The sequence below is a fragment of the Adiantum capillus-veneris genome, chromosome 22 (assembly GCF_014529385.1).
Source record: "Adiantum capillus-veneris isolate H3 chromosome 22, ASM1452938v2, whole genome shotgun sequence".
NCBI classification, from domain to species: domain Eukaryota; kingdom Viridiplantae; phylum Streptophyta; class Polypodiopsida; order Polypodiales; family Pteridaceae; genus Adiantum; species Adiantum capillus-veneris.
The window spans coordinates 7,435,639-7,507,727 of NC_140952.1; the positions used below are offsets into that span (position 1 = coordinate 7,435,639).

At 43.7% G+C, this 72,089-nt stretch overlaps 1 protein-coding gene across 1 annotated transcript; it reads left to right on the top strand.

The window, feature by feature from the left end:
• Positions 1-24,138: 24,138 nt before the first annotated feature.
• On the top strand, positions 24,139-56,982 carry LOC147428881 (protein NRT1/ PTR FAMILY 8.2-like). Its single transcript, XM_086495355.1, has 5 exons — positions 24,139-24,295; positions 54,450-54,585; positions 54,669-54,886; positions 54,968-55,530; positions 55,764-56,982. Exons 1-5 carry the CDS (start codon positions 24,257-24,259, stop codon positions 56,608-56,610), a joined length of 1,803 nt encoding a protein of 600 aa, XP_086351481.1. The 5' UTR covers positions 24,139-24,256; the 3' UTR covers positions 56,611-56,982.
• Positions 56,983-72,089: the final 15,107 nt, after the last annotated feature.

Sequence of the window (72,089 nt, forward strand, 5' to 3'; positions counted from 1 at the left end):
TTTTGGCAGCTTCCATTTAAATTGCTGATAACACCTACAACGTCCTCTCTAGCATCTTCTATTTCCATTTTTCATCAAAGGCTATTGTACTCCATCCTCTGTACTAGAAGATACCTCTACCTTGGAGACCGATGACACAAATTTGGAAGTACTTGAGGTAGCAACAAAACCAAAAGCTATGCTAGCTGCTTTGAGCTAATTAGACTCTCCTTGTCCTAAAGTGATTCACATCGATGTCACCGGCACATCCATAGGGGGTAAGGGCACATATGGAGTAGTAGGGTAAATCCCCAAAATCTAGGCCCATTGAAACCTAGCTCCAAAAATACAAGCCACAAAATTTTCCCCACCTTGGTATTAACTACATGTCCTCTATCCTTGGTGCCAACTATCCTCTTGTCTTCAATGAAATGTTGTATGATCAATACTTCAGTCCAGTTGACCCCACTTAGCAACTTAGCACCAGTAATCATTGCATAAGCAGCACAAGAAATATTACAAACCTTGGCCATCAACCATACCCCTTCTACCACCCAATAATAATATTCATGCACTTCCGCATCCACACACCCATGCAATCAAAACCCATTACTGGTTGGATTCCCATAAGCTGCTACCATATCCTATATGGTTGTTTTTTTGTGGGAACAGTCACACATGTGCAAGGAAGGTGGAATCTTTCTTACACTAGTTGTGCAGTTAGCTACCTAGGTTCACCATGGAGGTGAACAATACCTTGGCTATCTTTTACAGCAGCTAATTCTTGCAAAATTAAGAGGGTGTGGGGATGAGGTTGTACCTACGCCCAATTGATGAGCATGTACTTGAGTAGTCCTTTGCTCTCTAGCCAGACCTTCATTATCTCAGTCATCTCATGGTTGAGGGGGGTAAGAGCCTTCATGCTTGCAAAGCCCACAGCTGGTGCCATCCCCTAGTTGCAAGCACAAAGCTTGAAAGAATTTGCAAACAAAGCAATAGACTACATAGATCTTGGTGATGAATAGAGGTGAGCAAAATTAAGCAAAGTGTGCGAGAAAAAAATAGAGGAGCAAGCGAGAAATAAAAGTAGGACAAAGGAAATCACCGCACTTATATAGTATCCCGTTTGCATGTCCAAATCCAAACACCTTGCATAGGGTCTTGGGTTTACATATGTGATAGTTAAAGAACCACCATCCCTTGTCACAATTAACCCACTCATTGCAAGATCCTGCTCATCATGCCTCGGCTACTCCACATTAGACTTAATGCCACATTCATAGTCGTACACCACAGTTGTTAATGCGATGAATGGGATCGGACACACCACCTCCATCTCCTCCTCATGATGAATGGGCATCATCACAAGGTAATGTCTGAAATAATTAACCAGCTTGGAACCATAGTTCCATCCATGTTCCGCAAGGAAAACACATTTATCCTCACACCTCCATGAACACGGTAGGATCCTATCCACTTGGAACCATAGTTCCATCCATGTTCTGCAAAGGAAAACACATTCATCCTTGCACTTCCATGAACACGGTAGGATCCCATCCACTGCAATTTCAGCTTTCCTTTATGTTTTCCTTGCCAAGAATTGAGCATCAGCACAAGATCACCCTCTTTGAATATCTTAAACCACATTGCTCTATCCATCTACTTCTTCTTCCTTACCTGTAACTCCCTCATTAGCATAAATCTAGTGTATCCATCCTCTTTCAATTGTAGCCGCATGATCCACCCAATAGACCACTGAAACCTTGGGCAAAAATCTTTTAGAAAACACAATTAGCATGCTGGCCACCACGAATTCCAAAGGGGAAATTGTTTCTATTACAAACACCAACCTCAAAGGAGTACACCTCGTAGCCACTTTACATGACGTAAGATACACTCAAAGTGCCACAGAGAGCTTCAAATCCTAATCATCCCATTCCACAACTACTAACTTTGTCAACATCCGCACGATCACCTTATTGCTACTTTTTGCCAATCCATTCGCTTGCGGGTAATAAGGGTACTCAATTTGAAATTTACTAACCTTGTTGCCCATTTGTGGCTAGGTTTCTGGTAATTCGCGTGAATATGGCTCATAGCCATATCTACCACTCGAGTCAGTTAGCGTACATATCATATACGCCCTCGTGTGATATAAGAACCTGCATACATCTTGGCAAGGTTCTCCAAATTCGTATGCTAATAGCATATTCCAAACTTTGGAAACTGCGATGCCAAAAATGTCATAGCTTCACATAAGTACTCATGGAGTTTTGGTGCTCATAGCCTTGCTTCAAATAAGTACTCATGGAGTTTTGGTGCTCATAGCTAGCAGATACTCTTGTCAATTTACAATGTCATAGCAAAAGAAAGTCGACCTTGTCGAGCATTCACATATAATCGACCTTGAATTGAACCATGTATTGAAAATAAAAAACATTCTTGCAAAGTATGTACCTCATACCTGATTGGCTAGATTACTGTTATCCCGAGGATTTGTAAACAGAGCCTTGCTCCAATGATGTCTTAGAAAACGCGTCGGATCACGCTTGCCAACAATGGGTGGATCATGTCATTGCCCAATTGCATCAATGGCAAACAACTTGCTGAGGAGCCATGTCCTAGCAAACTTACAGCTTCTTAAAATTGTAATAAATGGTTGGTCTTGCTGAATACCCGCACCTCACATGCCACAGGCCTTGCATGAACTTGAGGAGCAAACATTGCCTACGACCAAAAAATTCCAAGACAAAACTGGGAATTTGGCATCCATAACGGTAGACCCTTGATGGTATATATTATTCAGCCAACGACTGTGCTCATAGCCGTTCAAGATATCACATGCCATGCATGAAAAATGTTTGAGACTTGCCGAACATGCTCAAATTGCCCCATGTTGAGGACAAATATCTCCAAATAATGAGATGTCATGCTTGTCGTGCTTATAATGCAGAGAGATCTGCGAGATTCAATGAAGTCTTAATTGAAAACGTTAAAGTCGACCTGCTTACTGACTCTTAGAAGTCCGCTTTGAACGGTGGGAACATGTCTTTGTAGCCACAATGCAACATCTTGCATGTTGCATGGCCCTCCATGCCAAGCTTATTGTTAATCCATGTTGGATCACAGCTGCCCCAATTTAATATCAGTTCTACTTCATGGAGAGTACACCATTTTGTAGGTCTGTAGCTTTTACTACAATTGACTGGTTCGATGGCAGATCTGAAGCGTTATTATGCTCTATTGCAACCATGGCTAGATAGGGAAGTCGTGGGAAGAGGGGTTGTGTAGAGGGCTTTGCCATTTTTACCACCCATAAACCCCAAAAGCGGTGCTCTTATATAAAATCAAACAAAAAATTCTCTGCAGGTTTGATGGCGGCAGCACGCAGGGCATGCGAGTTCAAGCCGGGCTCCATGGACGTTGGTTGGGCATGCTGCAAAATCAAACTTTGCTCCTCATCTTCTCGCGACCAAGACAAGCCCATCCCCTCCTAATTCAGTGCATGTCGACTATTGGCCCAATCTCCGTGTTAGTAGCCCCCCCCTGAGTTCAAAACCGGATAAAATAGTAGGGATTATTAAATTTCATTTATGGAGGTTAAAAATCAGTTGGCAAAATAGAAGGAATTATTGAATTTCATCTTCTCTCACATTTTCACATACAGAAGGGTACCGTAGAATGAAATTGAGAAAACAATTTACAAAATTGAATAGGAAAGGGTTGTATTTTATTTGCAAAAAAATCATAAATAAGGAGTTTTATAAATAGTTCTTGAACGCACGCGATATACACAATTGACACATAGTGCCCCCCCCAAGGTTTTGAAATAGATAACTGGGTATTTTGCCAACCACTTCAAAGCTTTCCTGCTTAAGGTGGTTTCAAAAACCGCTTCCTTATGCAGTACATCACTGCTATTGTCTAGTAGTGCATACCGCTTTTCAAATGATCGTATATGAGAATCTCAATCTTCATTTGATTTTCTTGAAAGTTCATTTTATTGAAGTCCAAAGTGCTTGCTACCCAATCCTACCATGCCAAAAACTCATAGAATTGTTGGTCTAGTCGAAATGGGTGCGGTTGTGATGTAAGGACACGGGTCATACGGGCAAGGCCATTAGCACGGACGAACAATGTGTATGCTAGGGGGAGGCTATAAGATAGCATGGTTGGGTGGAGACTAGCACACTGCATTACTCTCTCCCTTGCAGTGGTATTGAGCTATTTTGGAAAGGGGAAAAGTGGGTTGCATGTGTTTGCGAGTCACATCTCCTCTTCCACGATCCGTAGGCAGCAGGGGGGGAAGACGGCGGCCCACATCGCAGCAAAAGAGAAGACATGCACAAAGTTCTATGCATAGCACGAGAGGATAAACAACAAGCCGTACATCCCCCACAGGCGGGAGACCAAGGCAAACTCGACCGGCAACTCTACGGCACTGAGGCACCATTGGCTACACGTGTAGGAAGGCTCTCTAAACCCTTGCATGAAGGAGGGTTGAACCCACTCCATGAGGGTAAACTGCCAACACCCTACCATCCAAGCTATTGAGTCTTGTTGTATACAAAAAGGAAAGATAGCATACTTGAGTTGACAAAGAATGCTAGATGGAAAGGAAAGCTACAAACTTCAAGGAAGTAGTTTCACCCTTCCTTTTCACTCCTTAGAGAAAGGCAAGTTTTCTTCTTCCTTTTCTTCAAGAAAGAAGCTTCACAAGTGAACAAAAGCCTTCACAAAAACGATGAGTTTTTGTGAAGAATCAATGAAAGTGTTCTTACGAAGAACAAGACGTGAAGTGCTACAATTTCCACAAGGCGAGGATCTCATGCAACACAAAAGTTGTCGAGCATAAAAAACACAACGACTTCAAGCTTTACAAGGTACAAGTTGACGTTTTCTCTCTCTGTAAATTAGCGTGTGTATACCATGGCCGGCGAGGATATCCCACCTACGCACACTTTTGATTTTGAGCACGCACATCAAAATCTGGCCACCACGGGTACTGCCGACATTAATATGCATGACGATGATGATCTAGGAGATCATGGCCTTGTAGATATGGCTGCTTTCAAGAATTTGGAAAATCTCCAAAACATACTTGAACGCAACCTCTTTGCAATAAATGTAAATGTTACAAACCTTACTGAGCTACTTGTGAAATTTATGAATTCACAGACGACTCAAGGAGCCCATGCTGACACGGTTCAAGGAACCCAAGCTCGCACGACTCAAGGAGTCTATGAGGCAAGTTCTTCAAAAGATGCAGAAGGTAGCAATGTATTACTTAAGAATATCATCATTCTTGAGTTTCACGCGGTAAAGAGCGTGATTGCAACAAGGATGCGGTCAATATGTTCTTACACAAATGGAGTGATATTAATCGGCTGAGTGTTATAGAATTGAGATTTCATTACTTATTGCAGCTGACAGGTGGAAAAGACTAGACCCAGCTTGGCCTATTCAAATGTATTTGTATATCATGTCCATTTTATTATTCAAGTGCTCTTTTATGAGCTTTGGCCAATTATGACCGGCCGGCCAGTTTGTACTCACTTTGACCATTCAAGAATCTATAAATTAAATACGTGCAAAAGAGAAATGGTCACTCTTGCACGGGGGGAGATTGCACCCAGTGTTTGCGTTGCTCTTCTTTCCTCTTCCCTCTTCTCTCTTGCCGTGCCGGCGTAGCACTCCGCTCTAGGAGGTGCACCTGCACGCGCTCTCTTGCGCTCTCCCGCTCTCTATCTCTCTCTATTTGGGTTGTGCTCGATTATGGATTTGTGCTAGTCGGCAGGTACGTAGATTTATTTATTTATATCTTGCTATGTGCTATTTCGAGTATTTTGCAGGGCAGCCAGGCTTCTGGTTGTAGCAGTGGTATCAGAGCGTAGGCTACGCTCCAAAGATTAAAGATAATCAACAGCTAAGTACCTTGGTTTTTTTTAATGTTTGTAGAGTTTGTTATTTGCTTTCATTTGTAGTAATTAGTGTGATTGAACAAGACAGGTAGGGGTCTTGAAAATGAAATAGAATCCCTTCTTTGTTGTCGTAATATGGTGATTTGCAATGTAATTATGATAATTAAACATAATAATATATTAAAACTGAATCTTATGAGAATACTCATAAAAAGAAGAGATTGGAGATGTTGCTATATAGGGAAGAAATAGGGAGTACTTTATTCAGGGGATTAACATAGAGTAATAATGATTTTTCTTCTGAAAGCGTAGTAAGATGACGGTTTATGAGGGCAAGACGAGCAAGATAGGGTAGCAATTTGGATATTAAGCCCGTTAGGAAGGAGACGACTCAAAGAAGAAGGTGAGATTTATATATATATATATATATATATTACCTCTCTCTCTCTCTCTCTCTCTCTCTCTCTCTCTCTCTCTCTCTCTCTCTCTCTCTCTCTCTCTCTCTCTCTCTCTCGTAGGGCTCTTGACTCTCGTCAGTCTACACACACCACCTAGGTGAATAGCAGCGAGTGCGAGCACGACTTATAGACAGGAAACCTCATTTGTCATAATGGGGAGAATGCATAGATGTAGGAAGATGAGACAAAAAAAAAACAAAACAAAACAAGAGATGCAACTTAATAGCAACCTCTGGCGTCAACGTCTATAGCGCCCTCACAAATGGCGAGAATCTCCATTGCAGCCCCCTGCCAATCTCGACACTTTTTCAAGCATGCAAAACTGGCTCTGTAACTCGCACAACCAGCAGCCAATCCCTTGCGTCCATATACTCCAGCCGTCCAAGTGGGTGGGCACGAGAGTGCATACAAAGATAAAATAAATAAATAATAATAATAAAATGCTTTCCATCTCTCTCTCACTGCGAGTGAACAGTTGTACGCTCTCTCTGTGCTCAATCAACTAGTGACCATAGTCACCATCCTCAAACTCAGCCAATTGTCATAAACGCTAGCTTGGTTTCCGCTAGCCAGCTGCCATCCACGCTTTTGCCCCCACTCATCAACCCACCTCTGCATGAGCCGCTAGTACTGATCGAAGGCTGAGGGCGGTCTGTAGGAAGGGAAGCAAACTGTAGTATGTTTCATTTTGCATGGCGGCACCCCTCGTAGCAAGTTGCATGCGCCACTAGTGCCAAACACACTGTGGGTTGTAGTTGAAGCGGCCTGCAGTTGGTGCATGCACTCAACAAAAAGTAGTGGTGCTCCTGATCACACGCCGCCCACCTCACACCCAAACTCCCTTCTCATGAATGTAGAACACACAATCGACATATTGTTCTAACCATCTCTCTCTTCACTAGCGCCCATGTTTTTGAGGCTGTCGTCCCACTCTCTCTCTCCCATGCCGCCCACAGTTTAACTATCCCTGTCTCTTACACACACATGGCATCTCCAACCACTCCCTTACGGCTGTGATCGTCTGCCAACCCACACATGCAATACACGGGATCCTCCCACTCTCTCTCTCTCTCTCTCTCTCTCTCTCTCTCTCTCTCTCTCTCTCTCTCTCTCTCTCTCTCTCTCTCTCTCTCTCTCTCTCTCTCTCTCTCTCTCTCTCTCTCTCTCTCTCTCTCTCCCTCCTCAACCAAATCCCTAACTCTCTACAGCCGCCATGCACACTTTCGACGGAGCAGCAGTTGCATGCAGCAAAAAGGGTCACCACTCTTTTGCTATCTTTATTATGCATACTAGCGCCTAGTCTTGAACGCAGGAACCGCTCTTCTCTCTCTCTCTCTCCTACCAATCAACTCCAGTCCGACTCATTCTCTCTCTGTCTCGCCAACCTGAAGTTGATTGGATTAGACCAGATGCATCCCCCACGTACCCATGCAATCATATCTCTCTTTTTGGGACCAAATTCTGGTCGCATCACGCATGCCGCAGCACAAGATCATGCAATGCACTGGCAATACAAGATTTGCTTGCATATTACGATGGGCAGCACAATAAGAAGCAAACGTGGCAGGGACTGCTTACAGAGGCGGACATTGAGGAAGCTCGGCAGCGGCCGCTGCAAGACTCAACGTCAGAGCATTGACGATACTGCTTGATGAATTTTTTTACTTTGCTTCATTTCAATTTGTACCCAGATTGCATGAGTGAGGTCCCATAGGCCTTTGGAATATTGTTAATATACTATTTCATTTCATTTCGCTCTCTCTTCTCTCTCCTCCTATGACTCCTTATAGCAGCGGACATTGAGGACGTTCTCTGGCGACCACTCCAATACTTTCTTTGGATGCCATACATCCACGGGCATTAATGATGATGAAGATGATTTCATTCGATTTCAGTCAGACGCTTTTCAACTTTTAGTTTTAATTTTTTCACTTTAGACATTTTGTTTCTGTACCCAAGCACTGGTTTAGATCCACAAGGATTGTATCAACTCGCATCACAAGTAATTTTACCTTTTGACGACATGTAATGTACCCTTTCATCTCACCTTGCTCTCCCTTTCTCCCTCTTCCTGCTCTTCCCGTACCACTACTGCAGAATTAATGGACATTGAAGACGCTCTTTTAGTGACTGATGTACTACTTCCTACGACAACACCCATTGTCGAGCATTCTCACGCATTGACCATGATGATGATCCTTTTAGTCTGATGTTTTTAAACTCTTAGTTTCTACTTCATTTTAATTTTGTACCCATATATTGGATTAGATCCACCCGGATTCAGTCCGTTTTGATCTCATCATTCTAAATGTTTAATTTCTACTCTCACACAGTCAAACATCTCCCTCTGTGACTGTCTCTCCTCGTGTTGCCCCACTCTAGTATAAACAACCTGAGGACTCTCATAACTCTAATTAGTGGTCTCACGCACTAAATAGACAATGCAAGTGGCTTCATATCTCATAGTATACTGGGCGATGACATATGTGATGTAGCTTTATCTTTGTCTCTATACCCTAGCCTCTACTCGTATATCCCCCCCCCTCAAATTACATTGACGATATTATGCCCCATTGACGATTACAATGTGACTAGATGATAATGAATGCACAAATTCGACTAGAAGCATACTGAGAGATATTGACGAATGATACAAATTTGCGGTGGGTAACAACACTAATTAAGGCAAAAAGTATTTGGAACACAACTACAAAATAATATGCTGGAGAAGATCACAATCAAGCTTCATAAAGTGATCATAAGACTTAGGCTTATATAACTCTAATATCTTCTGTGGATTTTTATGGCATGATTTGCATGATCTTTTTTCAGTATGTAGCACAATATTTTAAATCCTTGTGATACCTAGCAATGTTGTTAGCATTCTATTTTCAGTTGGTTAATGTTTTAATTAGCACAAGCCGGTACAAAATGTTCTATGCTCATACTCGTACTGCCAGCTTGCTCTTTTTGCGATTCCCTCTGTCAGCCGCGGTTGTCAAATGTCCTGCATTCCTCATTCGGGACTTAAAATTTGTAGGACTTACCAAATTGTGAAGATTTTATGGGTTTCTCTCCTCTTCGAATGGCTCATCATTTAATGAACAGTAGCACTGCTCAACCCCCCCACCTTTATTTGGTTTACCGTAATTCACAGGAAATTAAAATTATCTGTCTTGCATGACTTCAATCAAATGATTTTTTTCATAATCTTCACTTGTTTTTGTTATATTTCTCTAACTCATTTAAGGATCCACAAAAACCGATGTAGACCATAATGCGAGGACGTCAGATAAGTAATCTTTTAACTTTATTTTTCAAATTCATTCTTACGGCTTTCGTACTCATCTTCTCGATGACGCCAGGCATAACCAATGTGTATAATTATATGGATTTTCTTTTACTATTTCAATCAGATTTCTAATCATTGTTTTTGACAAGTATTGTTTGCATATTTTTATCTTCGCAACTGAGGACAATTGCTTTCCAATGGAGAGGTATGTTATAGAATTGAGATTTCATTACTTATTGCAGCTGACAGGTGGAAAATACTAGACCCAGCTTGGCCTATTCAAATGTATTTGTATATCATGTCCATTTTATTATTCAAGTGCTCTTTTATGAGCTTTGGCCAATTATGACCGGCCGGCCAGTTTGTACTCACTTTGACCATTCAAGAATCTATAAATTAAATACGTGCAAGAGAGAAATGGTCACTCTTGCACGGGGGGAGATTGCACCCAGTGTTTGCGTTGTTCTTCTTTCCTCTTCCCTCTTCTCTCTCGTTGTGCTGGCGTAGCACTCCGCTCTAGGAGGTGCGCCTGCACGCGCTCTCTTGCTCTCTCCCGCTCTCTGTCTCTCTCTATTTGGGTTGTGCTCGATTATGGATTTGTGCTAGTCGGCAGGTACATAGATTTATTTATTTATATCTTGCTATGTGCTATTTCGAGTATTTTGCAGGGCAGCCAGGCTTCCGGTTGTAGCACTGAGACACACCCCAGATATTAAGACAACTATGGAAACAAGTCTATCTCTTAAAAGCAAGGCCTATAAGTGGTGGATGACATTTCCAATAAATTCTCGTCCTTAGTCTTGGGCTACGTTTCAAGCTTCTTTCTCCAAAGAGTTTTTGGACTCCAATGAAGAAGATAAAAATTGGTTAGCATGGGATGCATGCTACATTTCTAAGTATCAAGAAATCATAATAAAACTAAAAGCTCTAGGATACAAGGTTTCAATTAAGGTCTTGACAAAGACTATTGTCTTCATGTGAAGACCCAACATCAAAAAACTTTGGAAGAAGCCATCGCTCATGTCCAAATGTATGATGATGACCAAGAGAGGAAGGGAAATGTTCCCTACTCTAGGAATACTTTTGCTAAGGGTAATTTGGCTAAGAGCCAATGGCGAGGTAGATCTCCCACATGTTCCAAAAGGAACAAGAGACAATCTACCTCTTCGCGCCCTCAAGAGGCTAAGAAGCCTAAGCAATCACGAGATACTACATGTGGTTCTCTCAGCACTACTGATTATGCGTGTGCAAAGAAACACAATTTGTGTTTCAGATGTCTTTCGGACCAGTATAACAAGAAGGATTGTGCTCTTTTGCAAGGAAAGAAAAGGCCATTCACACGGTGCAATGCCTCACATTAGATTCATCTCCTAAATACTGTGTTGTAGAGGTTCTTCATATGGAAGAAAAGAACAAGTGTTGCGTTCCTGCTTCAATGTGTCAACCCACCTTTGGCCCCCACGAGTTGATTCACATGCATGGCACTATTAACAATCAATGTGTTTGTATTTTAGTGGATGATGGTGCAACTCATAACTTCTTGAACTATAAGCTAGTCAAGAAATTGAAGCTTACACAGACTCCCTGTTCCCACAAGTATGTGGTAGAACAGATGCCTGGAAATGATAAAGAAGTATGGGACAAGGTAGTTCAAGGGGTTGAGCTATTCAAGATCATACGATGACCCTTGACTTTCCAGTTATGAACATGGACAGTGTTGATATAGTTTTAGGACGGGAGTTGCTGCATGGTTTAGGAAACACATTGCACACTAGTTACAAACACGACTCCTTATCCTTTATGGCCAATGGTAAACATGTGCTTTTGCTTGGTGAGAAAAATATACCATCTGTACCTCTTATATGTACAACCGAGCTTTCTATTTTATAGAAAACAGATTTAATAGATGAAGTCTTTTTGTGTTACTGCTTGTCTCCAAGTCTTTTGATTCTCAAGAGCAAAGTGCTGCGGATTCTAATTATGGTATGCAAAGTGCAATGAATTTTAATGAAAAGCAAAGTGCTAACAATTCTAAAGAGCAAAGTGCTCTCAATTCTAATTATATTGAACAACGTGCAAATGTTGTAAAACAAACATTAAAGGAATTACAATATTCTCCATCCCAGCATAACCCTAGTTTACTTTCTCCTTTTGCATGACAAAAGCTGACTCACTTACTCACGGAGTATAGTGATGTATTCTCAAGTGATTTACCGCCCGGTTTACCCCCTACATGTGATGTGCAGCATGGCATAGATATCATGTTGGAACCGGTGAGTAAACCACCTTATCATATGAGTGCTAGTGAGGCCAAGGAGATTGAGTGTCAGTTGGATGACTACCTCGCCTATGGTTTTATTAGACCTAGCACTTCGCCTTGCCTGCGGCCTTGGGCATCACCAATTCTATTGGTAAAAAATAAAGATGGTATTATGTGCATGTGCGTAGATTATCACGGATTAAACGCCATTACCATCGAGAACAAGTATCCTCTGCCTCGAGTGGATGAGTTGTTTGATCAACTCCATGAGGCAAGGTACTATACAAAGATAGATCTTTGTTCACGATACCACCAGGTGCGTATCCTTTTGAAAATATTTTTAAAACTGCCTTTAGAACACGGTTTAGGCATTTTGAATATTTGGTTATGCCTTTTGGTTTAACCAATGCTCCAGCTACATTTATGACACTCATGGATAGTGTCTTACGTCCCTGTCTTGGAAAATTTGATGTGGTTTCCCTTGATGACATTCTCATTTACAGTAAGACTGAAGATTTCTTTAAATCAGAGATACATTACCTCGGTCATGTGATCTCTTATTTTTGCATCAAGATGGACATTGACAAGGTTGCTGCCATTCTTTGATGGCCACATCCCAACACGATTGAGGGGCTTCAAATCTTCTTATGCATGGCTGGATTTTATCGACAATATATCCATGATTATGCCAAAATCATTGTTCCTATGACGGATCAACTTAAAGCAAAGTGTAAGACATTTTCTTGGGAAGACGCCCAACAACGCAGTTTTGAACAACTCAAGCTACTTAAGCCGTTTGTGTGGTAGAGAATGATGCTACTGATAAAGCAATTGGTATGGTACTTCTCCATGAGGGAAGACCTATAGCCTTTGAAAGTAAAAAGTTGGATAGAGCTCAACATAAATTATTATGTCTATGAGAGGGAACTCTATGACATAGTTCACACTTTACAAGAGTGGCGACACTATTTATATGGTGCCGAGTGTGAAGTAGTTTTCGACCATGAGAGTATAAAATGGTTTACTACTCAAACGGACTTGAAGGATCATAAAGCTAGATGGCCGGAGAGAGGGCGGAGATCCTTCAAGATTATGATTGTAAGCTACGATATCGCAAGGGGCAATATAATGTAGTAGCGGATGCACTAAGCCGGATGCCTCGGATAAATTTACTTGCTTCCATGGAAATAAAGAGTAAAATTTTGGAGTCATTACGCGGCAAGTGTGCACAAGCTCAATTACATGTTAAAGTGTGGAGTGCAGTTTTAAGAAGGGATCCCTCACACTCACATGTCTCTACACGTCCAGATCAACATGTTTCTACACGTGCAGATAAAAACTCCAACACACAGAGCTCCACCCCTATTCAGGACGAGCTTAAGCGATGGAAGAATTTGTCCATTGATGATGGCTACTTACTCCACAAGGGTAGAGTATTTGTGCCAAAGGACTCGGACACTAGGCGCCAAATATTATATGAGTGTCATGATAGTCCAAGTGCTGGTCATCCAAGTGTTCGTAAGACGTATGCCTTAGTTCGACAGCAATTTTGTTGGTCAGAATACATCATGATGTTCAAGAGTACGTACTAAACTTCCACCAATGCCAAGTTCATAAGACAAAACGCCTCAAGGTAGGTGGTCTTTTACATCCTTTAGAGATTCCACAAGGTAAGTGAGAGAGTATCTCTATGGATTTTGTAGTAGGACTACTTAATACAAATCGTGGCCATGATGCCATATGGGTAATTGTAGACCATCTAACGAAGATGTGTTGATTCATTCCCACTAAGACTACGATTCAGACACCAAAATAAGCACCGCTAATTATAGAGAATATATATAGACTATATGGTCTTCCAGCTAGTATCATTAGTGACAAAGATTGAAAGTTTGATAATCACTGCTGGAGATATGTATTCCAAAAGTTGGAAACTACACTTAATCTTAGTACGACTGATCATCTCGAAATAGATGGTCAAACCGAAAGGGTTAATCAAGTGCTAGAGGATATGCTACGAGCGTACGTTAGAAAGAAGCAAACCAATTGGGATGACTACTTGCCTATATTGGAATTTGCTTATAATAGTTCAAAGTATGTGACTACAGGGTTTAATACATTATGCTTTTATATGTGTTTCACCTAGATCACCCGCTATGGTGGGGTTGGCTACGTAGAAGATACAACAAGCGAAGCATTTTCTCCAATATCATTTTGATATGCTTTGAGTTTCTCGACAGAATGTTAAGCAAGCTCAAGATCGATATAAGAAGTACGCCGATGAGCATCATCATCTTGCTACTTTCCAAGAAGGAGACAATGTTTTCCTCAAGGTTTCGGAGCATTCAGAAAGTCTGAAGACGAGAAAAGTTGCTAAACTATCACCACAATATTGTGGACCGTTTACCATTCTCAAACGTATAGGTCAAGTGGCATATAAGTTAGCTCTTCCCGAGCACTCATGAGTTCATCCTATTTTTCATGTTAGCCGTTTACAAAAACAACTAGTACAGAATGAAATATCATTGTCACAAGTGTGTTAGTTGACCTTATCGAACTGCCAAGCATCCCTCATGAATCTGAAAAGATTTTGGACTCTCATGAGCTTCGCATCAGACATCGTGTCAGACGACACGTGTTGGTAAAATGGCTAGATAGACCTGAAGAAGGTTCTACATGGGAGAATGTCTCCGCACTTAAGAAACGTTTTCCTACGTTTGTTTTTGAGGACAAAAACAATTCTCCAAGGGGGGGTAACGTAAGGACATTGGTCCTGTGGGTAAGGCCACCAACACGATGGGACAGTGTGTACGGTAGGGAGAGGCTATAAGATAGCATGGCTGGATGGAGACTAGCACACTACATTACTCTCGCCCTTTTATGTGATAATAGGGTTTCCAGATGAGAGTCCACTAGGTCTCCTCGTTGGTCTGAGTGGATCCAAAATCAAAGGCCTAACAAATGTGCGGGCAAGACCCGTAGTTACACTTGGCACAATTCTCGCACTTGAGATTGTTGGAATTAGGGTTGCAGAGAAACACACACAGCTTGGAGAAGACAAAGGAAGCTCAAGGCACACAATAGAGAGTGTGTTACTTAGTGTGCAATGGAAAGATAGATAGCCCTAGAGTGATGGGCGTATATACAATGCACGGGGGAAAAAACCTCCTAAAGAGGGAAAAAATGCCCCAGCGGTCCTAGTGTGTTCACACACATCACTACCACATGTATATGGTAACAAATCCCCCCTGGAGTGATGCGGTGAACGAGAGCTGGCACATGAGTAAAGGGAAGTACCATGCCCTGAGGACAGGATCAGTCCACAAAGGGGAGTAAGCCCAAAGCTTTGCGGAAAGCTTCAAGCTTCTCACGAGACAATGCCTTTGTGAAAAGATCTGCAAGGTTGTCCTATGTTGGCACATAAGCCAAGCTGATCTCTCCTGCTGAGAGCCTCTCCCTGACATAGTGGTAATGCACCTCAATGTGCTTTGTGCGAGCATGAAAAACTGGGTTCCTCGCAACTGCCAATGCGCTCTGACTGTCAGTGTAGATAGTGTTGGCAGTGTCCTGTCCAACACCCAAGTCAGCCATAAGGCGTCTGAGCCATACACACTCAACCGTAGCTGTGAAGACTGCCCTGTACTCAGCCTCACAACTCGAAGTGGCCACAGTAGGTTGCTTCTTGCTCAACCATGATATACATGAACTGCCAAGCATGAAACAAAAACCACTTGTGGACACTCGCGTGTCAAAACAACCAGCCCAATCTGAGTCATAAAAAGCATGTAAGTCTGGCGGCAATGATCCCCCCTTGGGATAAAACAAGCCAAGATGTAAAGTGCCACTAAGGTAGCAGAAAATCCTCTTGACAGCCTGCCAATGCTTAGACCCTGGGCTATGCATAAATCTGCTGACCTGCGAGACTGCAAACTGAATATCTGGCCTCGTGTTGCATACATAAATGAGGCAGCCAACAGCAGTTTGGTAAAGAGTGACATCAGCAGGATCGCCAGCATCATGTAGACTCAACTTCAAACCTGTTTCCATGGGAGTGGCAATAGGTTTGCAATCCTCAAGTCCAAACTTACATAGCAATGTCTCTATGTAACTTTTCTGACACAAGGCAATACCACCATCACACTGCTTAAACTGTATACCCAAGTAATGATGCAACAGCCCCAAATCTTTCATCTTGAAAGTAGCATTCAAATCAGCCTTAAATTCAGCAATATGTCTCTCATTTGGTCCAGTGATTAGCAAATCATCAACATAAAGAACCACAATGAGAAATACATCATCCTCACGCTTTACATACAATGTGCTTTCTGTTGGACTGTTACGAAAGCCTCGTTTAACCAAATGAGTGTCAGCTTTCTCATACCAAGCACGAGGAGATTGCTTCAACCCATACAAAGCCTTCTTACATTTGCACACTTTGTCCTCTTGTCCTTTTATGACAAAACCGCGAGGCTGCGTTACATAAACTTCCTCAAATATGTCACCATTCAAGAGAGCAGTAACAATGTCTGATTGATGTACATCCCAACCAAAATGAGCTGCCAATGCACATAGAAAACGCACAGTAGTCATACGACAAGTGGGAGAAAAAGCCTCTTCATAATCTATGCCTTTTTGTTGTGCATAACCCTTTGCAACAAGTCGAGCCTTATGGCGATTGATCTCACCATCCGGCTTGCGTTTCAACTTGTAAACCCACTTCGTACCAATGGCCTTTTTGCCAGGAGGCAAATCACATAAAGTCCATGTGTCATTCTCTATAAGTGCATCATATTCTGATTTCATGGCAGCAATCCAATTTTCTGAATTCTGTGCTTCATCAAAAGACAGAGGCTCCTCAACATCATGTAAACTAGACACAGCCAAAGCATAACAATCTAATGCATAAGATGCATGGCGAGAGCCTGAACGAGTACGACTAGATAAAGGTGCATCCAATTTACTGTCACGCAAAGTGTGCACCATTTTGGCATACCTCTAGCCTGCTCATTTTCAGCCCTTTCCTCATCAAGTACATCATGTACATCTGCATCAGTAATAGGCTGTTCTAAAACATTTTTAGAAACCCCCATAGGCTGTACATTTGCCTCATTGGAACTTACATTCGTATTTCCACCACTGAAAAGAGGCAACAAAGTGTCATAAATGTCCTGTGAGCTTACATTACTGTCTCTAGTACATGACAGCAAGGGCTGAACAGAATCTTCCACAAACACTACATCCCGTGAAACCAGAATACGTTTTGTTTGCGGATGATACAACCTGTAACCTTTGCTTTCAGCACTATAACCAACAAAAATACATTTGACAGCCTTATCATCCAATTTTCTGCGCTGTGTTTGTGGCACCAAAGCATATGCCAAACAGCCAAAAACACGCATGTGCTCAATAGAAGGCTTTCTATCATGCCATGCTTCATATGGAGTAATAGACTGCAAAGCTTTCGTAGGACACCTGTTAAGTACATAAGTGGCACACATGATGGCCTCAAGCCAAAAAGAATGTGGCAAAGCTTGACTTTTGACCATACATCGTGCCATTTCCGTTAGTGACCTGTTTTTCCTCTCAGCAACACCATTTTGCTGAGGTGTATAAGGCACTGTACATTGGTGTTTTATCCCACGACTAGCCAGAAATGCATTAAATTCATGAGACATATACTCCCCCCCTCGATCGGAACGAAGGGTGCCCATAGTACATTTTGAGACATTTTCAGCCATAGCCAAAAATTGTTTGAAGCACATAAAAACTTCGGACTTCGCTTTAAGCGGAAATACCCACGCATGCTTGGAGTAATCATGAATGAAAGTCACGAAGTACAGGTAATTGCCCAAGGACGGAGTTTGCATGGGCCCACAAACATCACTATGCACAAGCTGCAACCTGCATGTGGCCCTAACTGAACCATCCTTTGGAAACTTAGAACGCTGCATTTTACCCAGAATACAGCCTTCACAAACATGTTTGACAGGTGCTTCAAGAGGCGGCAAAGAAGCAACCATATCAGATTTCTGCAAACGCAGCAAACTGGCAAAATTCAGATGACCAAAACGTGCATGCCAAAGTTTTGCATCTGAAATAGCCCTTGAATTTGCAACAGCATTTGCAAAATTTTTTCCACACTTGTCATACAAAGTGAGCTTATACAGCCCACGGTACAAAAGCCCAGATGCAACAATTTCATCACCAAAACTGAGATCATGAACTGTACATCTGTCATCCACAAATTTGACTACAAGTCCAAGTCTAGCAAGTGCGGATACAGACAAGAGATTCTTCTTGATCCCAGGTACATAAAGTGCATCAACAAGTGTGAAGGAACTGCCATTAGCAACAGTGAGCACAATCTTTCCAACTCCCTGAACTGGATAAGAGGTGTTGTTGGCACAAGTGACTGAATTCCCATGAGGGACAGACTCGAGAGAGGTAAACAATTCACGATGTGAGGTAATGTGCTTTGTAGCACCACTGTCGAAATACCACACATGTGAATCTGCAGCAACTGACAAGCATGCATCATGGACAGCAGGATTGTAAGTGCACTCTGCGCTAAAAGCCCATTCTGCATCAACATCAACATCACAATCTCCTTTCACAGAAGACTCAACAATGGCTGCATTTGTAGTGGAACCAGCATTTGCAGTGGAACCACCCTCTTTCTTCTTAGCCTCTTTGGCCTTCAACTTAGGACACGACTTGATCAAGTGATCATTGGCTTTACAATAATGGCAACGCATCTTCTTTTTGCCCTTATCACCAGAATTGCCAGACGAAGTGCTGCCAGCAGAAGCATTAGGAACAGAATTTTTGCCACTCGCAGCAGAACCATAAGAAGTGGCTGCATTACTGTTACCACCCTTTCTTTGAGAAACAATAAGAGCCTGTTCAACTGCACGCTGCCTAGTCCTGTTTTTTCTAGAAAGTGACTCTTGCAACAACAATGTGCATAATGCATCAAACTTGACAACTTCAGGATTTCCTTGGGTCATCAGTCTCCAAGTACTAGCAAAAGTCTGGTAGGAATCTGGTAAGGCATCAAGAACAGTCTATACAAGGGAACTGTCCGAAATGACTTCACCTGCAGAAATGAGTTGCTCATTGATATCCTTGACACTAGCAAGGAAAGTGTCCATATCATCTTCCTCATGCATAATCTTCGACTCGAGCTCTTTACGCAACAAAGCAATTTTAGCCTCATTGCGGCTTGCATAAAGACCTGCTAGAATATCCCAAGCCTATTTTGAAGATTTTGCTGAACGGATGTGAGGAATAATGGTGCGCTTCACAGACAACGCAATCAATGCATGAGCCTGCGCATCCTTAACATCCCAACGAGCTTGTTCTGCCGTAGGCAAAACAACTCTAACAGCTGCAATCCTTGCAGCAAGACCTGCAACATCCTCAATATCGCCTACATCTTCAGAGCCAGGACGTACATCAATGCCCTGCACAATGTTCCAGACACCTTTTGACACAAGAACATGTTGCATCATATAAGCCCACATAGGGTAGTTGTCCCCATCCAACCTGTCCTCAACAGCAAACATCTTGAACACATCTGTGTTGTTGTTGTCAGCCATGGTAAATGCTGCACCTGATGTGAAAACTGCCTGAAAATAGGAGAAATGGAGCGGGAACAACTTGTGCTATATAGCACAAACCGTAGAAGACTATAAGGCACCTGTTATGCAGAAAACGGCACTGACAGAAATCTACACAAAATGACGAAATAGCATGTGCAGTACTGCCCGTAGTGGAAACGGAGGCCGAAATGAGCCCAAATCAAAATTCTGAGCAGACCGAGCTCTTCGAGCCTTCCCAAAACATTTGTCGACCTGCGAACGCTCGCCAAAGCTCACTGAAATCGGAGAAAGTGAGCAGGCGTGTGCTGGAGCAGCTGGCGACTAAGCCCGGGAGGACGTGACCTGCTCTAATACCAATTGTTGGAATTAGGGTTGCAGAGAAACACACACAACTTGGAGAAGACAAAGGAAGCTCAAGGCACACAATAGAGAGTGTGTTACTTGGTGTGCAATGGAAAGATAGATAGCCCTAGAGTGATGGGCGTATATACAATGCACGGGGGAAAAAACCTCCTAAAGAGGGAAAAAATGCCCCGGCGGTCCTAGTGTGTTCACACACATCACTACCACATGTATATGGTAACAGAGATAGCTTTCCCTCTAAGACTCAATCTGACCATGGTAGGAAGGAGCGGTTTAGATGCATCCCCACCATGTGCACCATATTTGTAGTCCGCGGAGGGAGAGACTGTTTGTAGGAATTTTAGTGATCATTATGATCCCTAGCATGTGTTCGTGAGATGAACTAGATATACCAATGTGTTTTTCACCTCCACAATTTCCTCTTCAATCGCCCATTCCTTCCATGAGTCTTGTGGTTCTGTCAGCGTGGTGTCTCGGGTTATACGGGACTATCACAAACGTCGTCTTTGTCTTGGCAAAGTGGACATGCGGGAAGTAAAACCATGAGACCTTTCTGGTAGAACATGATGCCCACTGTACCTCAATAGTAGAAGCCATGGACCCCAACTTTGTGAATTCAACTGATTCGTAGTTGATTGTAATTGTCAGTGTTACCCGTAAAGGGTTTAGGTGGATCATACAAAGAACCATTCATGTTGGAAATAAACATAGTGATTGTATCATTAAGATGTGAATACAAAGATTTGATTTATGCAAGTGTATCACATGGGATCTTGGCTTCTACACATGCTTCTCACACACCCACAAGCTTCTTGCTAACACACACCTCTTGCCTTCATAAATGCACACATATGTTCCAAATGACTTCTAAACTAGTGGGTTTTCCTATGGGTGTGAGGTGCGATAAAATCCACAAACCCAATCACTCTAAATGATAAAAGTCCTAATCTAATCACACCAAACACTAGTGATTACACCAAGAGAGTGTAGTGGGTCATTTGGATTACCAAGAACATGCGCAAACCTTGATTAAATCAACAAGTTTAGGTATGCTTATTGTTAAATTATATAAAAGGAAATTATGATTAGCGATCAAGCATTGGTGATGCTCAATCTAGTATAGAGAAGAGATAGAGATTAGGGATTATACTCATTCCAACTTGATGATGGATCTGATACCAATTAAAAGGTTTGGGATTTCAAGCTCAAGAACAAAGTTTCAATGATCTAAAGGTTGCATTATCTACAACTCTTATTTTAGCTATTATAGACCCTATGAAACCGTTTCTGCTAGAAACAGATGCTAGTAATCATGTTATTCGAGCAATCCTTCTGCAGGAAGGCCAATTGCAATTATAATCAAGAAACTTGATTCTGCATTGCAAAACTACTCTGCTTGTGAAAGAGAACTCTATGCAATAGTGTTTGCTTTGAAAACGTGGAGATGTTATTTTTATGATGCTCAATTCGATATTAAGCTTGACCATGAGAGTATAAAATGGTTTACACAACAAACCAATTCGAAGTGTTGAAAGGCCAGGTGGACTGAGATTCGTCATGATTATGACGCAAAGCTCTAATACTATAAAGGACAATATAATATGGTAGCTAATGCTCTTAGTCGTATGCTTGAGGTCAACTCTCTTCTCTTTACAGAGCTTCAAAGTGAGTTTTTGGAATCTTAAAGGGAAAATTTGAGCATGATGATACATATTCCAAGGTGCGGAGTCATGTCAAAATGAGGGATCCTTCTCGCTCCAATGATGATAGTGTGTCGATTTCCTCTGCACCAAGTTCTCTTCTTTCGAGCGACGAGTTGCAGAGTTGGAAGAATTTTTCCATAGATGATGGGTATCTACTCCATAAGGGGAGAGTTTATGTATCGATGGACGCATATATTCGGCACTAAATTCTTTATGAATGTCATGATAGTCCTAGTGCAAGACATTCATGCATAAAGAAAAAACTTATACACTTGTGCAACGATAATTTTACTGGCCAGGTTTATACGATATGTTCAAGACTATGTCATGTATTGCCAAAAATGTCAAGTTAATAAAGTAGAGTGCCTAAAAGCAAGAGCTCTCTTACATCCTTTGGAGAATCCTGACGGTAAATGGAAAAGTATCTCTAGATTTTATTGCAGTTTTACCAACCAGTGTACGAGGCCATGACTCGGTATGGGTGGTAGTATATGGTGGACTAAACTATGCAAATTTGTTCCAATCAACTCCACGATTAAGACTCTAGAGTCAGCAAAGTTATTTGTTGAAAGTCTGTATAGACTATACGGATCGCCCAACCATATGTGAGTGATCGTGATCCTAAGTTTAACAATCATTTTTGGACGGCCGTGTTCAAACGGTTGGGCACACAACTCAACATCAGTACTACAAATCATCCAAAAATGGATGGTGGTCAAACTAAACATGTTAATTAGGTGCTACAAGGTATGCTAAGAGTATACATTAACAAAAAGAAATCTGGTTGGGAAGATTATCTCCCTATTCTAGAGTTTTCTTATAATAGTACAAAGCATGTGATTGGTTTTAGTGCTTTCATGCTTATGTATGTTTTCCAACCTACATCACCAATTATGGTGGTGTTGTTAATTGAGAAACTTCAATAGGCCATCAAGGATTTTCTCCAAGATAATATGGATATGTTGAGACTTTCTTGGACAAGCACATGATAGATAGAAGAAGTACCTTGATGAGAAATGTCGGCAAGTAAGCTTCATGGAAAGGGAAGAGATATTTTTACATATGCCAAAACATTTAAAAAGTTTGAAAACTAAGCAACACGTAAATTATCTCCGAGATATTGTGGACCTTTTAAGATACTCAAGCGAGTTGAAGACATGGCTTACAAACTCTCTTTACCTGCGCACTCTCATATTCATTCTGTTTTTCATGTAAATCTTTTACGCAAACTCTTGCATAGGGACGACAATGTCATTGACCGGTAGATTTTGGTTGATTTCATTGAACCTCCAACCTAGCCGTGTGAACCCAAGCACATTATAAACTATTATGATTTACATACTTGTCATCATATGCGTCGTCAATAATTAGTCAAGCGGAAAGAAAAGAAGGTGCCACTTGGGAAAACATTAGGAAAAATTTTCCACTTTGGTTTTCACCGACGAAAACATTTCTCCAAGGGGGGAGTAATGTAAGGCCAAGGGTCACCTGAGTAATGTAAGGCCAAGGGTCACCTGAGTATGAAACCAAGCTCCAGGACTGCCTATAAAAGAAGGTGCCACTTGGGAAAACATTAGGAAAAATTTTCCACTTTGGTTTTCATCGACGAAAACACTTCTCCAAGGGGGAAGTAATGTAAGGCCAAGGGTCACCTGAGTATGAAACCAAGCACAAGGACTGCCTATAAAGAGGCATGAGGATGAGAGAGAGAGAGAGAGAGAGAGAGAGAGAGAGAGAGGAGTGTTAGGTTAGGAATTGACCTCAAGAAAACATAAAGCATATTAGTGAGAGTATAAGAATTGATTTAATTCTTATATAAATATATCAATTAAAACAAGTGATAAATTCACCAGGTCTGCCATGTAAAGAAGCAATGCTTAGTGCTATCAAATTTTCAAGATTGCATTTGAAATTGAAATCCATCTTTTGACCACAAATAGCCACTAACTTTAAAAACAAGGTGAAAATTCACTATGGCCTACATAAGGCTACTGACAAGAAATTCCTAATAAAAAGATTCTTTGAAAAAAAAAAGTGACACTATTATTTTTAAATATGTAGTGTCACAATAAAATATTATGTTTTTTGAAAAAAATGATAACAATGAACTATTTACATTACAATATATTTCAAAGCCATAAAAAATAATGTTTGACACAAAACTCAATGCTCCTCTTTAAAGACAGAGGTACACAAATGTCAACACCCTCTGACAAGGCCCTATAAAAAATAACTTAAAATTATTATTAGCTTGTCGTGTGGCATTAATTGACAAGCTTTCTCCAATGGTCTACATTTGCACCAAAAAAACCCACACTTCACTAAAGACTCCTTGTGTAGTTCAAAAAGCCTCATACATTTTGACCTTATGTGGAAAGAAAATATATTAAGGACCTTGGAAAAAAGCCCCTATCTTCTTCATCATTTCCATCTTTAATCTTTAATGACCACTCACTTTCAACCAATGTAAATTTTTCTCTTTTTTGAGATAACTACTTGCCCTTTAGCCAAGGCCAACAAGTAAAATTGGTGACTGTAGGCGCCAAAACTTTCAAAGTCTATCAGATGCACCGCATCTAGTCAACAATTTTGCTTTCATGCACTGAAAGACAGAGTCGGGAAGAGCCAAAACTAGGCTATGCAATCAAGCAAGTACGAGCTATAGTTTTGGGCAAAAATATGCAGGAGTTCCTCCTAAGCAACAAAGACCCACAGCAGGTGAGCTTCTCTGTTCCGTTTCCTCTTCGGGTGGTGTGTGTGTGTGTGCGCGCGCGCGCGAGAGAGAGAGAGAGAGAGAACTGTTACATGGGTCTTCTCGAGAGGACTAGTTACTTTTCTCTACGTAACACAATCAGCATCACCTTTCTCGACTGGCTGACAAGCTCTTGATGCATCGTACTCATCAAGCAGTCTGGCCTAGAATCCAGGTCACCTGTTTGGAGGATTATTTTACTCTTCGATTGGGGTCTGCTCGGATGTAACCTACAATTAGATGCTGAAGTAGAGTGTCATTTCTTGACGATAGGCAGAAAACATCTGCATGAGCGATGCACATAAGTTGGTGGGATCCAACTTGGCCCCTGCCGCGTCTAAGGGCGCTTTTGTATGCACATTCCATGTATCCAGAAACCCCTCTGCTGGTGCCCTATCAAAAAGTTGGGTGCAAGTGCGCTGCATTGACAAAGTGCTCAACCCACAAACTGGCGTGACACCTTTTGAGCCATTCACCGGGTCTTTGCCTTTTCAAATGGGTGGATGCATATATCGCCACATCCTGATGCGCATCTTTCAGCAGTCCTACTACCTCAGATGCTTTTCATTGATGGTATTGGAATTCCAAAGGGGATTTCAAGCTTGCACTTAGAGACTTGGATGAGGATATGCCGCTTGTATCCCCTTTGCATTAGGGTCAAGCATAGTCACAAGAAAAGTCTTGTCTGTTTTGTTGTTTCGATGCGTTTCGTTCGGTTTCGGTTTGAAGATTCCAAGAAGAACCAAATGGATTTCATGCGCAGTTGTAGGGTACACAATGCCTAGAGCTTAGCTTTTTGATAGTACTTACATATATATAAGTCAAATTAGCATTAAAGGTCATTGCCCTATAATATATGCTCAATTTTGAACCATACAGGTCAATAGCAAGCTGTAAGTAACATGTAATTTATGTGCAATAAATGAAGCTACAACTTGCCATGAGTCTAGAAGTCCTTGTTAATATCAAATATGTGTGGGCGTGTTATGTTTGAATTTTATTTTAGAGAGAGAGAGAGAGAGAGAGAGAGAGAGAGAGAGAGAGAGAGAGAGAGAGAGAGAGAGAGAGAGAGAGAGAGAGATGAATGAAATGAAATGAAATGTTATATTAACGTATTCAAAAGGCGAGAATGACCTATGAGACCAAACTGATACAAAAGTGGTGAATCTGTTACAATGTTTGGGTACCTTAGTACTAAAGTACTAAGTGTGAAAGTGTGAAAATAAATGTGAAAAAACTAAATACAAAGTATTAAATAAACTTCTTAGGAGCATTCTGGGTGTCTGGCTAGAATGCTTCTAATCCTTTGTTGTAGTCTCCTCCGGTGAAGTGTGCTTCTGCATCTCGGTCGTGGTCGTCTCAATTTCCTAAGCTCAATCGCCCCCTCAATGAGGGTGCCTTTGGTATGAATGTGGGTACTCCTTTGTGCTGGCTGCTGGCCTCTTGCTTCTCCTTCCACTCCTGCTTCTCTCGATCCGAAGAAATCTGTGATCTGCCTCTGAGGCTTTAGTGCTCTTTGTCTTCTCATTAGATTATCCCTGTGCCGATGTAGTTCCAGTAGGTACAAGCCTAAGCATCTTTATCTTGGTATTGCATGACTCTATCTAGAGGTCCAAAGCCTTCTTTAAATAGGCAATGGAAACGCCCACGTATCTCATAGTATACGGTGCAATGGCATATGTAGTGTAATTCTGTCTCCGGCTCCATTCCGCATAACTTGCAAATTCTGCTCTCAGGTGGGATTCCCCTAAATTTGCCAAATTCAATTTCCAGTTGGTGTGAGGATGTACGAATCTGACCAATAGCACATCCCAGACCATGAGACAGGTGGGTATCCATGTAGCTTGGGCGAATCACAAATCCATCTTCAGATAGCTTTAGGAAGTTTTCTTTGTAGTCGGCCATCTTCGTGCCCAATTCTTGTGTAGGGTCTACCCATGTCCTCTTAGTATCCAACTGTATAAGATCCTGATGGATGATTTTATTAATCTCCGTTCGTGTAATTGCCAGTGATGGAGCCTCAAGAGAGTATTGGAAGGGGGTTAATCTTTCCATACTGAACCCGTGTCTCTGAAACCACGAGAACAGTTGCGCATACCAGCATGATGTATCCCCTTTCATTGCTAATTGTCAAGAGGATTCGAGGGCCAGTCTAGTATATCGACAATTATTTGTATCCCACAAACCATGTATAAAGGACACTGATCTGGTAAGAGCTTCAATTTCTAGCGGAGGGGCAGCTAGTTCCGCTCGGGTAATCGCATGTGGTACGGAGGCCTTGGCTCTAATCATTCGGGAAATCATAGATACCAAAGGTCTCTCCATTGACTTCCAATTATCCTGATCCACAGATGGTCCCCAAATCTGGACCCCATAAAGCATAGCCGAAGCCACCACAGTATCAAAGAGCCAAAATTTTGTTCGTGGTTCCTGAAACTGCACTTGTGAACACATCCTCTCCAACCCTCCCAAGGCCGCAGAGGCTCTGGACAATCTAGCATCCGCTGCTTTCTTAAGAGTAAATTTCGGTCCTGCAAATACCACACCAAGGTATGAGTATGCATCTGTGTACTCTACTATATCCTGGCCATATGCAAATGTAGGTGCCGATCTCCTAACCCACTGCGGTGTGGTGTTAAACACCATAACTTTGGTTTTACCCAAGTTTACCGACAGTCCACTGTCCTCCGCGAATTTATGTACTGCATCTAGTTGCCTCTGCATTCCATCTGGTGATTCTGCTATCAATACAATATCATCTGCATACAACAACAAAGGGATCCATGACCCTGCAAGTTGAGCACCTCTGTCACCCTCTCTATCATTGTAATCTGATACCTCATCTATGTACATACCAAATAAAGTAGGGGACAGTGGGCATCCCTGCTTTACTCCAACGGTGGAATGAACAATGTCGGAATCCCCTTCTGGAGTACGTACATAACCAGTTATTGACCCGTATAAGGCCCTGTCCCCCAAATAATCTCTTTGGGGACCCCTAACTCTTGCATCCTGCGCATCAATCTGGCCCTTGGTACTGTATCAAAAGCTTTCCGAAAATCCACAAAGCAACAATACATCCTTCTCCCGCTTGCTCTTCCTTCCTCAATAATGGCTCTCAGCGTAAGAATATGATCTAAAGTGGAATAACCCCTTGTGAATCCAGCTTGTCCTGTTGCCCTTATGCCCTCATTCTCTACCCATCTCAATTTTTGTTCAAGAATGGATGCGTATAGTCGGGTCAATGTGTGACCTACCATAATGGTACGGTAGTTCTCGGGTATCATAGGATCCCTTGACTTGAAAATAGGTACGATAGTAGATAATTTCCAAGATTCAGGTAATCCTTCACACATGACCCGATTAAACAGACGAGCAAGGACTTCTGAAAGTAGATCTCTGGCATGGATCAAATGTTCTGCTACTAAACCATCATGATCATATGCTCTTCTTGTCTTCATCTTATCAATGGCTTTTTGCACCATTTCCGTAGTAAAGAAAGTACTAGCAGCAAGGCATGGCTCTAGCGGATCTGGTAATGGAGGCTGTCCAAATACCATATATAATGATGTTACATATTGATCCCAAATCTCAGGAGAAGTAATCATCGGAGGCGGTGAGTGCTCGTGAAATAAACGCCAGGCCTCATGTGAGTCCTGACTCAAGAAGAGCTGATATAAATCCTTCTCCAGTTTGGCTAAAAATGCCCTTTTCTTGCAACGTACTATACGCCGAAGAGCAATCTGAGACTGCTTATATGTGATGATCCCAAGTGTAAGCTCTTTCTGGACCTGGGTTCTTGTCTCTTTGCATTCCTCGTCATACCAACTGTTTTGAGGCATGTTCCGAGATCCTCTCTTCTGATCAGGTTGAGTATGTGGGTATGCCTCTTGTGCTGCTCCATGTAGTATCTCTGTTAACTGAGAAGTAATCTCCTCTACAGTATATACTGGCTCGGCTGCCCACATCCTATTATAGATCTTTTCCACATAGACTGAATCAGTCTTTGGCGTGAAAGTATATCTTGTGTGTGTCTTCTTTCTTTGTACTTGAGAGGCACTGTATTGGAAGGAGATTGATAAGGTCAAGAGAGCATGATCCACTGCAATCCCAATCGGTTTGGGTCCCACCTTAAAGTCCTCGATACTAGAAATAAAGCTTGGTGAAGTCATGACATAATCCACTGTACTGGCCCCATGCCTGTGCGGGAAGCATGTGAATCCCCTAGTTAAAGGGAAATTCTCTAGACCATTAAGTATGGCCAAACCATGTATAGTTGCCATCTCCATGAGATGTCTCCCATATTCAGTGTGTTCTTTATCCTGTGAGTTTCTAGTAAGCCCTCTCTGTGATAAATCCACTTCTCTGAGCATTTCCTCAGAAGTATCATAGAATACTGCTTGAGAGTTGGCCGTTCTGGCATTAAAGTCTCCTAAGAGAACGATGTCTCCATCTCTAGAGAACTCCCATATGTCATTATTCAATATGGAGAAAGGGGAGTGTCCTTTAGGTGAGGAGTAGACTGATGTACTTGGAGGGAAGTAGCATATGGCGATATATAGAAATCTACCTGTCTCGGCTCTCATTCTCACCCACATATACCTTGCTTGCTCATCTTTCTTGATAATCTGTAGTAGTGGTTTCAGCTCCTCTTTAAATAAGACTGCTACTCCTCCTGAACCCCGGCTACCCCGTAGAGATCTCTTGTCTGGTTGACCAGCTGTTTCCCATAAATAACCCTTCACATGTGGCATAAGCTGTCCCGGTATCTGGTGTGTCTCTGAGTAGAAAACTATGTCTTTGTCCCTAAAGCTGTCTTCAAAGGCACCTACATCTAGCCTATATGATCCATTACAATTCCACGCCGCTATCCGGAGCGTCGCCCCATAGGTCTCGCACCGTCATGATGAGCTCTTTTCTAGAACCACTACTTTCCCTCCTCTATAAAAGGCGATTTTCCCCTTTTCTCTTGTTGCCCTGATCTCTGGCATCAACTCTTGCATGTGTACCACTTGTGCCAATGTAAGGTCATCAGGAAAATACCGGTTTTCTTAAGAGTTGGTCTCTTCTTTAGAAATTCTTTCTTTATTTCTATATTCGGGAAGCAGAGAATAAGTGCCCTATCCTTTACGTTTCCCTTCTCATCAATTCCTTTCTTGCCCACTCTCCATGCACTTGTGTGAGTAGGCTTTGTGATGCCCATGCGTTGTAGCAGTTCCTTCACTTCTTCATCTACATTCTCTTTGTCTTTGACTCCTGTGACCCGCACATGCAGAGCCCGATTCTTCCTGTTCTGCTCTTCCTCAATGGTCATATTAATAATGGTGGAGGTAGGTGTCACAAAGTGATGACGTGGCTACGGACAACAGAAACCATAATTTCTGCCAGAAACCCAAAAATTCTTGTGAGCCCTAATTTTTGCCAAAAACCCTAATTTCTGGAAATCGCGGAGACTCTTAATTTTTTTTTTGGAAAATGATGAGCGACGCAAATTTTGCTTTTTCTCTACAATATGAGAAAGAGAGAGAGAATGCAAGAATATGAACGAGATGTACGAGTTGCTTGGAACCATCTTCGGATGACCAAGAAAGATACAATCAATGCTTATTGTGAAAGATTCTTAAGCATTGAAAGATTCTGGAGCTCTTTTCTACCCGCCTCTTCATTCAAGAAGATCTCGTTCAGAGAACAGATTGAGCGGTTTACCTTGGGTCTACCTACAGAGATCCGAGATCACTGCTTGGAACAAAAGTCAGCTTCTATTCAGGAGTTGATGAGTCATGCGAAGCGGGGCTTTGCCATTCACTCTGGCAGTCTGACCTACCCCACAGATGAGGCCATGACACAACGAGCCGAACAGACTTCTGGGAATGAAAGTAGAAAGAAAAAGAGCGACCAAGAGAAAAAGGATGCACGACCCAAGCTTACTCCCGAGGAGAGAGCTCTCTTCATCAGAGAGGGGAAGTGCTTTGGATGCGGGGAACATGGACATATCTCCGCGAAGTGCCCTAAAAAGGCATAGAAAGAACAGAATGATAAAGACGACGACAGGCCTGAGAGTTCGAGAGCAACTGAGAAACGTGGCAAAAAAGGCAGATAGAAAAGCAGAACTGGTACCACATGGCGTGGGACCTGCACCGAATCTAATGAATGAAAGTACAAACTTTGCCGCTTTTGGGGCAAAGTGAAGGATCAGGAAGCTCTTTTGAAGGAGCCAAGGCCAACTTCTTTTCACTTGGAATTGGCGGCTCGATTTGGAATTACGCCCGACCGATTGATGCCACAGACGGAGGTAGTTCGACTGGCACCCGGATGGGATGTTGCCATTACACTGAGCATTGCAAACTTCGTTTGCACGCGAGTGACGTTCTACTCAGGATCCCTTGGTACCACAAGAACTATGCCGTGGTTGACTACCGGGCCGAGAAAGCGACTTTGATAAATGAAGGGCTTAGAGATTGTACTTGATGAACTTCAGTTTCTTACTCATTCTTTTGGGAGAGAATTGAACGATGGATAAAGGTTGAATATGTTTTGACCCGATCAAAAGAACGCCAAGATTTTTCTCCACACTCATGCCGATTGCTTTTTAGAGGGCCTGAAGATCAAACCATTGATCTGATACTTGGAAGCACGCCACCGAATCGGCCACCTTACCGTGTGAGCCGAGTATAGAATGAAAAGATTATGAACCCATTGAAAGACCTCTTGGAAAAGGGTCTTGTCCAGCCTAGTACTTCACCGTATTGCTCTCCAGTGTTGTTGGTTTTGTAGAAAGACGAATCTTGGAGAATGTGCATCGATTATAGCACTCTCAATGAAATCACCATCAAGAACAGATTTCTGACTCCTAGGATCGATGATATACTCGACAGGTTACAGGGATCCTCGTGCTTTAGCAGGATTGACTTGAAGAGTGGATATCATCAGATCAGGATAGCGCCAGGAGATGTCTACAAGACAGCTTTTTGGATGACTTTAGGGTTATTTGAGTTTTTGGTGATGCCTTCTAGCTTAACCAATGCTCCTGCGACATTTAACCGGATGATGGACACGATTTTTTGAGAGTACAGGCTATTTGTTGGCACTTTCTTTGACGACATCATTGTTTTCTCCAAGAATGAGGTAGAACACAGAGATCATCTGCTTCACGTCTTTCAGGCATTATGAGATCACAAGTTAGTGATTAATGCAAAGAAAAGTGAATTTTTCCTACCAGAGATACACTTTTTGGGACACAGTGTGTCAGCAGCAGGAGTGCAAATGGACCCGGCCAAGATAGAGACTATCTGTGATTGGCCCGATTTGAGGAATGCCCATGAAGTTAGAAGCTTCTTGGGATTGTGTTCGTACTACAGGCGGTTCATACGAAAGTTTGCAGAGGTTGCTTCCCCTTTGCATATCTTGACACAGAAAGGAGTACCTTTCTCGTGGGGACCCACAGAGGTGACTGCCTTTCAGACATTGAAAGAGAAATTGACTACAGGACCAGATTTGACTTTGCCGGACTTGCAGAAGTCATTTGAAGTATTTTGTGATGCTTGTGGTTGTAGTCTGGGTGCGGTCTTGATGCAAGAAGGCCATGTCATTGCTTACGAGAGCCGATTGTTCTCTAGGCCGGAGATGACATCACAGATTTATGAGAAAGAGCTTTTGGTGGTTATCGATGCTCTTACTCAGTGGCGGCATTACCTACTTGGAGCGGATTTTACTATCTTTACAGACCATCAGAGTCTGCGCTACTTCTTGTCATAGAAGCAGCTTTCGGAAAAGCAGATGCAGTGGGCGAACATCTTGTCACAGTTTCACTTCCAGATCGTCCATGTGCAGGGACAGAAGAATGTGGTGGCAGATGCTTTGTCTCGGAAGCCGTTGGTTCTGGCTATTTCCACGATACATCATAGGAGCTTCGAGGAGATGGTCGATCGGTATGCCACAGATACAGATTTTGCAGATATTTTTCACACGGATATGGGATGGGGAGACAGTAGCTCGATACCCCCTTCGGGAAGGCTACTTGATGAAAAAGACTATGTTGTGCGTTACACAACCGTTGAGGGAAAAGGTTATGACTGAATGCCACTGTCCACCTTTTACGAGTCACCGCGGCATTACTACCACCATGAAGGGGGTAGAGAGAGACTTCTTTGGGCCGAGACTCAAAAAGGATGTGGAAGAGTTTGTGCGCAGTTGCTTAGTATGCCAGAAGGTCAATTTTGACAGGCATAAGGCACAGGGATTGTTAAGGCCTTTACCCATACCCACCCGCCCCTGGAAAAGTATTGAAATGGATTTCATTTTTGATCTCCCGAGAACACAAAATGATCACGATGATTTTCCGATTACATGGCACGTCTAGGACGATTGTCTCCGACAAAGACTCCAGATTTATGAGTTTGTTTTGGAAGGCAAGTTGGGAGAACATTGGCACGCAGTTGCAGTTCTCGTCATCGTTCCACTTGCAGACTGACGGGCAATTTGAGATTGCCAATTTAGTGATTTTAGATTTATTGAAGTCTTGTATCTCAGTTCAGAAGACTCAATGGGAAAAGAACTTACCTTTGGTGGAATTTGCCTACAATAACACGATACACTCTTTGACGGGGAAGACGCCATGTGAGATTGTTGAAAGTGCTGCGAAGGTTCCATCCTTCCTGAGCACGAAAGATTAGATATTTGAAGCGGATGAATATTCGCGAGATTTGGATACGGCTTTTGCCAAGGTTCGCGAGACTTTGCAGGAGTCTCAAGAACGACAGAAAAAGGCAGCGGATCGCCATTGTCGTGACTTGAAATTGAAGGAGGATGATTGGGTGCTCTTACGTTTTGAGAAGGCACGCCTATGATAGAAAAAGGGAAAGGAGAGGCTTTTTCCAAAGCTTAGTATGCGATACTACGGACCTTTCCAGATCACTGACAAGATAAATGATGTCTCCTTCCGATTGAAACTGCCAGATACTTGGAGGATTCACAATGCATTGCATGTGAGTCTCTTGAAACCTGTTAAGGGTGATGTGCCTGATGATGGGGAGCTTGATGAGCAACCCGAAGTGGAAGAAAACGAGGAGATCCTTGTTCCTGAACAGATTTTGGCACATAACGATACGAAGCAAGGTAAAGTCCGAAGGCGGTTCTTGGTTTAGTTCAAGAACTTTCCTGCATTTGATGCGAAGTGGATGGAGGAGGAGGACCTAGCAGATACTCCTCGGATTGTGAAACTTTACCTCGATGTTTTGGTTTAGCATAGTCTACTCCAAACGGAACCCAGAAACTCAGCTTGGCCGAAGATCTGGTGCAGTGGGATGCACAAGAGGGGAGTTACTCCGCTCTTTTGTCAACAGATGCCTCGATTTTGATACTAAAGTCAGTGACGTCTCTTTGAGCTTCAGGGATACTGAGAGATGATAGTATTCAGCTGGTTGACTTTATGAAATGGAATTCTTGATAATGATACTGATTTGTTCTTGACTTCTTTTGAGTGCAGGAATTGATAGCCGAAATGACTGCAGCATTTTGGTCTGATTGATCTCGAATAGACATGGTTGCAATAGGGGTTAGTCAATCGGACATCGATGAGGTCCCGATTGGACCTAGATGTGATTGCTAGCTACATTGCCGATAAATCATGGTCTAATATCCGAATGAATGTTGAATGTCCTGTGATGTCCTGTGATGTGACTGTCGATTTTGTACATGTGCTAGATGTGTGTTCCTAGTACGTAGGTACTAATAGTCAGTGTCTGCTAAGACGGTTTATGGCTTTTGTCGGTTTTGCAGGCGTAATCGCGGTCGATTACAATGCTTTCAAGAGGGGGGTATGTCACAAAGTGATGACGTGGCTACGGACAACAGAAACCATAATTTTTGCTAGAAACCCTAAAATTCCTGCAAACCCTAATTTTTGCTAAAAACCCTAATTTCCGAAAATCATAGAGACTATTATTATTATTTTTTTTTTTGGAAAATGATGAGCGACGCAAATTTTGCTTTTTCTCTGCAATATGAGAAAGAGAGAATGCTTTTGCTTTCAAGTTTTGACTCTCTGTGAGAAAGAGAGAGCAATTGCTTTTGATTTGAAGCTTTTGGGGCTCTGCTTTTGGGCATCCCTTGTAACCTTTGAATTAGTGGTGAGGGCCTCACTTCTCAGAGCATCTGGACGCAGAGTCTGAGAGTGAATCCCGACCCACTCTCTTGTACTTTGAATTGATTAATATAAAACGAAATACTGAAAGGGGCGCCAGTCTTTGGGGCCAATATCTCGAGGAACGGAACTCCGCCGGGCCAGTGCAAATCTATTGTGATATGTGAATTGTTTTGAAGTGGTTATTTGGTGCTGTCGCGGTTGATTCTTGACTTGGAGTGTCCAAGTCTGTTAGAGTAGGTGTGGTCTCGGGCATCTGGGCCTTCCCTTTCTTCGCATCCTCAATCCATTTCTCTGCTTCATCAACCTTTTCTTGTGTCTTAAAAAGACGTTCCGCCCATGAAGATGCCGTTTTCGATTTCTGTTCATCTCCTTCCCGTAGAGCTTTCATCTGATCCTTCATGTCCTCGAGCTCCTTGAGCACCGAAGGTTGGTCGTCTCCCTTCTCCTTAGTTGCAGATTTGCAAGCCGCAAGTTCTCCTTTGAGCTCCTCGATTATTGCATCTTTTTCCCCATGTGCTTTTCCATATTTGTTCTCCATGCTTCAAAACTTGCTACTACCTCATCGAGTTTCTTTTGCATAACGCATTTTGTTACATTTACTTCGGCCTTGATTAGGTTTCGTAATTCCGTTTTCAAGATCTGAATTTCCTCATTCTGTATCCCCCGGATCTCTCTCCTTAGTTCTCTCATCATGTCTCCATACATGGAGTTCCTGTAGCTCTCATCGCTCGCTTGCATTTCCTTCCTGATGTCATCCCTCATATAGTTTAGCTCTGGTTTGAGCATCACCTGGACCTTCTCCATCATTAGCTCATCATGTATCCTGGAGGTTTTCCCAACTCGTAAGGATCCTGGTGATAGTACAGTATCTCTGCTTCTCCGTTTAAATGTAGCTGTTGTTTTTTTTGGGGTGGTGTAGCTATCTGCAACCGGCCCTTCCCCTTCGGTAGGCGGATCCATCGAACCCGAGCCACAAATGTGGCAACCCCTGCTACCTATGGAATCTTCAGCAAAGGCAGCGCCTGTCTGCAGCTGTGGTGGCGCCCAAATTCGGCAGCCCTTTGGCGTGGCGTGCGACGGCGCAGAGAGAGAGAGAGAGAGAGAGAGAGAGAGAGAGAGAGAGAGAGAGAGAGAGAGAGAGAGAGAGAGAGAGAGAGAGAGAGAGAACCTGAGCGTTGCCAATGGCACACACCTACGCGTTGCTCCCCTGAGAGAGGACGAACCTACTCACCTGCGCGCTGCCGATGGCACTCACCTGTGCACTGCTCACCTGAGAGAGGACGAACCTGCTCACCTGCGCGCTGCTGAGAGGACGAACCTGCGCGCTCCTCACCTGAGAGAGGACGAACCGGCGAGAGAGAGAGAGAGAGAGAGAGAGAGAGAGAGAGAGAGAGAGAGAGAGAGAGAGAGAGAGAGAGAGAGAGAGAGAGAGAGAGAGAGAGAGAGAGAGAGAGAGAGAGAGAATCTTTGGAGTATTGATGCCTATGGCTCAGTTTAGATTCTGCTTGCACAGCCTGTGTGTTCTCTTGCCTCCAATCTCCCTTCTTTAAACTTGGTAGAGGCAATTTTATATTTCATTTACTGGAATTTGGCATCAGCCAATGAAAACAGCTTACGTAGTAAAATGCTAGACCTGATCACAGTGTGTTGAGTAAGCTTGAGTTCAAGTCGTACATCCCATGATTTGCGTTGACAGGGCGTTGGGTAGTGTGCATCTTCTGAGGGTAGGGGGCTCGCTCAAAGTCTGGTGGGTTTGGAAGTTGAGCTTCTCATTTTGTCTCAATGGGAGCTCATGGTGGACATACGCCCCAAGATTGTTTTCAAGTTCAAGTGCTATCTATTTTCAGTTCTATTTGTGTGTCTGTCTCGGATTTACTTGCATGTCATGGTCCTACTTGAAGTAATCAAGACTGAATAGAAAGCACTGTACTCGGAATTAATTGCGTCATCAAGAGTATAGCCATGCCCATTGAAGAGATTAGCTTCCTTGCCTAAAGAATTGGTTGTTGCATCTCTTACACCTTCTCAATGTATCCTTCATAGACTTCGATTGTCGAGGGTTCAAAGTCTACAATTGTACTCTAGATGAGCTCTCTTCATAGGTGTCATCCTATTGGAAACTTTCTCCAAGTGGTTTAAGATCTCTGGAGCATGTCATACTCCAAACATGTCCAAGTGCCTGTTGTGTACGATAAGAAAGACTAAGCACGTTGTCGTGTTGTTTTGCGGGCATGGAGTAAAAGATCAAAATCAATATGTGTTTTTTGCGTTTTTGTCTACCTTATGGTTTATGCCGGGGTTCTATTGTCACCTGCACATGGCTCTGTGTGCCACGTCGACATGCTTCGTCGACTTCGAGATCCAATTTTTCACCTATCTTGTCACGTGCACATTTAACCCTATGTGTACGTGGACAAGCTACTTCATGACAGGGGTTCAATTAGCTAGCTTAGGAGGTATTCTGGCATTTTTGTGAGTCTGTTCGCAGACCGTGCATGTCCAGACACTTAGAGTAGATGCATATCCTCTGGTTGCACACAACATAACCATCAGATTACAGTAAGAACCCATCAGGAGCATTTTTACAATGCACAGACCTAATTTCCTTATTGTAGCCATTTTTCACTTATTATTATTAAGTGACTTTTGTTGGGAAACTGGGTAGGGCAATTTACCCAAGCTAGTATATAAGAAAAGCTAGCGCTAGTGTATTCTGGCAGAAGAGGCAACAATCCACAACTGAAGTGCACCTTCTCAGCAAAACCGGCAAGGAGACATAGCGTTTTTAGCCACCTAAGATCAGCTAGTGTTTTTCATCAACAGCAGAAGAAGCCTAGCGTTTTCAACAGTTCCTGGTCAGCCTGGCGACAAAAGAACCCCTAACGTTTTTGCTGCAGACACCAGATCAGCCCTAGCGTTTTTGGACAGCAATTCAGCCTCAGCGTTTTGCAGTTCCTCGACGACAAGTGTAACCGGCCTGTTCAATCCAAAAAGGGCGGTAGACTTTACTTTAAACCTTGATTTAGCTTTCACCTTATTAGTCGTCTATTATACCTGCGCTATAGTGACACAAGAGAGGGGCATGGGATACAGATGCTAGAATGCACCTGTATGAGAAGACCGACACCAGATTGGCCCCTAACTTAGGCGCCCCTTTCGGTATTTCTTTATTGTTTAAAAGAGGGAATAAATGCTGTGGATCCCTACAAGCTGCCCCGCACAAACTTGGCTGAATTTCAACTGTTCCGGCTTGATTTCGGCAGCATAACTGTACTAGGACCCTTCACATTCAGTATTCCCAAGCATTGACTGACTTTCCCGACGCATACGGGCACTTTGCAAAACCTGGCGAGAATCTGCAGCACGCTGAATTCTCTGTTTTCAGCCCTGAAAATGCGCCAGATCACCTGTACAGCGGTCCCCTTGCGTCCCCGAACCTCCTGGGGGTATTAGGGTCCGTTTAGGGCCAAAACCCTAAACCTGCAAAAATACACAGCAGGCTGTAATTTACTGTTTCGGGCTCCGTTTCGCGTGCCGGTTGCATCCGTAGCAAGTCCTCGAGCTCCCGCACGTGTAGGGCTACTTGCCCTTTGAATCGGACGAGATTTCGGGCGTGAAACCTCTCCGAATCACCTGTAACTGCGGGGGATTAGCCGCTAGCTAATCCAGTATCTGTGCAAGAGGCTCTTGCCTCGGCAATCGCGCATGAACCCACACAACTGTACATTGGTCAAATGAAGAGCCCACTAGAGGGGCATAACATACTGCCAAAGGGGAGAGAGAGGGCAGTGCGTAGCGTGTAGGGCATCACTCCTGGCACCGCACTGTGCATAAGAGGGAAAGCAAGCACTCCATAGCTCTTAACCTGTGACAAAATCTGAAAATGAGGCTCTACCCCTCCTAAATTCAGCGCCACTTCTTGTTGCATGAGGCAAGTGTACCAGAATGTGCCACTTGGCACATTTACAAGCATTTTCCCGTTTCGGGGTTGCCGCCTAAAAATCTCCCAACCGGTTGCCCAATTGACTTCACGGCAGAGTAAGAAAATGTTCCTCTTGTCATTCCGGAGGTAATGACGCCAACACATTTTCAGGTCCCAAAATAGCAGTTCCCTAAATTTTAGGAGATGCTGCCATTGTATCTTTCTAGGTCTTCCGACCCTCTTTGTACACTGTGGCCACATCCAGAACTGAAATGTAGCCTCTGTAGCAAAGGATTCCACTTTGGCTAGTCAATGACCCCACTTTGGCTAACCATAGTCTTTGTCCAACCTTAGTGCTCTCTTGCCCTTAGGCCTGGACTCCCTCTGGACAGTTCCACACTAGCCATGCAATGCAGGGCAGTTAGATTTCCCGAGGGGTGTTTCCAAAAAGTGAAAGTAAATAGATAATAAGAAAGAAATCAACAAAAAGGATAGATAGTAGTCACACGCTGGTGACAACAAGTACCATCTCTGCATCAATGTTTTGCATTTTCAGCAAATAGACTCCGTACCGCAACCCCGAACCTTGTAGATCTCACCTGCTCGTAGTAGATCCTCGCCGCATGGCTAGATCAGCCAAAGTTTGCAGATTCAGCCCGGAAAACGCAGATTTCAGCATCTTCGTTTTCAGCGTGTCGTCGTCGCATCGTCGTCATCGACATAGAGTCAGAATTCAACACAAGGTTCTGTGTGCCAAGTGGACATGCTTCATCGACTTCGAGAGCCAATTTTTCACCTATCTCTAGATAGGAGTGTCTAGAATCCTAGGAGGATTAGTACCGGCAATTGTGAGCTTGTTCGCACGACCTGCATGTATGAAAGAGTCCATTAGATTAGGTTTTCCAGTTTTGGAACCCTCTTGCATAAATGGTTTGCACACGCGTTTTGACAGATGTTACACTACGATGGGCATCTGGTACGACCTGCATATAGTTTTAAGTTAGAGGAATCGAACGAGCCATTTCTCGCTTCAACCGGATTTCCGGGTGGGTGGATGTGCGACAGTTTCACCCATAAACTTTACTGAAGTCAAGTTTATTCAATAAATTATTTTAATGATTTTTTAAAAGCTGTCTTCTAGTTTTGCCCTACCTAAGTGTCACAAACTGCTGACATGTCAAGCCATTGAAGACCTGGTGGGTTGGGGTTTTCAAGACCCAACCCTAGCCGACTTGCAGATTTTGGTCGAGGAGACTAAATCCTAGAATTAATAGAAACAGAATTTCCCACCTACTTACAGATCCTCGCCGAGTGGGAGCAAAGTATAAAATTTACCAACTTTTGGGGCCCCTGTCCGATGGGGCCTAAGTGACCCTAAGACATTAAAATAAGTCAAGACACTTTCACAAAGACCTAGCGTGCCCAACTGATGACGTGGCGGATGGTGTATGGACTGGCCGCGAATCCTGTTGATAGGGTGACGTAATAGGAGTATGGATTTCCGCGTTTTGCGTTGCAGAGTGATGATGTGGCAAATTGTACGGATTTCCGTGCTGGCTGTTTTTGGACTTGATGCTTTTAGGATCAGATGTTTTTAGGTTGAAGCTTTTCATGTACTGCTTTTCATGCTCTAGGGCCTTCAAATATGTGTTTAGGCCCATTCTTTGGTAGTCTTCCGCGTGGAAGTGCAAAGCGAAGGGTTCGGGCATTGTACTGGGTTAAAGCAATACAAAGAAATACCGGAAGGGGTGCCAAGGTTTGGGGCCAGTGATCTCTTGGGGCGGAGCTTTGCCACTCCCCGTCTTGTTAGGAAATAAGACGTAGCTAAATAGATAATTGAGTAGATTACTTAATGGAGAGAGACAAATTTATATACACGAGATTATAGAGTAGAGAGAGAGAGATAGAGAGTACACACGATATACGTGGTTCACCCAATGTGGGCTACGTCCACAGGAAAGTAGCCACTCAATGGCTTTAGTACTTCAAAACAAGAAGTAGTTTACAAAGGGATTATACCCTTAATGGAGCTCCCGCCTTGCTTCACTCTCACCACCTCACACTCACCTTGTTGCATCAACTTCACACTATGAAATGTGTGTAGAAATGGCCTCCTTTTATAGGCCAAAAGGGGTGCCCTCTCTTATGAGAGACAGCCATGTGTAGCCGTCCTTGTGCGAATAAGTCCAAATCGGACCCTCCAATCCGCCCATGTGTGGCCGCCCTTGAGAAGACAAGTCCGCTTTTGAATTCGGCCACCGGCCACCGGCCATTGACTTCCGACCATCGGCCAACCGACCGGTTGTTTTCCGACCACTTTTCGGCCGCTGTTCGGCCATAATATTCGGCGAAAAAGAATATTCCGACAAAAAAAAAAGTCTCGGGGGCCTCCGCCCCCGAAGCCTTTAAAGTTGCCCCTGATTCTTGTCCATGAAAATTTTGGTTTCCGGTGAGTGATTTTCCTTCACGCACGATGGCTTCTCCTCATAATGGGGGCCTTACAAATGTGCGCTTTTACCACAGAAAATTACAAGGGTAAATCAGGCTCCATACTTAACACGTCTCGTGTGTCATGCACTTTCTTAGTTTAATTGTTTTGAAGTGTTTAAAGTTGTCTCGTCTTTTCTTTTGTGTTGGCACGTGATGCCTTCTCGTTACAGTGGTATCAGAGCTCTAGTCGTGTGCTTTTTTGAAAGCATACTGGTTGTAATGTGTAGCGGAAGTGAATGATGGTGTATGTTCAGGATGAGTAATCAGTGAGTGCTCAAGGTTCCTTTTACTTGAGGGAAGGGAGAGCCTTTCTTGACTTAATGAGAGATTGTGCAATGACCAAAACAAAAGAGAATAGTAAACTGTGAGAGAAAAGTGCTACGAATGATATATAGAGAGAGAAGAGACGACACCAAATGGGGTCCCTTACCCCCCTCCAAGGGCCCCCCTCGCTATTGCTATCACAACCCAGTGACGTGGCTGCCCTGTACACACACACACACACACCCGAGAAAGCAGGCAATCCCGAAATTTTGCATTGCTGACGTGGCAGGCAGTGTACAGACACCTCCACAGATTGCGGCGTAAAACGCGGAGCCTGTACGAAATTTTGACGTGGCAGCAGCGTACGAACGATAGCTTTTGGGGCTATTTTTATTCTACGCAATTTAGCAAGAGAGAGAGAGCTTTAGTTTTGCTTTATTTGCCAAGCAATGGCTTGAGAGAGAAATTGCTTTATGAAGCTTTTGATTTTCAGCTTTTGGGACTCTGCTTTTAGCATCCATTGTAAACCTTTATAAGTGTGGTTTGGGCTCCCACTTCTTAGAGCATCTTGACGTAGAGTCTGAGAGTGAGACACCCTGTCACGTGACAAATCTAACCCTATGTGTATGTGGACAAGCTACTTCATGACAAGGGTTCAGTTCTGCTCAGTTCAGTCAGTCTAGATTAGGAAGTGTTCTGGCACTTTTGTGAGTCTGTTCGCAGACCGTGCATGTCCAGACACTTAGAATAGATGCATATCCTCTGGTTGCACATAGCATGATCATGAGCATTAGTATCAGATTCCATCAAGAGCATTTTACAGTGCAGAAAACCTATTTTCCCTATTTTAGCCAATTTTCACTTATTATTTTTAAGTGACTTTTGTTGGAAATTGGGTAGGGCAATTTTAGAAAGCAAGTATATATAGAAACCTAGCGCTAGCATTCTGCAGCAGAAGAGGCAACAGGAACACGACGTTCAACAGGCACCTTCTCAACAAGACACCCCACCGGCGGTAAACCTAGCGTTTTCAGCCAAGGACCAAAGATCAGCCAACGTTTTCATTTGCAAGCAAATCAGCCAGCGTTTTTGTCAGGTGCAGCGGAAGAGAATAAGGATTTTGCTCAGATCTAGTACTCCGCAAACAAACACAAGGGACACTTTACTTCACTTGAAAGAATTGAACTGAACTGAAAGAAAGAGAGGTTACGAGAAAGAGACGACACAGGGATGTCGGGTCCCAACTCTCAAGGGCCCCCTTGCTCTGTTGTTGCGAGAGCAAGTACTTTCTTTATTTTTGCACAATGCTGCTACAATGACTAAATACTGAGATGTTGATGCTCCTGATGCTGGGTACTGAGGTACATGAAGGGGTACTGAGGTACTGAAGGGGACTATGTCGAAGACGATGATGTCAATGACGGGTACTGCGGGTTCTATGTCGAAGATGGGGAGGTCGACAACGAGGTCTATGTCGAAGACGATGAAGTCGACGACGAGGTACTAAGGGTCTTTGTCGACGACGGTACTGTGTCGAAGACGGTGAAGTCGACGACGGTTCTGTGTCAAAGACGGTGATGTCGACGACGGGTACTGCTCGTCTATGTTGACGACGACGACGACGGTGACTGTGACGATGACGACGATGGTGTCATTGTCTTGTCCGGGACTGTGATGACGATGACGAAGGTGTCGTCGTCAAGATAGGGATCTGCGATGACGATGGCGATGGTGTCGTCATCAAGATAGGGACTTCGACAACGATGACGATGGCGACAATGACGACGATGGTGTCGACGATGACGGCGTCAAGGCTGAAAACTGAAAACGCTAGGCTGTTTGCTAAAAAGTGAAAACGCAAGGCTGATATGGGCCTTCTTCTTCTTTAGAAAACGCTAGGGCTCCTGTTGAGGTGCTGCCTAATTGCTGGGTGCCTGTCTCCTTATGTCCTTGCTTCTTCTGCTTCTACTGAGTGCCCAATGGGTTTCTTTTATAGATCTTTAGCAATTTGCCCTACCTACTTTTCCAACAAACTTACAAAAAGAATTCCAAAAGTCACTCTTAATAAAATGACTTATAAGAGGTGGTTCGCGTGGTAAAATGCCTACATGATGAAATGACTGTCCTAGTGCAAGAGAGGGTATGCAAGTGTGACTGGCCTGGACATGCACGTCCTACTAGAGGCTCACAAATGTGCCACGCTCAGTCCTAAGCTAAGACTCATGCTAGACTATGACAGAAGCGTGTCAATGTGGCGCAAGCGAAGTGCGCACGTGACAGTTTTGCTTTTGTAGATCCAACCCGGCGGTAGCAGAACCAGCTGAAGACAGATCAGCCCTAGCGTTAGCAGATTCCACAACGACAGCATATCAGCCCTAGCGTTAGCAGATCCCCTGCAGCAGACAGAATTCAGCCCTAGCGTTTTTGGACCAGCAGGCAGCCTGACGTTTTGCAGTTCCTCCGCGACGAAATCCACAGTAGCACCAGCGTTTTCAGTTTTCAGCATCAAGACTCCACAGAACAAGTCCCGAACCTGGCAGATCTCACCTTCCCGTAACAGATCCTCGCCGCACGGTCAGATCCCGTGAAGTTTGCCAAATTTCAGCATCTGCGTTTTCAGCGCGTCGTCGTTGCATCGTCGCCATCGACATAGAGTCAGAATTCAGCAGATAAAGATTTGCAGATTTCAGCTGGTAGCGTTTTCAGATTTCAGCCCGTCTCGTCATCGTCCTCATCGTCGTCGACATCGTCGGCAAGTCAAAAGCATTGTAGAGATTTGTGCAATCAATAGTAGACTGCTCTCGCCATAGAGAGTGGGGCCTTCGGAGGAGGGTTTGACAACATTCTGGAGTCGTATTCTTCTCTCTCTATCAGTCTCAGCACCTTCATTCACAGTTTTCACCACTTTGTTTGTGTCCATTGCACTCTCTCACTAAAGAAACGGAAGGTTCTCCCTTCCGTAAGTAAAAGGAACCCTTGAGCACAGTTTGGAGCACTCATCTTGAGCAAAGTTCAACATTCACTTCCGTTGCACCTTACACACCCACTCCCTTGTACTTTGTGCAACAGATTTAATACAAAAAGAAGTACCGAAAGGGGTGCCAGTCTTTGGGGCCAATACCTCTTGGCACGGAACTCCGTGGACTGGTGTCGAATCAATTTGTGAACTGTTTTGAAGTGAATTTCTGTCGTGTTGCGGTAGATTCTTGACTTGGATTGTCCAAGTCTGTTATAGTGGTATCAAAGCACGGCTGATTTCTCTTCTACTGGGAAATCCGATCCTTTTTATGCGGCACTTATGGATTCAAGCAAAGGATAGGCGACTTACTCTGCATCTGGAGATGCGGGAAGAGATCACGAAGAAGATTCATGCGAGGAGTACGGCCCGCCTCAGCCTACTCAGGCGGAGCTTGAAGAGATGGAACATCGGAGATTAGTCGATGAAGCGACAAAGTTGATGATGAAGTTTGCGAAGGGCCCTAAACTAGCAAAATTTTTCACCCAAACCTCCTTCGACTAGGTGCGCTCACAGTGGCGGCAAACCAGGGAGCTACCCCTCAAACCGGCACTCAAGAAACCTCCTACTCTAAGGATGTTTATAGAGCAAAAATTAGAAGAGGTGGTTGATGCACGGACTAGCCAGTTTTTTGACACCTAGAACAAAGCCGAAAAGCACGACAAAAAGCAGAAGAAAGGCACTGACTTCCCAGGTTATTTGGGTCGTCAATTTACTTTTGCCTTGGCAAGAAAGCAGAAGAAGTGTGTGCGATTTGAAGGAGTACTTAGTTCTTCTTCTTCTTCTTCTCCCGACAGTTCTTCTAGCTCTTCTGACTCGAGCAAAGACGACAGAAAAGGGAAAAAGCGAAGCAAAAAGCAACGCTTCGGAAATGACAAGAAAAAGACAAAGAAGCCTAAGTCTCGCCCAGTTTCGGATAGTTTTACAGAGGGACGCGTCTTTGGATAGTTCGAACTCCGATAACAGATTTTATGCAAGGAAGAAGAATTTTTATAAAGCCAACCAGTATGACTTTCTGGAAGATAAGAGCAAGAAAGTCCAAGAATTCAAAGAAGGTGGACAGTCAATTTAATTTGACACGTTTTCTGGATTTCGAGATGCTTCGAAGGCTTTGGCCTTCATAGAGCAGTTTGACATAGCTTTCTCTGGAAGACATTGCTCAAAGCACTCCAAGATTCGGAGGGCTACCTCTTACTAATAACCCCGTCATAGAGAAGATCACGTTGAGTAAATATAACGGTAAGATGGATGCTAGTGTTATTCATTCTTGGTTGCATCAATTTAATTCTTATTTTGCTACAATTAAGAAGACCGGAAATAGCAAGGTTTTGATGGCAGCCATGTACCTTGTTGGTAATGCCATTAATTGGTACCATGCATGGCAAGAGACAGTTGGCCGCGCACCTATAGGGAGTCGACGAACGCGTGCCCCTTTCCTTCAATTGGGCCGACTTCCAAGACAAGCTCAAGGTGCGGTTTATGCCACCACAATACCTCGCACGGTTGAAAGACGATTGGCGCAGTCTCAAGCAAAATGGTATGCCAATCATGTCTTTCTCTAATCGTGTTTTGTAGCTCGACACCCAATTACGCAAATCGGATGATGAGCGTAAGGAGGCTTTCATTTTCGGGTTGGACGACTATATCAAGTTTGATGTCGAAGTCCTTTACCCCGTAGATCTTAACAAGGCGGTAGCGATTGCTCTCACGCAGGAGATGAAGCACAATAAGGAAAAGCCAAAGGAGAACAAGGCTTCTCAAAGTACCTCTCAGACTCCTCAAAACCCTCAGAACGGTAAGAATGGTAACTCTTCAAATCAATCTTCCTCTAGTCTCTCAGAAAAGAACACTCACAATGAATCTAAGGATAAAGCTAAACATAAGCTTACTCCAAATGAAAAAGCAGCACAAGGAATTATAGGATGATACATCACATCAGAAGAACAAAGCATTTATTCTAAGGAAGGTTGATGTTATCATTGTCACATCAAGGGTCACATAAAAAGAACATGTCCTAAGATTGAATCTAGCGAATCTAAAGAACCCACAAAACCCACATCCTCTGTTAATGCCATAAATGAGAACACGAGCGTGACCCAAGTTTCTCATGATCCTCCCATTGATGAGTCTCTCATTAAGTGTTATGGTCATGTGAAGGGTCAGCGTTTTGTCATATTGTTTGATCCAGGCAATATGCATGATGTGATAAGTGACTGTCTGATCGAAAAAGCCCGCTTGGAGATTAACAAGACATCTCCTTTCGAGGTGTCGGGCTTTGCTCTCGGTATGGACTCTTTCATCACGCAAGAGTGCCTTGATGTGTTGTTCATTGTTCAACAAGCGTCCTTTCGTACAAAATTTGTAGTATCTCCTTTCTCAGGATGCGATATGCTTTTAGGCATTCGATGGTTTCGTGAGCATAACCCTCTCATTGATTGGGCGGAAAATACTTTCACTTTCAATGCCAGAAGTGACTCTCCCATTATCATTCGTGGAAAGTTGTTCATCCTTCATCTCTCATTTCTAATGTGCAGGTGAAGATTAAAAAGAATCAGGAGGAGACTCTCTCAATCTTTTCTTCTCCAAAGCACGACACACATGATTTGCATGATCAAGATATGATTATTCAGAAGCATGATGATTTGCAGGATAAAGATGTGATTGTTCACAATGATGATGGTTTATTGATGCTTTTTCTAGTGAAACTAACCTCATTGTAGATTCGATCAATCACGAAGAATCGATCTTGGCTCTCGAGTTGAGGTCCAAAGAACCCTCTGAGGAAGTATTGTGTGTTTGCATGATTAGTCAGCACGCATTGTTCGAGTGTTTCATTTGTGATGGTTTTGTGTATTTTAGTCACCGTCTTTATGTATTCCCTTTTCATAGGCATGCCATATTGTACAATGAACACGATTCACTCATGAATGAGCACGGATGTATGCGGACTACTCATGAAAAGATGAAATATTTGCATTCAAGGAATTCACATTCCATGTCTCTTCCTTAGCATGACACAGTATTCGAAAGAGCACAAGAAGGATTGACCATCAAGCATCAGCATGTCCATTGTGATTTGCCACAGTTGATAGATTTAGATAAAAAAGACAAGATTCGATTCCATTTTTTGCGTGTGTTTGATGAACGGTTTGGCACTCCGTCTCTTTGTTTATCTACATTGCATGCACAGTCTTTTAGGAAGACTAGAAATTTTCCAATCACTTTACATGGAATGGATATGTTCATGTTTTTGTGTTGGAATTGGTTTCAAGAATTTTCCTCCTCGGAGATTCTTGAAGAAGGTAGATCCACGACTATAGCCGAAGTTGGAGCTTTGACGCAGCCACAGATGACTTTGTGTCGCTTTCGGTGTGGCCCAAAGAAGCAAGCGTTGCACACCTTTATGAAGTTCAAGTATCACATGACCCACACATCAGAGTGGGCCGGCGACGAGTCCTTTCTAGGATTCATCTAGACGCTGTTGGTGATCTCCCTCGACGCCATACAGTTCGGTACCAGTACCTCACTTTAAAAAGGAGGGGATGTCACGTGCACATCTAATCCTATGTACATGTGGAAAAGCTACTTTATGAGAAGAGTTCAATTAGCTTAGGAAGTGTTCTGACACCTTTGTGAGTCTGTTCGCAGACCGTGCATGTCCAGACACTTAGAGTAGTTGTATATCCTTTGGTTGCACACATCATTACCATCAGCATTACCATCAGCATTACCATCAGAATCTAATCCTATGTACATGTGGAAAAGCTACTTTATGAGAAGAGTTCAATTAGCTTAGGAAGTGTTCTGACACCTTTGTGAGTCTGTTCGCAGACCGTGCAAGTCCAGACACTTAGAGTAGTTGTATATCCTTTGGTTGCACACATCATGATCATCAGCATTACCATCAGAATCCATCATGAATTTTTTCTATTTTAGTCATTTTTCACTTATTATTAATAAATGACTTTGTTGGGAAACTGGGTAGGGCAATTTGGCTAAGGAAATATATAAGAAAGCTAGCGCTAGCACTTTCTGGCAGAAGAGGCAGCAGGGAACCAAGTTCTGGGAGTACACCTTCTTAGCAAGACCATCAGGATGACTTAGCGTTTTTCAGCCATCCAGACTACATCAGCGTTTTCAACAATTGCAGATCAGCCCCAATGTTTTTGCATATTGCAAGTCAACTTGGTGCAAGGTAGTTAGGTACTTAGTGTTCGGTACGTAAGGTATGTAGTACAGAGTGGATTGAGTTTTTAGGTACGTAAAAATTCGTCTTTTTTTCTCAAAGCCGAAAACTGAGAGTACTTCATACATTTACTTATGCATTCACCAAGACTTCAAATAAAGATTAGCAAATCAACAGTACACCGTTACAAATGCCAAAAACTGGAGTCCACGACTCTAACCGAACAATGAAAACACAAAGCTGAGATTAGCTAACCATTGATCAATGTCTACAAACAAATAGTATCAGATGTCTGCTGCCATGGCCACATAAAACTAAGAGCATCAAAATAAATACATAATGAAACATGAAAATGAAAAATCCAAGACTGAAGTCTGAAGTCCCGACTCCAATAACTAGTACTTGTCTTGCTTGCCCCACAGTATTTGCACTGCCACTGATGAGTACCCGACCCTTGCTGACCTAGCGTAGTAACTATTCTGATCACGTGGGTGTGCATGTCCCACACCGGGTTGGGTTTGCGAGGCATCTTACTGATCACTTGTAAGAGAGGAGCACTCACTGGTCAACTGCACCTTGCACAATACTTGCAAGTTCAAACCAGAAGCTCTCAATAATCAACCGCAGAAGGCGTTTTGCGATAATAGACCAAACGCTTGAAATAGGGTTGATTAAAAAAAAAAAAAACACCGGTATGGAACCTATCCGTACATACGGTACGATAACGGTACGGATACATGTCACGTGACACATCCAACCCTATGTGTCCGTGGACAAGCTACAGTACGACAAGGGTTCCGTCAGTCCAGTTAGTCTAGATTAGCAAGTGTTGTGGCACTTTTGTGAGTCTGTTCGCAGACAGTGCATGCCTAGGCACTTAGTGTAGATGCATATTCTCTAGTTGCACACAACATGATCATAAGCATTCTCATCAGAATCCATCAGAATCCTTCAGGGGAATTTTCCAGTGTATTTGACCTATTTTCCCTATTTTTGACACTTTTCACTTATTATTTTAAGCGACTTTTGTTGGAAAGTAGGTAGGGCAAATTGAGTAACTTTGTATATAAGCAAACCTAGGCTAGCACTATTTGGCAGAAGAAGAAGGAGCCCTCTGGAGACACTTCTTAGCAAGACCAACCCTTGGCAATTTCAGCCCATGGCGTTTTCCCTCCAAGCAAGTCCCTCTCAGCCCTAGCGTTTTTCATCATAGCTTCATCGTCAGACAATCTCAGCCCTAGCATTTCCAGAAACCCCAAATCGCCCCCTTTTGGATGGCGTTTTCAGCAGATAAAGCACCAACAAATTTCAGCCTTTGACCACCTAAAGACCAGCAGATTTCAGCCCTCAAAGACCAGCCCACATCAGCGTTTTTGGTTCCAGCCATTTTCAGCCATTAGCGTTTTTGGGACAATAGCAGGTCGGCATCAGATTTCAGCCAGTAGCGTTTTGGGACAGCAGTAAGTTTGCATTAGTTTTCAGCCCTTAGATTGGTCTCGTCATCCCTGTCGTCGACATCGATCTAGCCTAGACTTGCATCAGTCACATGCATTCACTTTGTACCAGTTTGTGCAATCAATCGTAGACCACTCTCGCCAACGAGAGTGGGGCCTTCGGAGGAGGGTTTTACAGCGTCTCTGGTGTCGTATTCTCTTCTCTCTCTATCTCTCAGTCTCATACACTTGCACGCACAGTGTCCATTCACTTTGTTTGTGATGATTGCACTCTCTCATTAAGAACAGAAGGCTCTACCTTCCATTAGAACTAAAAGGAACCTTGAGCACAGTTCGGAGCACTCATCTTGAGCAAAGCGCAAACTATCATTCCGCTGCACCTTACAATACAATCCGTACGTACGTACATATGCAACCTTGACTTGGCGTTAGTAGATTCACAGCAGCAAGCCTAGTGTTTTTGCAATAGATTCAGGACAGCCTGGTGTATTTGCAGCTTGCAGCTCAGGCTAGCGTTTTGTAGATTCCCGGTAGATCAGCATATAGAATCACCGTTTTCAGTTTTCAGCACTTAGACTCCGCACAACAACCCCCAAACCTTGCAGATCTGACCTTCCCGCAGCAGATTCTCGCCGCACGGTCAGATCAGCCAGTGTTTGCAGATTCAGTCCTCTATTCGCAGATTTCAGCATCTGCGTTTTCAGCGCATCGTCGTCACCAACATAGAGTCAGAATTCAGTAGATACAAGATTTGTAGATTTTAGTCCCTAACATTTTCAGATTTCAGCCCGTCGTCGACATCGTCGGCAAGTCCATTGCATTTAGACCATTGTACGAGATTTGTGCAATCAATAGCATAGACCTCTCTCGCTATAGAGAGTGGGGCCCTTGGTGAAGAGCGTGTCGTGCGTAGGGAAACCTCCTCTGTCCAGGAGTCCTCATGTATGTATACATAGCATGGTGGGCTCTGCGTGTCACGTGACACATCCAACCCTATGTGTCCGTGGACAAGCTACAACACGACAAGGGTCCAATCAATCCAGTCAGTCTAGATTTAGAAGCGATCTGGCACTTTTGTGAGTTTGTTTGCAGACCGTGCATGCCCAAACACTTAGTGTAGATGCATATCCTCTAGTTGCACACAGCATGATCATAAGCATTCCCATCAGAATCCATCACAAAATCCTTCAGGGGAATTTTCCAGTGCATTTAGCCTATTTTCCCTATTTTTGACATTTTTCACTTATTATTTTTAAGTGACTTTTGTTGGAAAGTAGGTAGGGCAAATTGAGTAAGTTTGTATATAAGCAAACCTAGACTAGCACTAATTGGCAGAAGAGGCAACAGGAGCACCAATGCTCAACAGACAACTTCTCAGTAAGAACCTCCCTTGGTGGCGTTTTCTCCTCCAAGCAGACTCCCCTAACCCTAGCGTTTTTCATCAAGAAACCCCATCGCCAGAAGACACCAGGCCTTGGCGTTTTCAACACTCAGCAGTCCATGGCCATCAAGCTCAGCAAGATTCATCGCCAGACCATCCTAGTCTGCTAGCGTTTTTCCTCCAAGAAGGCTTTGCAGCCCTGGCGTTTTTCAGAAGCCCTAGCGTTTCCAGATTTGCGGCCTCAGCCATGGCGATTTTCAGCAGAAGAAGACCAGTAGATTTCAGCCCTAAAGACCAGGCGTTTCCAGCCCTAAAGACCTGCAGTTTTTAGCCCGCAAAGACCAGCCCATACCAGCGTTTTTGGTGTCAGAACATTTCAGCCATGAGCGTGTTTGGGACAGCAGCGAATCAGCGACAGAATTCAGCCATTAGTGTTTTTGGACAGCAGATAGAAAGCCTCAGTTTTCAGCCCTTAGATCGGTCTTGCCATCACCGTCGTCGACATCGATCTAGCCTAGACTTGCATCAATCACATGCATCCACTTTGTACCAGTTTGTGCAATCAATAGTAGACCACTCTCGTCGACGAGAGTGGGGCCTTCGGAGGAGGGTTTTACAACGTCTCTGGTGTCGTATTCTCTTCTCTCTCTATCTCTCAGTCTCATACATTTGCACGCACAGTGTCCATTCACTTTGTTTATGATCATTGCACTCTCTCATTAAGAACGGAAGGCTCTCCCTTCCATAAGAACAAAAAAAAGAACCTTGAGCACATTATGGAGCACTCATCTTGAGCAAAGTTCAAACATTCATTCCGTTGCACCTTTACACTGCGTGTCAGCAAAGAAGTGTACCACAATGTGTCTACATCTTACCGAGTTTGGAGGTGTCATTGAGAACTTGGCCAACGGCCAGAGAGTCTGTATCAGGTCTGTAACCCCTAGGTCTCCCATGTGGTGAGAGAACTCGAGGACTTGTGCCTGCAGCCACTCTAACACCGAGTCCAACGTCCACTCTGATTAGTCCCTGCCACATAGGGGAAAAGAGAAGCCAACTGTTGTCACCTGTGTCAAGGGCCTCTATCCCTCTAGCGGCAAGGAACAGTACATGGACTCTCAAGCAAGCTGCCTCAAAGTCAGTTGAAGGGTCGCCAAGAAACCGAGTGAAGTCATAGGCGAAGAAGTACCATCTACGACGAATGTCGAAGCTCGTAAGTCCACGAGGAACTATTGCAAAGGGAGACGTTTGCACCTGAAGGGGGGTACACAAGAAAGGCTGTCCCTCTCTCGCCAAGCGACTCCTCGTGGCAAAACGTTGCCAAGAGATCTCCTAGCAGCTAAGGAAAGTCCTACCCCATTAGTCGGCTGTGGGGTAGGAACGGGAGGAGAGGAGGAAGTTGGGGGGGTGGTGGGGGATGGAGGGGTGGGAGGGTGGGGAGTGGCGAAAGGAGAGGGAGGAGGTGGGGAGGAGGAAGAGGGCGGGGGGGCGGAAGGAAACTTGTGGAGAGGAGGGACTGTCGAAGGAGAGGCTACCGTGGAGGGAGGAGCGGGGACCTTGTCCTGCTGAAGAGGGTCGAAATGGTTCCTTGTGGGAACCCATTGCTGCTGACTTGGAGCTTGGTGACCGCCTATAGGGCCAGGCTGGCGTGGTGGCCTCTGACGACGCCGACCCACGAACCTGCTGCCAGCCCTCCTCTGTCTGAGCCCTAGGCTCGGAGGTGAGGCTGCTTGAGGACCCTGTGACTCTGTCTGTTGCTGTTGGCCAATCCTAGTAGGTTGGGGCTAAGCATGAGGTGAAGGTCGGGGCCAACCTCCTCCGTGGACACGCCTTTGCAAGATGGCCCATTTTGCGACAAATGAAAACTGATTCGGAAGGCACGAATACTCCACGTTTTGGCGGAGCCAATCACCACTCACCCGAGGTAGAAGAATGACCTTTGGGAGGGTGTGGGTGTCCCGCACCAGAACACATACTGTGGGAATGCCAACTGCCTTGGCAGCTACAGAGGTTGTCGTACGAGGTGTCTCCAGGACGGTCCCAATCCCTGAGCCAATCCTGGACAGGAGTGGAAGGTACTCTCTCCTCAAGCCGGGGAAGCAGACCGAAATGGGAAGGTCTGCTTCCTCGACAAGAACATTGGTAGCTGGGTCGAAACCTTGACGCCACTGTCGAAAGTGAGCTCGAACTGCTCGAATGTCCAGGGGGCTCATTGCAATGTCCTTGGACGCCATCATGGGAGTCTAAAACTCTATCTGGTAGTAGCCACGTCCGAGAAGCTGAACATCAAGGATCTTGCCCACCTCTGCAAGAAGGCGGGCCTGAAGGAGATCACGCACCTCCCCTCTGCTGGGTCTGGTGCCGAGAATCTTGCAGATAACAGAGGCGGCCTAAAGGCGCACCACCTCTGCCTCTAAGCTCGCTTGCTCTGTTGGCGAGAGAGCAAGTCGGATGGTGGGTTCTGCGGGATCGGGCGAGGGGGCTTCAGTGGAGTCCCTCTGTGGCGGAGTAGAATCCTCCATCTGTGTCTGCTGCTGCGAAGGCGAGCGATGGGGAGTGAGCGCGTTGATGCGAATGAAGCGAGTCGGTGTCGCTGTGAACCAACTCCGACAGAGACACGAGGTGGGGGTGGGGGAATGCCGGCAGGCTGCGGGCAGCGCGAGGAGGGGGGGGGTGGGGGGCGGCGGACAGCTCAGGGCACTGCGCGAAGGGCGGGCAGCGCGGGGCTGAGGGGGGGGGGACTGAGGCGGGACAGGGCAGCGTGAGGGGGAGCTGAAGGCGATGGCTAGTGCGAGCGTGAGCAACAGCAGCGAGCCAGTAGCCACACGTCAAAGATATATATAGATATATTTATATATGTATATAAATAAACCAAGGTCAAGACATGGCTGCACTTTATCAAGTAGGGTTTGACAGTATACTACTCCAAGCTTTCTAGGTAATCGCCTAGCTTTATATCCAGTGGAAAATGCTAATGTCCATTTCTTCATTTTCCACAAGGCCTAGATGCCAAAAGATCTTACATGGTTTGCAGTTTTTGATTGATCTTCCTACTTGGAGAAGTTTCACAACTTGATTCATGAGGATTTATGTTTTATTTCAGTTTCTTTTCAGTACCCAACACTTAGTCTCATGTATTTTTTAAGATTTCGGTCACACTTTATATACCTATATTTTTAATTCACTCACTCGCTTAGTTCTTCTTTAGGCAAAAACATGAATGAGATGTTACTGAAGAGTTCCTGTTTTGGTCGAACTACTTCCAGGACCAAGCCAGAAATCTCATTATGGATAGCGAGCAAAATGGTCAGACAGTTGTGGGTGATGGGTCTGTTGATAGGAGAGGCAGGATAGCTATAAAGGCTAAGACTGGAGGTTGGAGGGCAGCACCTCTTATTTTTAGTAATTTCTCGACTCCTACTTTCCCAATTGTTTTTGAGTATTAGATTTCCAATGTTGATATAAGAGATGATTATTTCTATCAGGCACAGAAATTTGTGAGAGGATGGCATCGTTAGGGCTCCAACGCAATCTAGTGACATACTTTGTCAATAAGATGAATATTCTCAAACCTGCAGCTGCTAACATGGTCTCAAATTTTATTGGTGCTTTGTATCTTACTCCCTTTTTGGGTGGATTCATGGCAGATGCCTATTTGGGCAGGTTTTGGGCTATCTTTGTTTTTGCAACCATTCAAGTTTTCGTAAGTCGTCAATGTGCTCGTTATCTCATAGTTGTCTATGCATTTGAGAATCTAACTGTTGGTCTGGTGGAATATATTTAGGGCATGGTCGTCTTGACGCTGTCCGCAGCATTGAGCTCTCTACGGCCTCCATCATGCACATCCTCGGAAACAACTTGCATCTCTGCACATGGTGTTCAATTGGCTGTCCTTTATGTTGGCTTGTACCTTATAGCTTTGGGAAATGGCGGCATTAAGCCAAACGTCTCTTCATTTGGAGCAGATCAGTTTGATGAGCATGATTCCAAAGAATGGAAATACATGCCTTCTTTCTTTAATTGGTTTTATTTTATCATCTCCATTGGATCCCTCATTTCCGTAACAGTTTTTGTGTACATTCAAGACAATGTTGGCTTTGCATGGGGATTTGGCATACCAGCCGCTCTTATGGCTATAGCCATTGTTATATTTGTGGTGGGATCGTTCCTCTATAGATACAAGTTACCCTCTGGTAGTCCGTTGACAAGGATAATGCAGGTAATAGTGGCTGCAGTGAGGAAGCGGAACCTGCCGCTTCCATCAAACAACAATACTCTGTTTGAAGAGGGGGTTAATAGAGATGGAAACACAACAGTTAAAAAGCTTCCACATAGCAGCCAATTCATGTATGAAATCTTTCTTGCCTGTCCTTTTCAATTTTCTTTAGTGAGATATTATGAAGATCTTTTAGAGACCAAATGGCATATGAGGTTTTCATGTCTTGAGAATAATCCAGAGAGAGCTTGCTATGTCATGGGAACTATCCCAACCCTGTTTAACTTTTTGCTAGTAATCTCATTGTTGCTCTGTGCATGGTAACTGGTAGTCTGACTTCTATTGCCTAGATCTGGTTTTTCAGATTTCTTGATAAGGCAGCAGTTGTTTCAAGGGAGGAGGGAAAGGTTGGCGTCAGCAAGTGGTACCTATGCCCAGTCACTCAAGTCGAGGAGGTGAAAATATTGATCAGAATGCTTCCAATATGGGCCAGTACCGCATTTGTCTGGACAGCTTTGACCCAAATGGAAACGTTTGCCGTACTGGAGGGGGCGACATTGGATGGACAAATAGGCAATTTCAAGTTTCCTCCGGCATCATTGTCAGTCTTCGAGCTTGTGAACGTCCTCCTCATTTTACCGCTCTACGATAGATTTCTAGTGCCTTTCATGAAGAAATTCACTGGGCACGAGCGAGGCATAACCACATTGCAACGAATTGGAACAGGCATTGTCTTTTCGATGCTTGCCATGGTGGTGGCTGGGCTCGTGGAATTGAAGCGCATACGCACAGCTGAAGAAAATGGGTTGTTGGATCTGCCAAAGGTGACGGTGCCCATGAGCATATTCTGGCTTGTTCCGCAATATTTCTTCCGGGGAAGTACAGAGATATTCACCCAAATTGGGCAGCTGGAGTTCTTCTACAATGAGGCGCCAGATAACATGAGGAGCTTGGGGACAGCATTATATCTCAGCACCATTGCTGTGGGGCATTTTCTGAGTACGGCGCTTGTAAGCGCTATCAACCAGGCAACTGGCCATGGAGGTCGAGAGAAGTGGATCGTGGACAATCTGAACCGGAGCAAACTCTACTATTTTTACTGGCTATTGGCTGGGCTAAGCTTGGCTAACTTCTGCATTTACCTTGCTTGTGCTTATTGGTACAGATACAAACCTTCGGTCAAAAATCTTCAGGAGCAGGAGCAATTGTAAACATCTCATGAGTTCCTCATGCACATTCCTCTCCATTCCATATGCAAATCCTCTGTTGATCAAATCATATTTGTTGATTTTGTTGTCACATATGTATCATATTGAGTGCCTACAGGGCCATGCCAGTAGACTGCCGAATGGGTGACCATTCCCTACAAGGAGGCCATGGAAATATGACGAGCATCATCTTGGTGATTCTTAGTGAAGGAAAACAAAAATCTCATTCTATTCAACATATTTTCATGAAACGACTCCCATTACAAAATCCCCAGCAATAGCAATAAATTTTGACATATCTTGCATAGAAAGCACAGGTTTTTCTGTAGAAATTAAAAATAATAAGGTTACATTGGCTGCCTGTTGATGTGGCTTCACCTGCTTTTATTTATTTAATTTCCTTCATGATGTTTTTGGATTCTTTCTCTTTGGGTTGGATGTACCTTCCATACACATTTGGGAAGGAATGGTCTTTTTTGGACTCCAGTAGACGAAGTCTATGTAATGCGAAGTCTGTATTATCTGAGAACCATACCCTTGTGGTATATTTCTGAGGCAAGGTTATGTGTGATTCTATGTAGGTAGATGTGGGGTCACACACCCACTTTTTCTTTAGCTTACTATACACATTGTTGAACCTTATTGTAAGGTGTAGGGAATGGTCCCCTGTTGACCATTCCCTGTTTTCAGCATCCGCCGGTAGCCATGAAAACAGGGAATGGTCAACAGGGGACCATTTCCGGCCTTCAGAGTCAGGGGGAGGGGGGCCAAAACAAAGGATTCTCGCTGCCGACGTGGAAGGTTTTACTTGGACAACAACACTGTTGCAATGATTCAGACTGCACCTGCACGAACCTAAATTCCAGTTGCTGGTGTGTCAGTACGTCAGAGCATTCCAGCTGCTGAGGTGTGGCAATCTCATTGGACTTCGTAGCCTGCTATTCCGCCTGCTGAGGTGGCATGCATCGAAGGGTTGACGGATTGATTTCTGCTGCAGAATTTCCAGTGGATGTATGGTTGAGATCTTCAGCCCCTCGGCCCTTGACTGTGAAGGGACCGTCAAGGTCGCTGGTCGGCGGGCAGTGCATCCTAGCGCTTCATCAACTGTATTTTCTGGAGCGGAATCATTGTTGCAGCCGACAGATTGACGACAGGTCAGCAGGCGTAATAATCCAGCAGCAGCCTCTCAATCATTGCCAATGATTGCGAGCCCCGTCAGCAGCCATAATTAATCATCAGCTGGTCGCGAATGATAGTAAGCCCCGTCAGCATGTGTAATCTTCTCTACGCTGCAGGTGTCCTCTGAACTGTACCCTGCGCAAGCCTAGCAGCAGTTGAGAACCTGTGTGCAACTCTACAACCTTCGTCAGCATCAGATCAGCTAATTGGCCCGCCTCCCAGCGACCCTTGACGGTTGGGAATGGACACTAAGTGTCCATTCTCTCATAATACCTACTCCCCCATGGCTCCCGGCCTCTGCTGGTCGCCAAGGGGTCGCAGGTATTATGAGGAATGGACACTAAGTGTCCATTCCCTACCCCCTCAAGGTCGCCAGTCGGGGGCCTACAGCTGTGCACCGTCCATCTGACAGCTGTTCCCCAGCATAATCTGCACCAACGGCAGGCGGATCTCCGACACGTCGGCATCCATCATATAAAAACAGCGTGCATCAGCCTCCCGAGCTCAAGCTACGGCCGCCACAGCTGCCGGGATGGTGCTCTGCGCTGGCCCCCTTCCTGCCAATTCTTGACGGGAGGGATAGGTCCTAAAGGGACCTTTCCTTCATAATGCATGCTTCCCAGCCTGGCGTAAGGCCTCCGTCGGTTGCTTGCTGGTCACATGCATTATGGAGAAAGGTGTCCCTTGAGGACCTTTCCCTACCCCTAGAAATACACCTTACTTGATACAAGCTTTAGTTTCAAGCTTTGCATCAGTAGTAGCAGGAAATGCGGGGGAAGGGCAAATGGGAAAACGGATTCTGAGATAGAAAGACGTGTGAGCGGTCGTCCTAACAAGGAAAGAAGGTGAAGCCTCATGTGGGCATTCTATCCCAAAAGGTTACCTGAGTCAATTGAATATAAGGGCCTTCTGACAAAACTAAAATAAGTTGTATGCCTTTCTCCCCGTCTCTTCCAAGGGTTTAGCACCCATAAAGAGCGATAGTCGAAAAGCAATCTGTAACAATGGCGACATACAAAGGATGTGAGGTGCTTGGCGCCTTAGCTAGAATCTGATCAAAATGTCTCAGCTCAAATCATCACCGTCCCCGCGAGGGGACCAATGCGCTTCTCTTCTTCTTCTCTCCCTCTTAGACATTGGATTAGATCAGCAAGGATTGTATCAGTTTGGTCTCATAGGTCATTTTGGCCTTTTGAAGACGTTTAATCTCTCTCACTCAATTCTTGAGTTCAAGGTCTTTCAAGACTCTTAGGGATGTTCCTAAGACATTAAAATCTCTCTTCTCTCTTCTCTCAATCACACCACTTTTGTTTTATCAAGATAACCATTCAAAGTCTAAAAAATACCTTTTCATTGATAGAAAACCTTCTTGAAATAGCTAGAAAATTGGATTAAAAACTGAGCTTCTTTATGGCAAACATGTGGCCAACTCAATATAGCCCGGTGGTGTTTATGTAGTTATAAAGACCTACTCACCCAAGTGAAAAAGGCATGCGCAATGTGTTTCTCAAAGACTTCAAACCATACTTTGCTCATGACACATAGTGATGCTAATTACATCTCCAAGAAAAATAGCACATTGGTATTATCGAGACACACGAAAGCCTTGGCGGATTCTCAAAAGTTGCCTATCATCACAGAACATTAGCGAGAGAAATATCAAGAGAGAAATATCAAGCCATGACACAAGGAGGTTAAACATTTCTATCCCAAACGAAGCAAGTCAATGTTGATAAAAATTTCTATCCCAAACGTCGACAAATCTCTTAATAATAGATGTATGCAAGAAATGGCTTGATATCTATCAATGTTTGGATGCCGATTTCAATGCTCAAGATGTTTTAATGTTGTAGATAAAAGAGAGATCACTTGAGCACCATATGAAGAAAAGAAGAAGTTTTAATGTAGTAGATAAAAGAGAGATCACTTGAGCACCATATGGCTTGGGCTTTCTAGGCTAGGCAGCCTCTTGTAGACCCAAGTATTCAAATCTCCCCATTTTTAAATTGGAATCGTTGAGTACCTCGAAAACCGCACACCATATTGAAGGTGTAGACCACCAACTTGAGAGAGAGAGAGAGAGAGAGAGAGAGAGAGAGAGAGAGACTTGATTATCGTCCGTGGAGGTCAAATGTGACTTATGGGACCAAAAGGAACATATGATTCTCATTATCGCCTCCATCTAGGTCAACTCTCATTCTCTACGGTGTAAGACATGGCATTGGGCGTGTAAGGGTGGATATGGTTCCCTTTTTAGTTGGAAGCAACATATGCGGTGTAATGTATGAAGCATGAACCTTTGGATTTCTGCAAGCCATAATACATTGACATTTCAAAAAAGCCATTCTTAATATCTTGCAATCATCTTGAACCTAATATTTTGCTTTTGTGCAGCTTTTGGAGTTTATCCTCAAAAGTCTATGTTAGTATCTTAAGCATGTAGTCCATGACTTTCTCCATACCCACAACCCCAATGGGAAGTGATTTCAACGAAAGAAGTAAGAGCATGTATGGTGCTTGTGTCTTATGTATGGTGTTTGTGTCTTGACCTGGGGAAAGTATGTAAGAAAACGATTTTGAAAATTCTCAATCTGTTTCTAGGTAGACTACCCATACTTCAACTCCATAAATAAGCCCACTTTCATCAAGGTGTTATAGAGGTATTTCCCAAAATCTCTCTTGCATTGCACATGTTTGCAAATGTATAGTAAGTCCTCTTCCAATTATAATTGCCCATAATTGCACGATGATACCTTGAAGATCTCTTGCCTTGCGAGTGGTCAATTTTTAAAGCCCTTTATAGACATTTCCAATGGTAAGAGGGAAGACACACATGAAAGAGAACCATGACACGAATCTTTTGGGCGCTCATATTGATTCTTCTAATATATATACATGTCCAAAAGAGTCAAATCACCAAAACTCTCAACACACTTGTCCTTTATATACTCCAAAATTTACCGAATGCATGTGCCTTCTCTTTAGCTTAGAAAAATTATCAACTAATTTCCCATCTTCTTCTCTTTTTATTAAGAAGTGCTCTCTATGCATGTAGATGTTTTTAATAGCCTTTCTTATCTTTTTCTACATCTAATTTCACAAAGGACTTTCGGGCTCTTTCAAATTCAAATCAAACCATTTCTATTTTGAGCTACCTTTATTGACGTCTTTGTGAGACTTGTGCTTCGTGGAAAACAATTCCTTTGCATAAGCAAATGCCTTGCTTAAAAACTTCCCATTTTGCCGAGAGAGAGAGAGAGAGAGAGAGAGAGAGAGAGAGAGAGAGAGAGAGAGAGTTAGTGGTATCAAGTCTCAAGTCTCATTTTTATAAAGGAGAACCATCTCCTTATCCATAGCTTCCTCCCTTTGCATTTCCAACATCATTCTCAAAACAAGCAAGTTCTACATCCCGCTCAATCTTTTCCGTACATGCACATTGGCAATCCACATGAATATTAGCATCAATTGCTACAAAAGATTTTTCATTCTCACATTTCTACATGGTCCAAAATCATCACTAGGTGTCCTATGTTTTGATTGCAACTTTCTTGTAGCTAGAGTCTTCATAGAGGGTATACCAGATTTCTCATCAATTAGAATTTTCTGTGAGCCACTCAAATCTCCAGGATTCTTGGGGAATAATCACTATTTACTTATTCTTTCCTTGTACCTTTGATGAGCTAGTAGGACTCACTTTTTGACATATCTTGCTACTCCATGGATGACAAGATTTGACTACTATAAGGTGACCCTTGCAATCCACTCAAAATATGTGACCATGAAGTTGCATTTTCTACTACATTGTAAGGTTCATACTTTTTGTAGTGGTAATTACCAATAAACACACATTTATAGCCTTTGGATCAAGCTTAGTTTGCACCATATTCATCACATGTACATATGAAATACATCCAAAAATTGAAAGGTGTGACAAAACGGGTTTTTGTCACCGAAATTCTCTTCAGATGTCATAATGATGCCACAACAACATGATTCTTGTTCATAACGTAGAAACCTATAGAGATCACCTTAGTCCAATAACGATGATTTATATTCTTCTTGTTTATCAATACTCTTGAAACTTCTGCAATGTGCCTGTTTGCCCACTCAAGAACATGACTTTATTGAGTGCATGAACATTGCCGATGAGGCTAGGTCCCTATGTACTAAAAAAAATAGATAAAATTAGATTAGTGTAAGGCCAAGGGTCAATGGGAACATGGCACGATGCTCGAACGTATATATAGGGAAGAGGTAGGATGGGAGAAACAGGTTGTTTCGCATCTGCACTTGGTGGTATCAAAGGATAGGGCATGAAACGCTTGCCAAGAATAGATCTTGCATGAGTTATTGCACATGCATGCATGCAAGACAGTGGGGCCGTGGAGACGACAAGGGAGCTCGAAGCTCAACTTTGTGCAACCCCCCCCCCCCCGGGGGTGTCACCGACCTACACCAAATTGGCCCCAATTTCTCTTGGCGGGGGTGCGAGGGCCTAAGCTTCCTTTCTTATTTTCATATGGTGGCAAGAGGACCTTCTCACAAGTCATTGCATCTTCTTCTCTGTCGTGCCACGTTGAAGGCCGCCATCAGTAAGTTGGGGTGGCCTTGAGTTCATACTCAAGGGCCTTCACAATCTTAATTTTGGCCTTTGGCCTTGGCCAAGGGCATAGTCCCTTGCATTTTGTGGAGCATTGAAACCTTGAAATAGTCAAGCAGGGCAAGGCCTTGCTGCTTTGTAGCCTTGTTGTACGGACCTTATCAAATCGATGTCTTCCAAAGCAGTCAAATTGCAAAAATCATAGATTTGGTATGTTCCGTTTAGAGCAAGCCTTCTTTCAAAAAGGTTATGACTTTGTGTGCTTTGAAAGGTAATTTGGAAAAGGTTTTCTAAAGGTGGAAAATAAAATTTTCGTAAGGCCAGGTACACCTTCAAAGAAAGATACTAGCCTTTGAGGCTACTTCTTAGAAGATTGTTTCGACGGACAAATACATAATGAATATTTAAGCCACCATAACTTGATTCGTAAGTAGTTGTGGGATGCATGTTTAACCTCACCATCCTATCTTATTGCAGTATTAGCGAGAACCACGATTAAATTGTCAATCTATGGGATGAAGCTGACTCGACTAGTGCATAGAGGCTACAAGAGGTTTTCAATCTCTCAGAAAACAATTAACAACTCGCATCTAACTCAAGCTACACTCAAGTGACTAAAATCATCAAAAGCCAATCGCTCATCATCAGTAAACAAATCACATCCGTTACAGCATCAAATGACATCCAAACGTAACGAAACTTCTAGGACATGTTTATAAAACCTAAGCACACATGCTTATGGTCTCAAACCCCACTTTAGGTCAAGTTCCAAAATCGCGATTATTAACAGCAATGGATTTTTGACCTAGTCGTTTTCGACCCAGAATGCATCTAAATGCTTAGCAATGATGCCCCAATACCCTGCCTATGCTTAGTTTTTGATTTGGAAGTGTAAATTCCTAGTTATGATGAAATTAGGCCGTAGGTCGACGACGCCAAAAACTACAAATTACTTGTGATGTGTTTATGTCAATGCATAGAGCTCTTACCTGCGGTTGCAATGCAACAAACGTGACTTCAATGTGACAACCAGGGAGGGACTAGGAAGCACGAGAAGGAGAGAAGTGAGCGCCGCTAGCTCACGCTGTGTATTTCATTATCCAAAAACTTTCAATAACTTACAAAAATTGGCTTTTATACCTTATCCAAGGTTTTTGGTGGTCAAAACTAATAATCTGGGAGTTCTATCAAAGATGGGTTATGACAAGTTGATACAATCTGGAAGCTTGTAGCTTTGGCTCATTAATTACAGAGTTTATCCGAAAAAATAGGAGTTACAATATTCCCAATTTATCAAAATATTAAGTGTTTTACAATGAGAACTCCGAAAAATGGTATCCGTGTTAGCTTGCTGCTCACATTCCCCCCCTCGCATGTGTCGTCCCTTGACACAGCTTTATGGGCTGAAGTAGTCTTCGTGCTGGCGGCTGGCGAGGCGGTCTTTAGGCGTTGTTAGAGCCTTTTGATATCTGATTTTTTTTCCTTATGTGGCATTTGCAAGAACTGTATAGTTACTCTGTTTTTCAGCTCCACTGCTGAGTAGCCTACAAACCTTGAGGTCAGATTGCTGATCATCGGCGCAAATATCTTCGTTTGCCAAGTGAAGAATCCCATGTAGAACGCTTCCTCAAACGCCAGCATATTGTGTGAAGGTAGTGTGCGCTCCTTGCCGCACTGTCGAAGCAAGGGACTTGCCAATACACCGTGTGCGAGCCACAAATGGCTCCAAGCACACAACAAGCCTAAACTAGCAAGCTCAAGAGAGCAAAGGGTGTGTCACTCACCGCTCTACGCTCGCCTTCGTGGTGGATTCCTCGCCGCGATGAAGAAGAAGCTGCAGTCGTGCCACGCTCAACCACTTCGCCGCCGTCGTGCCTTCGTAAAGCTCGATCGCACACACACTCTCCCTCTCTCTCTCTCTCACATACACACACACACAAGGAGGTGAAGAAGAAGAAGATGGAGATGGAGATGGAGCAAGAGCACTCTTCTATTGCACAAATGAGAGAATGAGTAAAAATTAGGTTTAGTTGGCTTTTATATGAGCTCACCCCATTCACACTTGGGCGCCCATGCTTAGCCAACTAATCCCTTGAATGTCCCAGTTACAGTGCGCCTCTCATCGGCGATCACTCTTACCCTTTTCCTATTAGTCCGACAAGCCCGGTACCTGACTCTAAATAATACAACGTTTATAGATCATAGGGTGTCCGTGTGCCGTGAGGGTTAACATGCCCCCCCTTCCTGATGTAGATTCCGTCCTCGGAAGCTATTGAGTTGAAGCTGGTTCGTCGAGGTGGAAGAGCATTTGAGATGAATGTCCTTAGTCTTCTTCAGTCACTGCAAAATCAAACAACATTGGCACAGTAATGGCATTCTCTTAAAAAGCATATGCAGTTTTAGGTAGACACATTGATTGGTAAAAAAATTTCAAACAATTTGGTAGCAATGAACATTAAATTGCAATGTAATCAAATGCATAAACAGATGTCAAGGTAAAAAATTAAACAAGTCTGGGGTCGCTAATTTGACGGTCGAAAGGCACTAGAGATCGAATATTAATACCATGGGTAAGCTTCTTAATTTTCTGTGGTCAATTAAGTTGTTTAATCGCGAGAGCCAAGTATTCATGTTCGAGGGCTGACTAGAGGCTATATCTAGAAGACCTTGTAGTTAAGCTACCATAAAAGGAATTTCTCATGAAATCATCGCCTGACTGATTACTTTTTCTTTGACCCCCCAAAGTCTTTTCACATTGATTCAATTATGATGTGTGTGCTTATTTTGTATGCCTTGGGATTTTTGCTTTTCAAGGAAAAGCGCCCACACTGGGAACCTCTAGGGCTCTAGTACCATAGGCGATACATGTGAGTGAAGTACCAATTTAAGCAGGGATTTCTCTTTCAGCTTAAAATTTTACATTGTGTCACTTTGATTTTTTGTTTGTTCATTTTCAACATTTTAATTTTGTAACTTTGGGGGGTCATATAACACTGTTACCCTCCCCAGGCTCATCACATTAGTAAATCCCTTTATAATACTTAAGCTAAAGGTCAATAGGGTTAAGCCCACTAGAAAGCCCTAGTACATTTCACACAATGCTGCGTAAATCAGATTAAGAACCTAAGTAACCATTAATTATTAGGAAGGCATTTCCCATGGTATTAAGAGAAGATTTCTAATACCTAGCTTGGTCAAACTAGCTTAGTCGGACTGCTTGATTTTTAAACCTAGACAAGTGATTATGACAAAACATTACATTGAATTAAATGTTTGATAGTAAGCAAATGCGCTGAATATTATGCTACCAATCACAATCAAAGCAGACAAACATGGATGCAAAAAGATAAGGGCAATGCTAATGGACATAAAACACCTGTTTGTGTCGATGGTCGCGCTTGATTTGAAGAGTGAGTCGAGATAAAGATTCCATGAAGGTCCAAATCCTATCAATAGCAACACGCTCTTGTACACACTAGGAAACAAAAGGAATACCTCCAGGAGGCACATTAGTGGGAAAAGAGAACTTTGCTAATCACTCAACTCCAAAACAGTCATGACATAGGTTTCTGTTTCAGTGTACCAGATGTAAATGTGTAGGTCTGAGTCAATGTTTTGACTTTTAATGTGTATACTCGTTTGCTAATTGCTCTTGCTCTTTTTTTTTTTTTGTGAGTATAAAGCTTTATATGTACATTCCCTAAGATTGGGAGATATAGAGGTCACGGAGAAAGGTTGAGAGGGAAGCAAGTGAATAATGGATGTCCACAAACACTCCCCCCTTCCTTGGGTAGATCATACCGTTTGAAATGAGCTTGTCACCCTTTGAAACCAATTGTTCCAGTTGGTAATAGGTGAGGATTTTTGCCAGTAGTTTTCTATTACCCTAGGTGCCTCGTCAAGTTGCAAGGGTGGTAAGGTACTCTCCCAGGATCGAACTTGAAGTGGTTCATCAGGTGATTCTTGAACACTGGGAGGTGTGGATTCTTTTGTAGCTTCATGGAGGTCCACTACTATAGATGGAGGCTGTGTAGAAGCTTTTACCTCTATGGATGTATTACATGAGGAGCTAGAAGCTTCATGGGACTCCCCCCTTCCTGAGCTAGGTGGAACAAATCGTTCTTTCTTTGGTACCCAAACTAGCTCGAGAGCGGGTGTGTAGCATTCTGTGATTTTTTTCTTTCCACGATCATTGATTCGTTTTGGAGCTACGGGATTGGGCTCACTTGGGTCAGGTGATAGGTAAGAGCACAATCTACGTTTTGACACCCAGATTTGATCATTTCCTTGATAGTAGCCTTGGGCTTCCAATAGTCGTTTAGGGATCCATCGCAACATTTTCTTACTTTTCTTGGAGCGAGTGGTACGTTTCTTACAAGGCTTCTGTTTTTTAGCACTAGTTATGGTCACTAAAGAAGCTTTAGGGACCCACTTGTATGTTTTCTTCGTTACATTAGGATGAGTCTTGTCGGAAGCGATATGCATTGCTTGTAGCATATTTAAGGGTATAGGCATTTCATCCCCCTCAGGTGTTACCCAGGTCGTCCCCCTATTTCCCGAAGTGTCTATGGTTGATGCTAGGTGGACCCAATCCACATTGTCTGATTCCGTCATACCCGGTAACACATCCATATAAGGAGAATCTTGGCCAATGTCTGTATCCTTCTTACAAGTGTAACAATATTGTAGTGGGGCCGAGTGAACTGTGGTGTCAGAGCGATGATCAATAATGGTTTTACTCCCTAAGGGGTGTACCTTACCAGTCACCAAATCCACTCTAAGGACAGAGTCTTGGAATTGCAAATAGACATGATTTTTAAACCAATCATGAACCATTTGTGCTTCCCTCATCAATGGTCGTCCTAAAATCATTTCATATGACATAAGGTGTTTAGAGAAATCCATTACAATGAACGTATGTCATACCTTGTGTCCTAGAACTTTGATCTTAAGATCCTTGAGCATCCCCATAGGTTTGGCTATGGTACCATTTGCCATCTTTACCACAATGTTAGTAACACTGAGGCGGGGTTTTCCCATGGATTCCCAACAATCTTTTGTAACGATGCTAACTCCCGCACCACCATCAAGAATTCCCTTTATAGTTAATCCCTTGGTAGTGATGGGTAGGGTCGCATTAGACTCGTCGCCTTCAAAATACTGCCCTAATTCGTTAATGGGTACCTCGATCACAGACTCGTGTCCATCTAAGTCAAGTGATTGCACATAATTTTCCTCATCAATCATAATTGAGTCAGGCCTATTTGGTTGCGCAAACTGCGGTAATCCCGTTCGTAGCTCTCCGTTAAGGAATGCTCAAAGTGCAAGGAATAACTCAGGATCTCCATACAGCTTTGCTATGATCGTGGTTCGGACCTCAGAAGACATGAAGTCCACTAGTTTGGCAACATTCATTGGCATTTTGCAGGGTGTAGGTCCTTGACTAGGAGCTCGTGAGGATGGAATCTCATATTCCTCAATGGGATCAGGTATTCCTTCGTTAAACATCCTTTCCAACAAGAAGGGTGTATGCTCACTTTCTGATTCCCGTCCTCACTCCCTTCTTGGATGATACTAGATATGGCTAACGGTCTATGGTTCATGTGGGGTGGATGAACTTGCGTGGGAAACACTGTGTCATGAATTTTGACATGCATGGGTTCTGGTTCTAGTTCCCCTTGAGTCTCCTCCACTAAACCTCTTAGATGTTTCACTTGCTCAATCTCGTCTACTGGGTTTGGGTACGTCCCAATCTTCTTCTTACGATTCTTCCCTTTTTGCCCCTGCGGTTTATCTTGGGGGTCTTGGATTGGATTTGGAAACACTTGTGGTGTTTTCAGAGGCTCTTTATGGTTTTCTCTTATTCGGTTTTCATTTGGTTCCATGTTACGGTTTTCTTTGTTGGTCTTTCCCTTTGTGGTATTGGTTCTAGTCTCCATTGTCTTGACTGAATCTGAATCATCCTCGAGGTCATTCATATACACGGGGTCATTTCCTGTTCCTATGTTTGTTTTGGAACTTGGCTTTGAATTTCCCGTATTCAGCGACTTCTTCCTTCGTGTCTTCTTTTTCTTTGCTTGGATAACTGACGCGGTATCTCTCTCTTCGAGGATATGGCCTGGCCCTTGAAGCATGGACCGTGTAATCGCATAAGCGGGTGCGACGGGTGGTATTGGCGATGTCACACTAGAAATTTCGATGAAATTTAGGGATGTGATTTTAGGCGCATTTGGGTTATAGGGGCATTGGGCAATCAAGTGATCTATGCCACAACGATTACATGTGAGTATTGGCATTGCAGACGTGCTCCCTTGATTCATTTGCATCTGTGCAACATTCTTTTGCAGCCTAATAGGGCACTCCGCTGCCCGATGTGGTCCACCACACTCGTAGCATTGAAGAGGTGGCCTCCTAGCATGGGTGTTGATATTTTGACCTCTAGATGCAAGAGCAGCAGCTTGATAAACTGGCTTGACTTGCCCCCAACAATCTTCCATGTAGTATATAGGACACTCTTCCAATGTATCAAGTCCGTAGGCAATACTAGTGTCTATTTCCTCCTCACAGCCATCTGCATAAGCATTAGATGGCTCGCAACCCACTTGGTTCATAGGGGCGACTCTTGGATGTGGGGGCTGCGGTCCTAGCACAGGAGGTGGTAGCGGTGTAGCTTGTACAACATTTTGAGATCTAGGGACCATGTGTTGCGGTAGTTGCTCAACAGGTGGAGCAAGCATCAATACAGGAGCTCGAGGTGCATCCGTCCAGGCTATAGGTGGTCTATTTGCCATCATACGTTTGATCATTAAACAATCTTTAGCTTGGTGACCGTACCTACCACATGCGTTGCAAGTTCCATTAAATTTTACTCTAAACGTAGGGCACTCACTAGTGCTATGTGGACCTAAGCAAATGGAACACCATTGTTGCTCCCTTCTTGGATACATGTGACTATTTTGAGGGGGTCGATTATCCTTAAGAGACTCTTGGATTGCCTTGGTGAGGTCTGTCAAGAATGTCTCAAGTACCTTTGGCTCATTGGCAATGGGCTTTGCAGTCATGGGTTCATACTCAATGGCTTGTGAGCTAGTGGATCTCGTGTCAGTAGACACCCTCATGCCTGCTATCATCAAGTTGTCCTCTAATTGGATTGCATTGGCAGTGACATCTTCCCAGGTTGTGATACCTCTAATCACTAGTCCATTATAGATTCCTTCATTCCTCAACCCTCGAATGAATCGATCAAGCAGTTGGTTATTGTTGAAGCGCTCATTTACAGGGCAGCGAGAGTTTAAGTGCTTTAGACGACTAATGAAGTCCCTTACTGACTCTCCTTCCTTATGTTCGGCCTTCTGTAGCTGAGATGCTACACCCCAAAGCACACCTTCTCGTATGTACTCCTTTAGAAACAACCTTCGAAGGGCAGGGTAGATTGTTTTCTCGTCCACCGTTAGGGTTCTATACCAATCTCCAGCCTTCCCACTTAATGTCAAGCTTAAGGCATTGCACTTATGTAGTTCGTTGCGTTTCCCTAAGGAATCACATACTTGTTCAAACACTTCAATGTGTTTTCTAGCATCTTCGTCCCCATTGAATTTTTGCGTGAGTTTGGCAATTTGTACTGCCTTACTTCTAGGCTCTCTATGAGATGCATGACGCATATTTTTCGCGATAGATTGACCTATGGTTTGAGCAAACACTGCCAAGTCACCTATGTGAGGAGGCAGGGCCGGTGGAGGTACTCTTGGAATCATATGTGGGAGAGGAACGGGTACCGGTCTTGGCATATGTGTGGATGATGCAGGATATGGAACATAACCGGGCATAGGTCCACTCGGATAAGGGCTAGGGAGCGGCACTCGAGGAGCATGAACAAGTGGTACAATTGGAGGTGTGGGGGCCATGTGTGCATAAGGGGCTAGAGGCACATACGGTCGAGGCCCCATATTAGGTACTACGACACTAGGTAGTGGCACTGCGCTAACCGTAGATGTCATCGGTACATTCTCTGTCAGGCTTATCCCTAGAGTGAGCACCGTGTTTTCCTTAATAGAGGGTTGAGCCAAATTAGGGAAGCTAAAGTTGTCGCTCGGAGGCTCAGATTGCATAGAGACCCCAGGTGAAATGACGTAAGATGGGTCCATGGGACTCATTAGAGGAGTCTCCATTTGTGATAGAGTAGGCTGTTGAGCCTTGCTCGTATCCAGAAATCTCATGGGGCCAGTTGAGAGTATATTTACCCCTCGGTTTTGACTTTCTGATTGAATAATGCCATGGATAACATTACAGATCATTTTCTGTTGATCTTCGATGCTCGTGGCACTAGAGGTGGATTGTACAATCTCTATCCATCCTACATGGTAGGCGTGGCCAGAGTGTAGATCCGTCAACACCTCAGTGTGGAGGTCGTATGTCCAATGGTCATTAATGAACAATCCTTCTAGAGTCGACGGGTTAACGGTTTCTTGTGAGGTAGAAGCAATGTTGCTCCCCGTGGTTTTACTTGTCACCAACGGTACTCTAGAGGGAACTTCTGAAGGAGGGAGCTCAACAGGGCCTTCTTGGTAAGAAGTTGGCAGGATATCCACATGGACACTCTTTGGGGGTGTGGGGTCCACGTGCGATGTGAAAGGAGAGTCCACTTCCCCACCCCCTTCGTGTGCTTCATTTGCATCAGGTTCCGAGCGAGTAGCTCTACCTAATGTTTCCATGAAACGGCTAAACATACTAGTACTAGGCTGTGGAGCTTCGGGAGGTGCATGGCCTTCTCTCTCAGTGTTTTGGGTAGGGTATGCTTCCATGATTTCTGAGTCGGAGGAGGAATCACTAGCGGCTATTTTAGGGTCTTGGGTGGTGCTACCTTGTGTCCCCGTTGAGGGTCTAGAGCCTATCGTGGATGGGTAATGGGTGTCCGTATGAACAGAGGTACCCTCAATATGCTCGTGTTCTAGCACCCGCCCAGAGCGTAAGTGCATGTGCTTTCTAAGGTGTCAAAAAGCTGCTCTAGGAGGCCTTGTGACTAGTTTTTTGCGTGTTTTTTGTTTGTTTTTTTGCTAGATTTTTTAGAGCGTGTCGTGGAATGGGCCGTGTGATAGCTCGAAACGAGCGTATCGCTAGGAGGGACGCGCTGTGCTTTACAGCCCACCGTTTGGTTCTAAATTGCTCCAGGAAAGCCCGAAACAGTCTTTTCCTAGCTGGGGAACTAGGCTCCAAATAGCAAGTCTAAGGGTGCAAGTGGGAAGAGAAGGGAGGAGAGTGGAGGACTTGTCCCACATGCTCTCATTCCCTCTTGAGGGAGTAGGGTATATATATAAGAGTGAGTCTAGTATATATCATAAGTCTGAGGCCTGAGGCCTGGGCCTGGGCCTGGGCTTGGGCTTGGGCAAATGATCCCGATCCCGATCTAACTTTTATACAAACCAACCCGTCCACTTTTATACAAACCAACCCGTCCACTTTTAAAACTCATGTTTTTTATTTTCGAAAATTTAACCTCCCACTCACTCGCGTTTTTATTTTTCGGATTTTTTTTTCAAAAAATTTAAATTAATTTTTTTTTTAATGCAGGAAATGCAAAAAATGCAGAAATTGAAAATGCAGAAAATTTAACACAGAAAATGCAGAAATTGCAGAAATTGAAACTTGACAGAACCAGAAAATGCAGAAAATGCAAAAAACGCAAGAAATGCTAACTGTGCAGTGC

What these genes read in the sequence shown, in the direction of transcription:
- LOC147428881 (XM_086495355.1), top strand. Translation starts at nt 24,257, where the DNA reads ATGCAGGAGTTCCTCCTAAGCAACAAAGACCCACAGCAG. An exon ending in GCAACAAAGACCCACAGCAG is followed by an intron (nt 24,296 to 54,449) that starts GTGAGCTTCTCT and finishes AACTACTTCCAG; the next exon opens with GACCAAGCCAGAAATCTCAT. An exon ending in CCACATAGCAGCCAATTCAT is followed by an intron (nt 55,531 to 55,763) that starts GTATGAAATCTT and finishes CTGGTTTTTCAG; the next exon opens with ATTTCTTGATAAGGCAGCAG.